This window comes from Nicotiana tomentosiformis, chromosome 11, assembly GCF_000390325.3.
Source record: "Nicotiana tomentosiformis chromosome 11, ASM39032v3, whole genome shotgun sequence".
Classification (NCBI taxonomy): domain Eukaryota; kingdom Viridiplantae; phylum Streptophyta; class Magnoliopsida; order Solanales; family Solanaceae; genus Nicotiana; species Nicotiana tomentosiformis.
The window spans coordinates 119,292,516-119,364,604 of NC_090822.1; the positions used below are offsets into that span (position 1 = coordinate 119,292,516).

Genomic DNA, 72,089 nt, shown 5'->3' on the forward strand with positions numbered 1-72,089 from the left:
ATATTCTCGTCGATACTATTCTATGTTTTTCCATCAGATCCAAGGGTAAACGTATGGCGCAAGCTGAGCCGGGCAAACGCCGTAATAGTGACAAAACTCCTCCGCCAGCGGAAGAAGAGGAAGAGTGTAGCCGACGTGGAAGGGGTAGGCGTAGAAGGTGCAATACCCAGGGCGGTGAACCTGCACCACATCCCACCCGGCATGGATCAATTCGATGTGGTTGGGGAAGCCGTATTTTGCCTTCAGCTCCATCAAATCAGCCATCGTCATCGTTGATTCAAAGGTTCGGGGGTCGGCCTCAAGCAGTTTTAAGAAGTCAGACCTGATATCAGGGTTACGAGGAACTATCTCCTCTACCATTGGGAAGCTTCCGTCCTCGGTGGCCGCGTAAACATCTTCCGCATGAGGGGGAGACACCATCGCTATTGGGATCGAGTCGCTCCCCTTGCTAGACTAAGAAGGTAGACATGTTTTCAAAGAAATAGAGGAAGGTATTAAACAATAGAGGATTAAAGTCGATAAGGATCGCTGGAACGAAGGGAAAAGATGCACAACAATGGAAAAGAAAGTAGCAAATATAGGGTTTCGATGCAGGAAGTCTGTAAAATTTGGGATTGAACCCTCACATCCCTATTGATAAGAATTCAGGCGTCAAAATAGAGAAATTGCCTCATCATCATTTGGCATCAGAATCGAAGTGACAGGATCAATCAGGAGTCCCAGGCAAAACAAAGTGACGCATCGGGAATACGCGTCATGATGACGCGTGAGGTCGTGACGTCATTTCGATTCATGGACAGCACAACTCCAAAATTTGCGGCTCACAAAGAGCCACGTTACAAGTTCGCCTCAATCACTGCGACCCGATCAGCTCATCCAATCATTCCAACCACAATGAACAAAATCCGCTCATCAAGCCTGCCTGAGGCCGGTCTCAATAAGCGGAGGGACTAACTGTATGGGTCAAAATCCGCCGTAGAATATTTAAAATAAGATAATATTAAGCAAAGGGTTCTCGAGCCGTCGTTAGTTGAGGTTGACCAGGAAGTAGAAAAGTTCATAGTCGAAGAGTCGACATGAGCCGTGGTCGAGATGTCAATCATGGTCGAGGTCGAGCACCGTCGATGAAGCTGTAATGGCTAGTTTTCGAAATAAGATATTAAAGAGAATATTCTGTGAATATTCTCTGTACTTGTACTATTAGGGTTTACTAGGAATATGTCTTATATAAATAGAAAAAGAGACAATGATCTAGGGCATGTGATTTTTATTTGTAAGAACACACTTTGACAAGAAAGATTCTCTCTCTTTTACTACGATACAAACATCACATTTTCACCAAGATTCTGGTCGATATTATTCTATGCTTTTCCATCAGATCCAAGGGTAAACGTACGGCACAAGCTGAGCCAGGAAAATGCCGTAATAGTGACAAAACTCCTCCGCCATTGGAAGAAGAGGAAGAGTGTAGCCGACGTGGAAGGGGTAGGCGTAGAAGGCGCAATACCCAAGGTGATGAACCTGCACCACATCCCACCCGGTAGGGATCAATTCGATGTGGCTGGGAAGGCCGTATTTTGCCTTGAGCTCCATCAAATCAGCCTCCGTCATCGTTGATTTAAAGGTTCGGGGGTCAGTCTCAAGCAGTTTCGAGAAGTCAGACCTGATATCAGGGTTACGAGGTACTATCTCCTCCACCAGTGGGAAGCTACTATCCTCGGTGGCCGCGGAAACATCCTCCGCATGAGGGGGAAACATCATCGCTATTGGGATCGAGTCGCTCCCCTCGCTAGACTCAGAAGGTACATTAGACATGTTTCAAAGAAATAGATTAAGGTATTAAACAACAGAGGTATGCAAGACTAACCTCAATGGAGTAGAGACGAGGTACAGTCAAGATACTAAGTAGTCTAATAACTTGTGCAATATAATATATAAAATACTAGGAAACAGATAGCAATAAGGGCGGGATAAAACAACTAGTGGTATACACAGCAAGACAACAAGAATACCATAAATATCACTCAATAATTAATAAATACATGTACGCCTAATTAATTCAAGTTTTTCAAATAAATATCCGTCACATATAATTCTTCCAAATAACTCTCTTTCAAATGTAGTTTTCTCAAATAATTATTTTTCAAATATAATTCTTTCAATAAATCTTTTCAAATATAATTTCCTCAAATAAATATCTTTCAAATACAATTCTTTCATATAATTCTTTTTGAATAAAAATCGTTCCAAATAAATATTTTTAATATAATTCTTTCAATTAAAAAGTCACCATGTGACACCTCATTTCATAATCATAAAAATACGAGTCTCAGCCTATTTTTATATTTCCACGGCACCTCGTGCCCATAATTAAATCATCATATTTCTCCAGCACCTCGTGCCCTCATTTCATATCACAACTGTATGGACAATTCACGTGCCAATTATCTTATCATTTCATCACAGTACCTCGTGCCCACATTTTATATCATAACTGCACGGATAATTCACGTGCCAAATATCCTCATTATTTACTCACGGCACCTCGTGCCCATATTTTATTTTATAATCCGCCCGGCAATGGTCACATGCTCCCAATTTCAATATAAATCATATTGTTATCAATTTATCAACAACAAGACAAATTGCACAAGGTATAAAAATAAACACAAGCAAATCATAACATCACATGAAAATTATCAACAGCACAACCCAACATCATCACATATTGTCCCTGACAATAGCCATCCTTATCGCTCCTATTGCCACCCTTATCACTCCTATAGCCACCCTTATCGCTCCGCCCAGATAATATCAATAGCCACCCTTATCGCTCCTATAGCCACCCTTATCGCTCCGCCCAAACAATATTCCAACAAACACGACAACAGTGAAATGCCACCCCTTATACCCACATAATATCAACGGTGAAATGCCACCCTTATCTTCCCAAAATAATAACTCACACAACACAATAATTTACACGGAAAATTAACACAGCAACATAATAAAATTAATTCATATCACAATTTGCCCAATGGCCACAACCAAATTCCAAAGATATAACAAAAATCAATTAATTTCACAACAAATAGCCCAAGGCTCCACACAATGTATATAACACCCAAAAACAATCAATAGAGATAGAAATTACTCAGCATAAAGTAAAACCTTCATTAATGTAAATTTAGATAATTATATTAATACTTATTCTTAAGCTCGCTTAAATTAATTATTTGCATAAGAAAATTCATATTGGAATTTAATTTTCAAGAAATATTAAACGAACAATACTCACGAAATTTCATAAATATTTCAAGTAACAATCACATCAAATTAGCATATAAAAATAAATTCAACAATAAGGATTTAGGAATGGCAAACAGATGATTTAATAATTTTCCACAATTTTCAAATTTACTACACAATAATTTCTAAGACTCTAATTCAATGAATTTTGCACGTATAAGCCCGAGTACGTACTCGTCACCTCGCGTACACGGTTTTTCACATTTCACAAATGGCACATAAGACTCAATGCCTAAGGGGTAATTCACCCACTCGAGGTTAAGCAAGACACTTACCTTTTTGAAGTTAGGCAGATATTCTAAAATAGCCTTCTTGCTTGAATTGTCCTCCAGATAGCTCAAATCTATCCAAATTAATTGTATAACTTCATTAAAATTCATCAAAAATAATTCTGAATAATAATACGTCAACTTAAAAATTTATTCCAAAAAGTCAACACGGGACTCGCCCCTCGGAACCCGACGTAATTTTCACCAAATCCGAACATCCATTCCGATACGAGTTCAACCATACCAATTTTATCAAATTCCGATAACAACTCGACCTCCAAATCTTAAATTTTCATTCTTAGAAGATTTTACAAAAATCTTGATTTCTTCCATTAAAATCCGAATTAAACGATGAATATAATCATAGATTCATAAAATATAAACACTTTAGGATATAGAACACTTACCTCAATCTATATGGTGAAAATCGCCTCAATATGAGCTCTATAGCTCCAAATATGTCAAAATGGCTGAAAACTCGAAATATAGCTACTGCCCAGGTATTTACTCTTCGCGATCGCGGAAAACCAATCGCGATCGCGAAGAACAAACTCCCCAACTCTTCAAGACAATTTCTAGTATAATGGTCATAACGTTTTGTACAAAACTCTAAATGATGAATGGTTTAACTTTCTGCAAACTAGATTCCAAGGGCTATAACTTTCATTTGTTGCTCATATTCCAATTCCTTATATATTTCGAGATATAAGCTTCCAAAGTTAACCTTATGCAACAGAGAATTCCAAACTCTTCCCGGACAGCCTGTAGTGTATCTACCATAACTTTTTGTACACAATTCCAAATGACAAATGGTTTACCTTTTTGAAAACTAGACATCAAGTACTACAACTTTTATTTTTGGATCATGTCCAAATTCCTTATAGATTGCGAGATATAAGCTTCCAAAATCGGGTTAGTGCAACCGAGATTTGTTCTACGCGATCGCGAAAGAGTTTCCGCAATCGCGATTCGCAAGGCCCCAAACGGTTGTTTGCTCTTCGCGAACGCGACCAAAAGTTCGCGATCGTAATGCACACCTCTGTAGGCAGAAACCAGCAATTAAAAATGGCCTAGAAATGATCTGAAACCACCCCAACAAGTCCTAAAATATCATACGAGCTTAGTTGAAGCCTCGAATCACATCAAACAACGCTAAAATCACAAATCACACCTCGATTCAAGCCTAATGAACTTTAAACTTTTAAATTCTATATCTTGTGCCGAAATACATCAAATTAATCCGGAATAACTTTAAATTTTGCACACAAGTCATAAATGACATAACGAAGCTATTCCAATTTCCATAATCGAATTCCGACCTCGATATCAAAAAGTCACCCCCGGTCAAACTTCAAAAAAATTCAACTTTCGGCATTTCAAGCCTAATTCTACTACGGACCTCCAAATAATTTTTCGGACATGCTCCTAAGTCCAAAATTACCATACGGAGCTATTGGAATCATCATAATTAAATTCCGAGGTCGTTTATACATAAGTCAATATCTGATCAACTTTTCTCTTCTTCATTTAAGCTTCTAAATAAGGATTGTTCTTTTAACTTAATTCTGAATCTTCACTAATTCAAAATCGACCACACCCGCGGGTCATAATACATATTGTGAAGCTGCTCGAGACCTTAAGTCACTAAACGGGGCGCAAATTCTTAAAACGACAAGTCGGGTCGTTACAATTTATAAGAGTTCATGCGTCAGAATAGAGAAATTGCCTCATCATCATCTGGCATCGGAATCGAAGTGGCAGGACCAATCAGGAGTCCCACGCAAAACAAAGCGATGCATCGAAATACGCATCATGATGATGCATGAGGTCGTGACATCATTTCGATTCATGGACAACACAACTCCAAAATTTGCGGCTCACGAAGGGCCACGTTGCAAGTTTGCCTCAATCACCGCGACCCGATCAACTCGTCTAATCATTCCAACCACTATGAACAGAATTCGCTCATCAAGACCGCCTGAGGCCGGCCTCAATAAGCGGAGGGACTAACTGTACGGGTCAAAATTCGCCCTAGAATGTTTAAAATAAGATAATATTAAGCAAAGGATTCTCGAGCCGTCGTTAGTTGAGCTGGACCAGGAAGTAGCAAAGTGCATAATCGAAGAGTCGATATGAGCCGTGGTCGAGCATCGTCGATGAAGCTGTAACGGCTAGTTTTCGAAACAAGATATTAAAGAGAATATTCCGTGGATATTCTCTGTACTTGTACTATTAGAGTTTAATAGGAATATGTCTCACATAAATAGAAAAAGAGACAATGATGTAAGGCATGTGATTTTTATTTGTAAGAACACACTTTGACAAGAAAGATTCTCTCTCTTACTAAGATACAAACATCACATTTTCACCAAGATTCTGGTCGATATTATTCTATGTTTTTCCATTAGATCTGAGGGTAATTCGAACATTCAAGGTATATTTGTCACTCATCATTGTCACGAGGAACAATCATCTAGTTTATCTTTTATTGGGTGAATCATTCCTCATATTTACTCAAGTGTCATTTATTGTTATTTATTGCTATTAAGTGCTATATTATTACTCATGCTTTTTGGAATAGTTATTGCATATCGATATCAACACTCGACCAGATCTATCTGACGTTTGCCATTTTCTCGGATGTTGCATCTAGAAATACTATTGTTAACTAAGATTAACCCATAATTATATAAATTTAATTATTTGAACCAAGAATCATATTTTTGGGCCAAACAATTATAAGGATGTATTAATTATGCGAGGAAAAAAATAGCATGAAATATTATATCAGTAATGATAAGTGACGAATATCAAATTTATTCAATAAATAATACAAAAATTTATGATGACAATTATATTTATATATCATATTGTTAGTTGCAATATAATAACAGGAGCGTTTGAATATCTTGTAAAATATTATAGGCTTGTAAACAACACGTGGTCCAAAAACCACCCATTATTAAAAATTCAAAAAAAAAAACATCAAATAGACGACAATGGACGTGACATTAAACGGTAGAATCTGCTTGGCTGCTAATTTTTCTAAGTGTCGGCACCATTGCTGATTGCTGAGAGTGAGAGCTGTCCATTTTTTAGCTGAAAATTAAATATAACTTAGATAAAAAACAAATAAATAAGAAAGACCGAAAAAGTCCAGAAAAGTCTACTTATTTATTAATTTTCATTCATAATCCAAGTGTTGCTCCAAAACCAATAATATCTTAAAATGGACGTGATACTTCGATTCTTAATCAGAGATATCGAATTCAAGATTTGAGAATAAAAAAATTATTGGTAAAAAATATTTTCTTCTTTGAACATCACGCGACACTATCGATCACTGAATAAATTGAACTTAAAAAATTAAATAATATAATATATTTTAAAATGAAGTAAGCTCGTATTAGTAAAAGAGAAAAAAAACGTTTCGTGGAATTGAAACATTACATTTGCCTTTAATACCATATTCAACACTCTAAGTTTTAACTTTATACTTAATAACATTTTAAATAAAAAAATGATTTAAAAAGCTAATTTGATTATTCAAACGATAAGAATTGTTATAATTATATATTAAAAAAATAATAGAGGACAATGTTAGCAGACTTTTTCAGTCGAGTTCAAAATCATTAATTTGTAAGAATAAATTGGTAAATGTTGAACGTATAGTAATTTCTGTTAATACATATGTCATTGACAATATGCAACTTAATAATTTCATATTTTTTAAATAAAATAAACATTTATTCCCTTAATTCAATTTTAAAATTATTTCTGCTTACTAAAACAAATACAAATGAGATTCGCAACTGGCCCAAAGCACTTTCTTCTACGCACGACACGTGTCATGTTCCCTGCTTTGACAGCTCATAGCCAATTCACTTCTTTCAAATTCCTATTTTACCCCTTTCATGGCTGATGGGCCCCACACGTTCAAACATTTTTTCTCACGTGGTACAATTATCAGGGCTACCTCCAACTTGCTGCTGAATGGTCACGTGATCTGCCACGTCATTATTACGTCAGTGACACGTAGGACCCACGGTTCCTATTCATTATGGGATCTCACTTTGCCGAAAGCGTAAAATTATTTGCTTTTTTGACCAATAAGATAAAAGCATAAAGGTTTGGTTTTACATGTCATCTTTCTTCCTTGTGATAGAATCTAATAGGTCATTATAAAAACGGAAAAGGTCCATATATGCCCTTCTACGGTACGAAATTGAGCACATTTGTTCTTCGTTAATACTTTAGCTCAAATATACCCTTACCGTCATATAGTTGGTCCATACATGCCCTTAGAGTTACACAGTTGGCTTATATATGCCCTTTTCGAAAAGGAATTCACCCAAACTAATTAGCTCTTTCGTTAATTGTATTAAAGTGTATTACAAACACTATTTCCATTTTATTAGTACTTTTTTTTCTTTACCTTTATTTTCCCTTTTTCCTTCTCCCTTATCCGTTTCCTCCATTACTGATGCCTTCTCCATTTTGGTCACCAATTTTACTTGACAAAACTCGTGATTCCAACTACTAAGAAAATTCTCCCATAAGGTAATCAAGTTACAATTTCACTGGCCCTCTAAATAAATGAAATTAAATTGTTCCAAAAATTATGGTTTAAACTTTAAGATAATAAAAACATCTCAACCTTTAACAATACTCAAAAGACCAAAAAATTTAAATTATTTTCAGAAAGATAATTTAATGATTAAAAACCTAAAGTTCAAGTTGTAGTGTTATAAATTTGAGTTGTTAGTCTTTTTTCATCTTTTTAAAGCTGGACATTTTCTATTTTTTTATTAATTATGTAAATTATGGGTGTAAATGGAACGGATTGGTTCGATTTTTATCAAAACCAAACCAAACCAATTATATCGGTTTGTATTGTTCGGTTTTGTTGGATTTTTTGGGTTTTTTTGTTACATAAATATTATTTCAATCTTTGTTAAATATTTTAGAACTAAATATATGTTCAGTAAAAATTAAAAAATTGACAAACATATGATCTATTAAAGTATTATTATGAGAGAATTTTATTAGCAATTGGAATTCATAAGTTTTGTCAAGTGAAATTGGTGACGAAAATGGAGAAGACATCAGTAATGGAGGAAATCGGATAAGGGAGAAAGAAAAGGGAAAAAAATAAAAAGAGTAGAAAAGAAAAAAGAAGAAAGAAAAGAGAAAGGTAAAGAAAAAAATACTAATAAAAAGAAAATAGTGTTTGTAATACACTTTAATATAATTAACGAAAGAGATAATTAGTTTGGGTGAATTCCGTTTCGAAAATGGCATATATGGGCCAACTGTGTAACTCTAAGGGCATATATGGATCAACTATGTGACGGTAAGGGCATATTTGAGCTAAAGTATTGACGAAGGGCAAATGTGCTCAATTTCGTATAGTACAAGGACATATATGGACCTTTTCCGTTATAAAAATTTTACTTCAACGCAGGGGCGGATCTATATAGAGCAGTGGAGGTGATACGTCACCCGCACGCTCGAATAAAAACTTCAAGAATACAGTACTATCTTGACCCGCACGCTCGAATAAAAACTTCAAGAATATAGTACTATCTTGAGGAAAATTGATAGTATATATTTAAGGCGTGGCATGCAAAGTAACTAAATAACTAGAAGTGCCATGGTCACGGACTCACTTTTTCAGCCATGACACCCAAGATCGAGACCAACTAATGGCCATTCAATTTTGTTTCTCCTCTTGGATTTTTTCCAATTCTTCTCTTTTTGTTATTTTTTTCATCTTTGTATTTCTTCTCATTGTACAACCCCATTGTTATTATACTTTTAAATTATTTATTTCCTTCTGTTTTCTTTTTCTATACCACAAAATTTTTATTTGAATATGATTTTAATCATATTTCTTTTTTATCATCTAATGTGAGTTTTCCCTTGATGTCAAATAAAGGACCAAACATCTTCGATTTGGTTATCGTGTATTTAATTATGCACCAAAAATTTTGTGAAACGAAAAAATAATTTAAAATGGACCCGAACCGAATTAATTCAAGAAAGAGCGAGCCGACCAAATGTATACTCTAATTCAATTTTCTTGGTTAGTGATAGATTTGCATTAAATATAGTGGCACCCGTAGTCATCAAATTCTGAATCCGCTTCTGCTTCGACGAAAAAAATATGTTATTAATGAAAATTATGTTTTGTAAAATGGGATTTTGTATTTTTGTAAGATAATTTTTTTTTCATCTATCTTAATTTTGATGGACATTACGTGATAGTATAATGGTAGAGGTAGCAGGTATACAGTGAAAATAATCGAGGTGCACACAAATTAGTTCAGACGTTACATTACGTGATAGCTATGATGGTAGAGGTAGTGGGTATGTGGAGAAAATAATCGAGGTGCACGCAAATTAGTTCATGTGATAGCTATGATGGTAGAGGTAGCATATATACACACACACACAAAAAAATAGTGTTAATCTCACAAGTGGAGTCTAGGGAGGGTAAAGTGTACGCATGACTTACCCCTACCTTATGAGAGAGAGGCCGTTTCCGAAAGACCCCCGGTTCAAGAGAAGTGAAAGAGGTAATTTTGGTGGACATTATGTGATAGCTGGATGCGATCATACCGGCACTAACGCACCGGATCCCATCAGAACTCAGAAGTCAAGCGTGCTTGGGCGAGAGTAGTACTAGGATGGGTGACTCCCCGGGAAGTCCTCGTGTTGCATCCCTCTTAGCCACTAGTGAGATTATATTGGGTTGTTGTTGTTGTGATAGCTATGATAGTAGAGGTAGCAGGTATACGGTGAAGATAATCGAGATGCACGCAATTTAATTCGGATGCTACATTACATGATAGATATGATGGTAAAGGTATGCAGTAAAAATATTTGAGATGCACGCAAATTAATTCGGATGCTACTGTTATTAATTTTAGAAAAAAGGTGTAACAGTAAATGACATGTGGTAATCGTATAAGGAGTAATACGGTATAAGAATGACCATGTATGGTAATAGTGCTTTAAAGATATATATATTCTAGTATTAAAAGTTGACAACATCTAGATATTGATTGAAGGGATATTACGAAATAGTTGGATATTTATAAATGAATATGATTGGTATGCATACAATAATTACGCCTCTCCTACCAAAGAAAAAAAGAAGATAATTACACTTCAATTCAAATAAGTTAGAAACGATTAATTCAGATTTGTATCATGTAGCATTAGATGAAGCGCTCTCTATTAGAAACCTATTCCCAAATTCCGAATCAGAGACCTTTAGTTAATTGAAAGAGGAATCTTATCGATCCCACCACACTCGTTAGTATTGATTCATTTATTATCTTTTTCGGCCTAAATATAGTTGCGGGCAAGATGGATGGCCCAAGGATAACTTTTTACGAACATTTGTGTCCACTAGATTACCATTTTGTATGCTAGTTTCAAATTTCAATACATTTTGTAAATTTACTTGGCCTAATTTATTTATTTTTTTACCATTTTGCATGCTAGTTTCAGTTACATTGTGTAATGTTTAATTAGTCTGATTTTTACCTTTTCAAATACTTGGCCTGATTAACCAATGAAAAGAACAAATATAAGATAAGCATAAAGGTAACAGGGACTTTGAAGCTCATAGATAAATAGGATATACGTAATAATTACTATTCGCAATATTACTTTTATTGTTTTTTTATCACTTAATAATATTACTTTCATTGTTAAAACCTTAATTGTACTATCTTGCCCAATATATTGATTTACACGTTGCAGTTAAAATTAAAATTTGCAGGACCCTACCAAAGTTATGCCAAATTCATGCCTATGTAACATTAATTTGCCTTCTACACTACTTATTTTTAATAAAATAACACTTATGATTTCAGGGGTACATTGAGTTTAAGGAGTGCGAAGAACGGGAGCTATTTCCCGATGATAATAGCATGGTCTAGTCAGTTTTAGTTTTTGGACTGATAATTGAAAAATAACCAATATTTTGCTGAAACACAGAAAGCATACAGGAGCCAATATTATGGAGCTCTTGCGTATAAACTTCCAGCACATTATGCTAGAATCTCATATGTAAAAAAAACGAACTCCACCATATTATGCTGAAATTCTTCCGGATTTCTAAGGGTGTTTTTGTTTTAACATGAAAAATGACTAAGTTTCGATTACTTTTGAAACTATGGCTACTTTTCAATTATCAGTTGCAAATCTGGTTATTTCTGACTTCCCTATTTCCCGTTACATGCTTAAGTTTTCACCTTGAAACCCAAGAAACACCACGAATTTACAAACAAACAAAAAAAAAACACCAAATTACATTAACTTACCATGGTTCATTACTTCATTAAGTAATAGAAGTGTGCATGTGCTAAACACGTATCATGGATATATTGGCATGGTGTAAACACCACGTACGTACAAGTTTTTCCCCAGAATTTACTCTGATTTTTATAGTTTGCAATTCATCAAAGCTATTCACCAACAAAAAAATATAATCATTCTGCAACTAACACAAGACAATTTCTTTCTTTTCAATCTCTCATTGTTTCCAATGAATAAATCCACCATCATTAGGCCATTCTGGAAACAGTTGTCAACCTCCATTCAAAGGTAAAATAAGATCAATAATTTTTCTGTTTTTTTTCCCCCCAGTTTAATTCACATCAAGAATATAGAATACAATCTTCAGTCCTGTAAAAACCGAGTGAAAAAAAAATGGGGTGTTCGGGGGTGGGGCGGGGTGGTGGGGGTGGGGGATTTTCGATCATCTACCTCTACTTTTTTTCGAACATCAACTCGAACACAAAATTGCTCTTCTGAGTTGTGACTGATTATAGGTTCTCTTCCTCTACATCTTTTGCTCCTATATTTGCATCTGTTATCTATTGAACTTTTCTTATACATGTACAAGAATATATTCCCTAATCTCTTTTTTTCATTGTTGAACCAATTAGTGCAGCTTGAAAGTACCAAATACAAGTTACAACTGTTTGTAGAAGAGAACGTACGCTTGATCATGCAGCACCGAGCTTTTCGGGATGACTGTGACTGACACGTCATCATAACGCAGCCACTTGCCACTTTGATGACGGGCATCGGCCGTATAATGACCCTTTGAAGGGTCCCTTCCATGATGAGTGATTGTCGCAACGAGTTCATACCTCTTAACCTGTAGTAATAAAATGGAAATATACGCTTTACTAGATACACTCGTCAACGCCACACTTCTAAGAACAAGGAGATAATCTCACCTCAGAAGAGGGAGAGGCAAGTAATTCACGTCCAAACACAAGCTCCAAAGGGAAGTGCACGGGTTTATGCAACTTGGTGCTCCCTTCACTTCCGTAGCTAAAGCGCATTAAATGCAACACCATTATATCAGAAAGCTCCAGAATCTTAACAGACTTGCTGGCACTGACTACTTCGGCCTGAGATATGATTAATTGAGAAAATCATGAAGTATTCCCTAAGATATTTGCAATATTTAACATCCAAAGAAAAGACACTTCAGTCAGGGGTCTAAGTCCCGAACACGTAAAGAGAGCAATCTGTGAAAATTGGAAGCAACTTGCCACAAATAACTTGAATTTAACCAAATGTCTGGAAGAAAAAGGAAAGCATAGCCACCTGAAAATTCACATTTTTAAATGCTGCTTCATGATGGTAAGAAAAATGATCGTTATCTTTCTAAAGGATATTACACTTACTGAAAACCTTATAATACATAACATCATGAACTCTGGTTGATACCGTCTATAGCATACTCAAGCATAAATATAACCAGAATTCAAATTGTAATGCTTCATTTGATCTGCCGTATAAGATCATCTCCACACATTTTAGTCTTAAGTTTTGCAGAGAACATGCCAGACATCTGAAGGAGAAAAACAACACAAAAAACCCACGCAAGCGCACCTCCTAGACACGTCCTAATCTCAATTGTGCATCTAACGCTCACCATTTGTGCTCCTGAGATTTGTTACATTATCGAAAAACATAGCATGTTTAGGGGCACTTTTATAGTTTTTCACCACCTCGACAGTCCGCAGAAATTTCTTGACAATGGCAGAACAAAAGTACCATAAGCATAATAATTTCCTAATTGACTTTTTCAGAAAAAGTAAGCACTACTGTGTTTTCTTTATGTCACCTAATACAGAAGAAAATAAATTAATTTTCTTCTTTTTAACCCTTTAGGGGAAAAAAGTATATGCCAGAGTATGATCATATTCTTGTATACTAAAAAGGGTATAACCCTCAGGACGAGTATATACCTGTATACTTAATCATCTTGAGATTCTAAAATTCACATAACATAATAGAGTACCTTTCCAGCTGCTGATGTTCGATATCCTTCAAGTGCCTCTGGTGCAGAAAACATCCGAAGTGCATCTTCTATAGAGCAAATAGGCTCTGGAAAAATGTTAAGGTGGAGCAGAAGAAATGGTTGTACTGTTGCTGAGGCTTTGTTACCTTGTTAAACCAATGAATAAGATCTCTTAAACAAATGGATAAGAGAGTCCCAACAGTAAACAACTTACATGAACAAAAGAGAAATAAGAAAACGTAGCGGATCAATGATCACCAGTGTCATTTCACTCAACCAAGATGGAAATTCAAACACATAAGCAAATATATAACTAAATAAATACAAAGGTATTCTGATCTAATGTCATGCGTTCGGTTTACCTTTAGCCTTCACTACACTCTTCAATTGGCCTCCAAAAATTTCACTCAATTTTGACGGGACAAAGCTCTGTGTTCTAGTAACTGCAGTCCTATTCCTTGGGCCAACAGTCTCCCAATCATCATCCTCTTCCTCGTCATCCGTTGATGAAACCAGAGAGGAGTTTCTCCCGATACCATTTGGTACTTGACCCTCTAATTTTAGCAATTCATCATGCATCTGATGCATGAGAAAACTGAGGAACTCCTGAGCATCTTCCTGCCTGTAATTAGCCATTCCACCGTAAAAATACAGAAAGATTAAATACAGGACACTGTTCCATCAAATTTTCGTGTCAATCAAATTTCTCTTCAAACTGCAGTTGCTAGGTGCAATTCAACTAAACAAACTCATTGGAACATCTTTATAAAAGAATCCAGTTGAGAAAAACTGGAAACTGTTGCTCATAGCACCAAAGAAAAACCAAGTAAGAAACAAGAAATCACTTATATGCTGTCAGTAACATACCTCGGTCTGCCTGTCAAGCTATTTGGGACATCCGGAGTAAAGTTTTGTAGGACAGATTCAAACATTAAAGGTCGAAAAGGCTGCCCAATTTCCGGAAAAATTGTTTCCTTTTTCTTCATACTTGAATCACTGAATATGCCAAACTCAGAGATGAACTGAATAAAGGCATGTAAAGTGGGATACCCAGCCTGTAATTAGCAAAACCAAAATTGGGAACTTAAGGTTGTTATAGGTTAGAAGAGTTTTTAACAAGTATGTTATCGCCATACCTGTGGTATATCGCGTGTTTTGAGTTCTTGCAGGAGAAGAACAAAAGGAGAGCACGAGAGAAGAGCTTGAAGAGTTGCATTAAGAAAGCACAAGTTCCCCAAGTTGACCAACCCTCGAGCTAACAAACTTCTGAAAACCACAACAGACCCATTTAAAGATTTATGTCTACCATTCAGCAAGTTATAGTTTTTGAGTTGATTAGTCAAATTAACGTCTTCCACACTGTGAGACGATTGAGACAAGCTTGATTTCTCTGCTGAATCATAAGTACTTCCGGTGTTCACTGTTGGATGTAATTCTTCGCGGAAAGTTTTCAAATCTGTCACGCTCCTATTGTAATCAGGATTTGTAAAACTGGAACTACCATATTCATTTATAGTTTTGCCTGCTGACTTTATGGTTTTCCCTATACTGCTATGACCCTCGGCGACATTCTCTTTATGAGCAAGCTCTGGTAGCTGAGGTTTCTTAGAATGATCAAGGTCGGTCAATTTAGTGTTGAAAAGGCCCACAGATTTCAAAGTTGCAGAATCCAACGAACCAAATATGATCCCTACATCAGTTGTTGTTGGCTGACTTTGCAAAGTTTTAATCTCATCTTCCGTAAATGACCCAAAAATCAACACCTGATGATAAAAAGAAAAAAATAGTTGGTAAACCAAATATACAGAACCACAAAAGAGATGCAAGAAGCAACATAACCAGAACGCAATTTTTTCTAGTTCGAGGAAGATGTACTAATAGCATCAAAGCAATTTCATCCAGTGTTGTCAAAGGCGCGCTTAAAGCGCGCTTAAGCCCTGAAGCGAGGCTCAAAACATGTTGAGCGCTTCGCCTCGCTTTGTGGGCGCTTCAGTGTCGCATCAAGGCTCTAAGTCATACTTTTACTTGCCAATGAGCGTAATCCTGAAGAGGCGACACTAAATAATTGATATTTCACTTTATCGTAATCTTTTTTTTTTCAATTTCTTTGTCCATATATTTGTTATTCATGCTTATAATTATTGTTCTTAGACTACATATGCATATTTTTACTTTTTCTCCGGTTGTGCCTTTTTTTATTAAAGCCCGTGCTTTATTTGCGCTTTGCGGTTAAAGCCCCAAAGGACCTTAGAGCTTTTTTGCGCTTTTCGCCTTTGATAACACTGATTTCATCCCAAATCAGTAGCTAATAAACAAACTAGTGGACTCCCAAAAGTGGAAAAAAAGCAGAAGCCAGTAGACTACTCACACAAGTATGACAACAGAAGAACTTTAGGTTGGAGATATTGTAGAAACTGGGAACTGTTGATTTCAAGAGAGATGTTTTCAGAATTGTCACCAAATTTACCAACAAACTGGAAGGCATGAAAAAGGGAAGGAAAAATGGAGCATTATAAGATGGACAGAACAATTGTGCAATCCAGTCTTAATAGTTCATGACAAAAATGAGAAAATGTCTTTCTACATTGTTCACATCATAATTCCCCCAGACAACAAAAACTAATTAACAATAAAAATAAATTCTCTTATCTAGAATCAAGATTACCCTGCTACACACTTTCTAACATCTTTAAACAAGCCTAATTGTCCAAGTATACAATGAACTAGTGAAGTATTCACCAAATTGTAGAAGATTTGCTCAGAGTTATTTATCCCATACAGGCATACAGTAATAGCTTTTGTCACCTAAAATAATAATAGTAATTGAAATAATATAAAAGCAAAGCTCCATTGAACACTTAAAAAAACAGAACAAACTATTAAGTTCATATAAAATATAATACAAATGGTTGATTATGTACATTCTGTATTCACCAGCAGCAAACCAGCTCATTATCATCTACATTACCAATGCAAGAACCTGTGTTGATTTTGCATTGCGAACTTTGCTCTTTGTTGAGACATATCTCAGAAATAGATACCAGATGACTGCAAATGCAACATTTATATCTACTAGCTCTTTACAAATTTTTATCATTTATCTAACACAATGAAGCTACCATATATCTACAGAACCCAGGTTGAAAAACAAAAAAGAAATTGCCATTGAGCTTTTGCTTCTCTTTTTGCCTTTTTTTGGTTGCTTTTTCCCCTTTTTTTATGACATCGGTGTCCTTATGCGAACCTCAACTAATCCACCGGTTAACCTACTATAACCCACAAGCACACAAGCAAAGGAGTAGTGTAAGCCTTTTTTTTTTTTTTTTTTTTTTTTTACAAATTCTCCCCCATTTCTCTAACACATGAAGCTACCATACAGAATCAAGGTTAAACAAACAAGACTTTTCCATTTAAATCCTCCGCTTCTCATTTTTGTCTTTGTTTGTTTTTCTTGCTTCTAATTGTTAGTGGTGTCCTAGCCAGCTCCCGTGCAACTGACATTCCATCAGACAGCCTGCTACAGCTCACAGCAAGCCCACCAATGCCAGAGTAGATGGAGCATCACTGAGTGCTGAAGCTGGGAATTCGAAGTGAGATCTCCACATCTTTTGTTAAAGAATAGCGTCGGAATCATTTTCTAGCTACTCAAGATTTCATTAATTTCTCTTCATCTCTATAGCACCAAGCACAACCATATAGAACCCAAAAGAAAATCAGCAAAATTTTATCTTTTTTCTTTATTCTTTCTTCTGATAGTTAGCATCATTCTCCTAGCTATTCAATTTACTCAAACCCCATAAAGCAACTGCACATAACCTATCAAACAGAAGTTTTAAAAAAAAACTTTTTTTCTGGGGTGGGTGTGGGGGTTGGAATCATTTAGTCAAAAAAAGCCTCAAGTTTCCCAATTCCTGAAAACCCCTTAAAAGGGTTGAAAAAACATACAACAAAATGTAGAGCTATGTTAAAAAGGTCAAGTCGTTGCGTACCTTTAGGAATCATTTGCAGTAAAAAGGGCATCAAATTTCCCAATTCTAAAAAACCCTTAAAAGGGTAGAAAAATCACACCTCAAAATGTATAGTTATGCAAAAAAGGTCAAGTCTTTGAGTACCTTTTGATCATTCATCTTCCAAGAGTGGACAAAACCCTCAAATGGAATCCATAGTAGAGGCAATCAGAGAAGAGGGGTTGAATCTGGTGAAGCAGAGCACATGAAAAATGAGTAGAACAGAGCAAAGCAGCAGCAAAAATGAAAGAAGACATGAAAATATAGGGAAAAACAGTAATTTGAGCTCACAGAGTGAGGTAGGTGGGTGGGGGGTTAGTGGGGGTGGCGGGAGTTTTTAGGGTTTGGCTCTCTAAGGAAGAGAGTGGAGTGGAGGGGGTGGAGTGATGAGGGGGAGTGGGTGGGGTCTGGTCAGAGACTCAGAGATGCAAAATAGGAAATCTTGCAGAGGTTTTTTTGAGGAAAAGGAAAAAAATGACAGATATGTAAAAAATAATTGGGGGTTAAAGCAAGGTATTGGAAAGGAGTCAATTGATTTTTTGGCTTTTTATAAATTTTTTTTTAGTTTTATAATTTTTTTTTTTTGTACACATAAAAAATTTATTTTTACACATAAAAGATCTTTCTTTTATATATAAAAAATTTAAAAAAAATATTTTCTTAAATTCAATTATAAAAGGCCTTGTAGGCCTAAAATCTCTGCTGCAAAGTTGGTGAAAAAAGAAAATTGTGGGTGAAAAAATGAAAAAGGGTAAATGAAGCAAATGATGACAAGCATCCCAATTTACGTAACACTTATCGTTTTCCGCATTAAATATGATTAATTCAGAAGTAGATCAATTTAATATTTTAAAAATTAAAATTAAAATATTTAAAAATTATACAAAAAATATGACTATAAGTTACAATTCTTTTTATGTCACTACGATAAAAAAAATATTTCAAAATATTGATATCACATAAATTGGGAAGTAAAAGTAACACTATACTCTTTGCAACACTAATTTGAATAAATCAAGCCAATATGTTTTTTCGTACACTGAATATTTAAAGGCAAAAAGATATATTGATATGTATTGCATCAATAGAGTATTATGCATTATCACTTAGAATTAATATGTTTTTATATGATATTTGTTTGACCAAAAAGTATGGTTTCCGGTAAACTATTATATTTACGTAATAATGGGTTAAATCTAGTCAAAGATAATAACTATATATGCGAATCTTAGAAACGTGCGTGAGATGGGACAAATCCAGGGAAATGTTGACAATGATAGGCACAAAACGTTCATAAAGAATGATCAATAATTGAGGTGTAACTAACAATAAATGATATTTAAATAAATAAAGGGGATGATTCACCCAATAAAGGACAGATTGGTCGAATGTTCCTCCTGACAATGATGAATGACAGATAAATCCTATGTTTGTTTGAACTATTCTCGGATCTGGTGGAAAAGTGTGGAATAATATGAGCAAGAATCTTGATAAAAAGGTAATCTTTGTATCTTTACAAGAGAGATTTTTCTTCTAAAAAATATTCTTATCAAGTGAATCTTACATGCCTTTTTTTACTCTCTCTTTTCTTGTTTATTTGAGACATATCTCTAACCAACCCTAATGGTTCAAGTGCAGAGAATATTCACTAGAATATTCTCTTTAAAATCCTATTTCAAAAATTAGCCGTTACTACTCTATCAGCGATGCTCCATCTCGATCATTGTTGACATCTCGACCACGAATCTTGCTGCTCCATGGCCGTCCTCGGCTGACTCCTCCCTTAATGCTATATTACCCTAAATATTCTAGGCTAGATTTTGTCCCATAAAGTTAGTCCCTCCGCTTATTGAGGCCGACCTCAGGCGGGCTCGATGAGCGGATATTGTATAATGTGGTTGAAGTGTTTGGATGACCTGAACGGGCCGTGATGACTGGGGCGAGTTGATAACGTGTCCTTTTGTGACCTGCAATTTATGAGGTTGTAAGTCCCACAAATCAGGATGATGTCATGGCGACTAACGTCATTATGACGCGATTTCTCGAGACGTTGCTCCATTCCGCGCGCGTTTCCTGATTGAGTCTGCCACTTTGGTTACAGTGCAATGTAATGATGGTTAGTTCCTTGGTTTCGATGCCTTAATCGTTATAAATAGGTGTGATGACCCAATATGTCATCTGTAATTTTAAATATTATTTCTGTATTTTAAAACCTCAAATAGCATCATTTAGCTTTCCTCGACTTGCATGCGATGTACGTATAATTTTCTGGAAAGTTTTTATATAAAAAAATTGATTAAAATGTGAAAATAGAGCTTTAAAACTCAACTGAGTCGACTTCGGTCAATATTTTGAGCAAACGGACCCGGATCAGTTTTTTGATAGTTCCGGTAGGTCCGTATCGTGATTTGGAACTTGGGCGTATGCCCGAAATCGAATTCGGAGGTCCTTAGCTCGAGTTATCGCTTGTTGTCGAAATTTTGAAGTTTAAAGGTTTAATGATTTAAGAGATTTGACTAATATGTGACTTTATTGATACCAAGTCTGTATTCTGGTTCCGGAAGCCGGAATAGGTCCATTACTATATTTATAACTTGACTATCAAATTTGTTGAAAACGAAGTTAGTTTGACGTGATTCGGACGTCCGGTTGTTAAAATAGAAGTTCTAAAGTTTTCTTGAAGATTTCATTTGGTTTGGTGTTCGATTCGTAGTTCTAGGCGCTATTTTGGTGTTTTGATCGTGCGAACAAGTCCATATGATATTTTTGGACTTGTGTGCATGTTTGGTTTGGAGCCCCGAGAGCTCGGGTGAATTTCGGATAGGCTACGGGTGGTTTGGGACTTAGATGGTTTTTCATTAGCTTCAGCTGTCATCTGGCTTCCTTCTTCGCGTTCGCGAAGGCACTCTCCCTACGCGAACGCGAAGGGTTGTACGCAAAAGCGAAGTGGGGGGGGGGGGTTTACCCTTTGCGAACGCGATTATTATTGTTATTATTATTATTGCGTACCTGGGGGAGGGGAATTGATCAATACTCTTCGCGAACGCGTAGGCTGGTGGGTGTAAGCCTTCGCGAACACGAAGGGTATCTCGCGAACGCGAAGGCCACTTGGGCTGCTGTACATCGCGAAAGCGACAGGCCCTTCGCTAACGCGAAGAAGGCCTGACGCCAGTGATTAAAACAGACCAAAAACGGGATTTTTCCCATTTTTCACAAACCCTCCATTAGAGGTCGGTCTAGGGGCGATTTCAAAGGAGTTTTTCGCAATTTCGAACTAGAGAAGTGTTCTTTATCATATAGTGATTATATTTCATAAATCCATGTCTATATTCATCATTTATTTTGGATTTGGATGGAAGAAAATTGTAATTTTTTTTAAACTTTCCAAAAACAAATTTTTTGATTTGAAGGTCAATCCGATGTCGGAATTCGATAATTTTTATATGGTTGAAATCGTGTCGAAACGGGTGTTCGGATTTCGTGAGTTTTTTGGGGATCTGAGACGTGGGTCCCACTATCAATTTTTAAAATGAATATCGGATTTTAATCCGGAAAATTAGTAAATTCATATGGAATTAATTCCTACGATTCGTGTTGAGTATATTGAATTATTTGTGACTAGATTTGAAGCTTTCGGACACGAATTCGCGAGGCAAAGGTTTATTAGAATCTTGAAATTGGTTGCGAAGCATGGTAAGTGTCGTGACTAACCTTGAATTGAGAGAATAGAACCATTGAATTATTTGTTATGTGAAATTCATGTGAACGACGTATAGGCGAGGTGACGAGTGTCTATACGTCATCAAATTAATTGTTTGCATAATTATTTGTAAATTATAAGTTATTTTAAATCATGAATTAATTTTTATATTAATTGTTTCTCTCATATTCTTTGCTCAATATTATGGCTTGAATCCATGCTATAATTGCTACATGCTTATTTGATTTATGTGACTTAATTGCTACTTGACATTTAGCATACTAATTATTAAATTGCTTATTTTCTTCTTAATTTTCATAATTAATTGTTACTTGTCATCACTTATTTCTAAATATATCATAATTACTGTATGCTTATTGTCTTATAATTTTATATTAATTATTGCATTTATTGAAGAAATTTCTTTTATAAGAATTGGTAAATTATATTATTTGAGGAGCGGGTTGCACGCCGCAATGGAGTTGATTGAAATGAATATAATGGAGGAGCGGGTTACACGCCGCAATAGAATTGATTGAAATGAATATATTGGAGGAGCGGGTTACACGCCGCAACAGAATTGATTGAAAAGATATATTAAGGATCGGACTGCACGCCGCAATAGAAATGAAAATGAATATATTGTGGGATCGGGTTGCACGCCGTAACGAAATTAAATATGAATATATTGTGGGATCGGGTTGCACGCCGCAACGGAAACTAATTGAAATAATAATTGGTTATGATTGCCGAGTTGGCTTCAACTGTTGAATTATGTTACCTGTTTTATTTCTATTATTGTTGTTATTATTATTATTGTGTACAAGTTAATGTAAGTGATATGCCTTAGCCTCGTCACTACTTCGTCGATGTTAGGCTCGGCACTTACTGGGTACATGGGGTCGGTTGTACTCATACTACACTCTGCACATCTTGTGTAGATAACGAAGTTGGTCCCAATGACGTACAATAGATTTGCCCGGATGCAGCTATTCGCAGGAGACTTGAGGTATAACTGCATGTCGTTCGCAGTTCTGAAGTCCCCTTCTACTTTATCTTAGTTGTGTGCTTTCTTTCAGACAGTTTTATTTTTATTTCAGACCCTTGTTTGTATTATTCTAGAAGCTCATGCACTTGTGACACTAGTTCTGGGATGATATTTAGACATCGCTATTATTATGAATTATTCACTTTATTTCAGACTTTATTTTCACTTTTGTTTATTTGTTATTAATTAATTTAAAAATTATTTAAAAATGGCTAATATTATTCTAACATTGGCTTGCCTAGCAAGTGAAATGTTAGGCGCCATCACGGTCAAGAAGGTGGGAATTTCGGGTCGTGACAAGTTGGTATTAGAGCACTAGGTTACATAGGTCTCACGAGTCACGAGCAAGCTTAGTAGAGTCTGAAGGATCGGTACGGAGACGTCTGTACTTATCTCTCAGAGGCTATGAAGTTTAGGAACAATATCACTTCTTTCTTATTCTATCGTGCGATTTTATTCTATCATCGATGATTGAACCATTATGCTCTTATTCTCTCCCAGATGGTGAGAACACGTAATACATCTACCAACGGACAGGGACCAGAGCCCTCGGTGGCAACTACGACCAGGGGCAGAGGCCGAGGTCACGCCAGAGGCCGAGGTAGAGGCAGAGCTCAATCTAGAGCTCGAGCAACAACACCTATTGTAAAACCTCAGGTGGATTTGGGAGCAGAGGTTCCAGCTCAGACTGTATCTGTTGGACCAGTTCAGGTCCCGGAAGGGCTCAATGCTACTCTAGTGCTTTAGGACGCTCTAGTCCGTTTGGTGTGTCTTATGGAGGGTGTGGCCCAAAATGGTACATTTCCAGTGGCACCAGACATCTCACAGGCTGGGGGAGGAGCACAAACTCCTACTACTCCCGCCCCGGGGCAGACAACTCCCCAGTATCAGGCTCCAATAGCCCATCCAGTTATGGTAGTTTAACCAGTTGTTGCAGCATAGGCCGGTGATAGGCCTGCTTTGTCTTCTGAGGCTTTGTTGAGGTTGGACAAGTTTACCAAGCTATTTCCAATCCATTTTAGTGGTACACCTTCTGAGGACCCACATTATTTTCTTGACCGCTGCTATGAAGTATTGCAGAACATGGGGATAGTCGAAAGCAATGGGGTTGATTTTCCTGTGTTTCATATGACTGGTTCCGCCAAGAGGTGGTGGAAAAATTATGTATTTACTAGACCAGTTGGTTCGCCTGCACTTACTTGGGAGCAGTTCTCACGACTATTTCTAGAGAAGTTCCTCCCTATCACATTGAGAGAGGATTACTGCAAGCAGTTTGAGCATCTCCATCATGGTAGTATGTCAGTAACTCAGTATGAGACCCGTTTTGTGGATCTAGCCTGTCATGCTCTTCTTCTGCTTCCTACCGAGAGAAAGAGGGTGAGGAGGTTCATTGATGGACTCGTTCAACCTATTAAGCTACAGATGGCCAAGGAGACCGGGAGTGAGATTTCTTTTCAGACGGCTACTAATGTCGCCAGGCGGATCAAGATGGTTCTTTCAGAGGAGAGAGGGCCAGTGTCAGGTAAAAGGCCTCGTCATTCCGGTAATTTCAAAGGCGCCTCATCTGGATGCAGGGGTACTTATGGTAGGGGTCATCCTCCCCGGCTATTTTATTCAGCACTTCAGGCATCTCACGGTGCTTCAGGGAGTCATGGTCCTATTATGCCTTACTCTAGGCAGCCGACATTTAGTGCACATCCAGCTCCTATCAGTACACCACCACTCTAGAGTCATTATGGCGGCTATCCGACTCGTTCGGGTCAGCTTCAGCTTCAACAGCCACGACAGCAAGATGGGTGTTATGAGTGTGGGAACATTGGTCATATCAGGAGGTATTGCCCTAGGTTGTCGAGCAACAGATCTCAGCAGGATTCTCGTGCCATCATACCAGCACCGGTTTCTCCACCGCCCGCCCGGCCAGCTAGGGGCAGGGGTCAGACAGCTAGAGGTGGAGGTCAGGTTGTTAGAGGTGGAGGATATACAGTTAGTAGCCGTCCCAGAGATGTAGCTCCGAGTGGTGGGGCCCAACCCCAATTTTATGCTTTTCCAGCTAGGCCTGAGGCCGAGTTATCCGATGATGTGATCACAAGTATTGTTCCAGTTTGCCATAGAGATGATTCAGTTTTATTTGATCCAGGATCTACTTATTCCTATGTGTCCTCCTACTTTGCTTCATATTTGGTTGTACCTAATGATTCTTTGAGTGCTTCTGTGTGTGTTTCCACACCGATGGGAGATTCTGTTATGGTAGATCATATCTATCATTCGTGTGTAGTTACTATTGGGAGTCTTGAGACTAGCGTGGATCTGCTATTTCTTGATATGGTAGATTTTGATGTCATCTTGGGTATGGATTAACTGTCGCCTTATCATGCTATATTGGATTGTCACACCAAAACGATGTCCTTAGCTATGCCGGGGTTGCCTCGATTAGAGTAGAAAGGGATTCCTGGTCATTCTACCAACAGGGTTATTTCTTATATGAAGGCTCGACGTATGGTCGAGAAGGGGTGTCTAGCCTATTCAGCTTATATTCGCGATCCCAGTGCGGATGTTCCTTCTATGGACTCAGTACCAGTTGTTCGTGAATTTCCAGAAGTATTTCCTACAGATTTGTCGGGGATGCCACATGACAGAGTTATTAACTTTTGTATTGATTTGGCTCCAGACACTCAGCCCATTTCTATTCCACCATACCGTATGGCCCCGCAGGATTTGAAAGAATTGAAGGACCACTTACAAGACTTGCTTGATCAGGGATTCATTAGACCTAGTGTCTCGTCCTGGGGTGCACCAGTGTTGTTTGTGAAGAAGAAAGACGGTTCAATGCGGATATGTATAGATTATCGGCAGTTGAACAAGGCTACTATCAAGAACAAGTATCCATTGCCAAAATTGATGACTTATTCGATCAACTTCAAGGTGCCAAGGTATTTTCGAAGATTGACTTGAGGTCTGGTTATCATCAGTTGAAGATTAGGGCATCCGATGTCCCTAAGATAGCTTTTCGGACTCGGTATGGGCATTATGAATTTCTAGTGATATCATTCGGGCTGACAAATGCCCCAGCAACATTTATGAATTTGATGAATCGGGTGTTCAAGCCCTATCTGGATTCTTTTGTGGTCGTATTCATTGATGATATCTTGATTTACTCCAGCAGTCGAGAGGAGCATGAGCAATATCTTCGGAGTGTGCTTCAGACTTTGAAAAATAATCAGTTATATGCCAAATTTTCCAAATGTGAATTTTGGTTAGACTCAGTTCCCTTCTTGGGCACATTGTATCGGCATAAGGCATAAAAGTGGATCCTAAGAAGATTGAGGCAGTTCAGAATTGGCCTAGACCTACTTCAGTTACAGAGATCCGTAGTTTTCTGGGTTTGGCAGGTTATTATCACTGATTATTGGAGGGGCTTTCATCCTTAGCATCCCCACTCACCAAATTGACCCAGAAGGGTGCCCCATTCAGATGGTCAGATGAATGTGAGTTGAGCTTTCAGAAACTCAAGACTGCTTTGACTACGTCGCCCGTGTTGGTATTACCCACAGGTTCAGGATCTTATACGGTGTATTGTGATGCATCTCATATTAGGCTTGGTGCAATATTAATGCAAGATAGCAGAGTGATTGCATATGCGTTGCGGTAGTTGAAAGTTCATGGGAAAAATTACCATGTTCATGAGTTAGAATTGGCAGCCATTGTTCATACGCTGAAGATTTGGAGGCATTAACTTTACGGTGTCCTGTGTGAGGTATTTACTGATCATTGTAGCCTGCAATATCTGTTCAAACAAAAAGATCTCAATTTGAGGCAGAGAAGATGGTTGGAACTGTTGAAAGACTATGATATCACCATTTTGTATCACCTGGAAAGGCCAATATGGTGGCTGATGCTTTAAGTAGAAATGTTGCGAGCATGGGCAGCCTTGCGTATATTCCGGTTGGTGAGAGGCCATTAGCTGCCGATGTTCAAACTTTGGCCAATCAGTTCGTGAGGTTAGATATTTCAGAGTCCATTCAGATTCTATCTTGCACAGTCGCTCGGTCTTCCTTGTATGAACGTATCAGAGAGTGATAGTATAATGATCCCTATTTGCTTTTCCTTAAGGACACGGTGCGACACGGTGGTGCCAAGCAGGTTGTTGTGGGAGATGATGGAGTTTTGCGGATGTAGGGTCGTATATGTGTTCCTAATATGGATGGGCTTCGTGAATTAATTCTTGAAGAGGCCCACATTTCCCGGTATTTTATTCATCCGGGTGCCTCCAAAATGTATCAAGATTTGCGGCAACATTATTGGTGGAGAAGAATGAAAAAGGATATAGTTGCATATGTAGATCGGTGTTTGAATTGTCAGCAAGTTAAGTACGAGTATCAGAGACTCGGTAGTTTGCTTTAGAAGTTAGAAATTCTTGAGTGAAAGTGGGAGCATATCACTATGGATTTTGTTGTTGGACTCCCACGAACTCAGAGAAAGTTTGACACAGTATGGGTCATTGTGGACAGGTTGACCAAGTGAGCACATTTCATTCCAGTAGCAGTTACCTATTCTTCAGAGCGGTTAGCGGAGGTTTATATCCGCAAGATTGTCCGCCTTCACGGTGTGCCCGTGTCTATTATTTCATATCGAGGTACGCAGTTCATCTCGCACTTCTGGAGGGCTGTACAACATGAGTTAGGCACGCGAGTTGAGTTGAGTACAACATTACATCCACAGACAGACGGCCAGTCAGAGCACACTATTCAGATATTGGAAGATATGCTTCGCACTTGCGTTATAGACTTTGGAGGTTCTTGGGATCAGTTCTTGCCACTTGCGAAGTTTGCCTATAATAACAGTTACCAGTCGAGCATTCAGATGGCTCCATATGAAGCATTATATGGGAGGCGATGTCGTTCGCCAGTTGGCTGGTTTGAATCGGTAGAGGCTCGGTTATTGGGTACTGATTTGGTATAGGATGCCTTGGATAAGGTCAAGATTATTCAGGATTGACTTCGCACAGCTCAGTCTAGGAAAAAGAGTTATGCTGACCGTAAAGTTCATGACATTGCATTCATGGCAGGAGAAAGAGTATTGCTCCGGGTTTCACCTATAAAAGGTTTAATGAGATTTGGAAAGAAGGGCAAGTTGAGCCCTAGGTATATCGGACCCTTTGAAACTCTTGAAAGGGTGGGTGAAGTAGCCTACAGGCTTGCACTACCACCTAGTTTATCAGCAGTTCATCCGGTGTTTCATGTATCCATACTCCGAAAATATCATGGTGATCCGTCCCATGCTCAGTCCAATTTAACAAAGATTTAACTTATGAAGAGGAGTCGGTAGCTATTTTAGCCCGGTAGGTCAGACAGTTGAGGTCTAAGAGTTATCCTTCAGTTCGGGTGCAATGGAGAGGTCAACCGGTAGAAGCATCTACCTGGGAGTTCGAGTCGGACATGCGGAGTAGATATCCATACCTTTTCACCAGCTCAGGTAATTTTCTAATTCCGTTCGAGGACGAACGTTTGTTTTAGAGGTGGAGAATGTGATGACCCAATATGTAATCTTTAATTTTAAAATTATTTATGTGTTATAAAACCTCAAATAGCACCATTTAGCTTTTCTCGACTTGCATGCACTGTCCGTATAATTTATCCGGAAAGTTTTTATATAAACAATTGATTAAAATCTGAAAATAGAGCTTTAAAACTCAACTGAGTTGACTTCAGTCAACATTTTGAGTAATCGGACCAGTATCAATGTTTTGATAGTTTCGGTAGGTTCGTATCATGATTTGGGATTTGAGCGTATGCCCGGAATCGAATACGGAGGTCCCTAGCTCGAGTTATCGCTTGTTGTCGAAATTTTAAAGTTTAAAGGAAATTTTAAAGTTTATTGATTAAAATCTGAAAATAGAGCTTTAAAACTCAACTGAGTTGACTTCAGTCAACATTTTGAGTAATCGGACCAGTATCAATATTTTGATAGTTTCGGTAGGTTCGTATCGTGATTTGGGACTTGAGCGTATGCCCGGAATCGAATATGGAGGTCCCTAGCTCGAGTTATCGCTTGTTGTCGAAATTTTAAAGTTTAAAGGTTTAATAAGTTAAGAGATTTGACTAATATGTGACTTTGTTGATACCGGGTTCGTATTTTTGTTCTGGAACCCGAAATAGGCCCATTACTATATTTATGACTTGACTGTTAAATTTGGTAAAAAACGGAGTAAGTTTGACGTGATTAGGTCGTCCGGTTGTTATAATAGAAGTTCTAAAGTTTTCTTGAAGATTTAATTTGGTTTGGTATCCGATTCGTAGTTCTAGGCGCTATTTCAGTGTTTTGATCACGCGAGCAAGTTCATATGATGTTTTTGGACTTATGTGCATGTTTGATTTGGATCCACGAGGGCTCGGGTGAATTTCGGATAGGCTACGGGTGGTTTGGGACTTAGAAAATCTGTTTTTTCGTTAGCTTCAGCTGTTATCTGGTTTTCTACTTCGCATTCGTGAAGGCACTCTCGCGAACGCGAAGAGTGAACTGGGCTGGGTGGGATTTTACCCTACGCGAATGCGAAGGGTTGTACATGAACGCAAAGTGGAGGGGGGGCTGCCATTCGCGAACGCGGACAGTGTATCGCGAACGCGTAGCTTTGTGGACCTGGGGGAGGGGAACTGATTAATACTCTTCGCGAATGCGGCACAAGGCTCACGAACGCGTAGGCTGGTGGGTGTAAGCCTTCGCGAACGCGAAGGGTATCTCGCGAACGTGAAGGCCACTTGGGCTGCTGCACATCGCGAACACGACAGGCCCTTCGCGAACGGGAAGAAGGCATGACGCTAGTGATTAAAACAGACCAAAAACGGGATTTTCCCCATTGTACACAAACCCTCCATTAGAGGTCGGTCTAGGGGCGATTTCAAAGGAGTTTTTCACGATTTCGAACTGGGCAAGTATTTTTTGTCATATAGTGATTATATTTCATAAATCCATGTCTATATTCATCATTTATTTCGGATTTAGATGGAAGAAAATTGTAATTTTTTTTTAAAACTTTCCAAAAACATTTTTTTTGATTTGAAGGTCAATCCGATGTAGGAATTCGATAATTTTTGTATGGTTGAAATCGTGTCGGAACTGGTGTTCGGATTTCGTGAGTTTTTTGGGGATCCGAGATGTGGGTTCCACTGTCAATTTTTAAAATGAATTTCAAATTTTAATCCGGAAAATTAGTAAATTCATATGGAATTAATTCCTACGATTCGTGTTGAGTATGTTGAATTGTTTGTGACTAGATTTGAAGCTTTCGGATACGAATTCGCGAGGCAAAGGTTTATTGGAATCTTGAAATTGGTTGCGAAGCGTGGTAAGTGTCGTGGCTAATCTTAACTTGAGGGAATAGAACCCTTGAATTATTTGTTATGTGAAATTCATGTGAATGATGTATAGGCGAGGTGACGAATGTCTATACGTCGTCAAATTAATTGTTTGCATAATTATTTGAAAATCATAAATTATTTTAAATTATGAATTAATTTTTATATTAATTGTTTCTCTCGTATTCCTTGCTCAATATTATGGCTTGAATCCATGCTATAATTGCTACATGCTTATTTGATTTATGTGACTTAATTGCTACTTGACATTTAGCATACTAATTATTAAATTGCTTATTTCCTTCTTAATTTCCATAATTAATTGTTACTTGTCATCACTTATTTCTAAATATATCATAATTACTGTATGCTTATTGTCTTATAATTTTATATTAATTATTGCATTTATTGAAGAAATTTCTTTTATAAGAATTGGTAAATTATATTATTTGAGGAGCGGGTTGCACGCCGCAATGGAGTTGATTGAAATGAATATAATGGAGGAGCGGGTTACACGCCGCAATAGAATTGATTGAAATGAATATATTGGAGGAGCGGGTTACACGCCGCAACAGAATTGATTGAAAAGATATATTAAGGATCGGACTGCACGCCGCAATAGAAATGAAAATGAATATATTGTGGGATCGGGTTGCACGCCGTAACGAAATTAAATATGAATATATTGTGGGATCGGGTTGCACGCCGCAACGGAAACTAATTGAAATAATAATTGGTTATGATTGCCGAGTTGGCTTCAACTGTTGAATTATGTTACCTGTTTTATTTCTATTATTGTTGTTATTATTATTATTGCGTACAAGTTAATGTAAGTGATATGCCTTAGCCTCGTCACTACTTCGTCGAGGTTAGGCTCGGCACTTACTGGGTACATGGGGTCGGTTGTACTCATACTACACTCTGCACATCTTGTGTAGATAACGAAGTTGGTCCCAGCGGCGTACAATAGATTTGCTCGGATCCAGCTATTCGCAGGAGACTTGAGGTATAACTGCATGGCGTTCGCAGTTCTGAAGTCCCCTTATACTTTATCTTAGCTGTGTGCTTTCTTTCAGACAACTTTATTTTTATTTCAGACCCTTATTTGTATTATTTTAGAAGCTCGTGCACTTGTGACACCAGTTCTGAGATGGTATTTAGACATCGCAATTATTATGGATTATTCACTTTATTTCAGACTTTATTTTCGCATTTGTTTATTTGTTATTAATTAATTTAAAAATTGTTTAAAAATGGCTAATATTATTCTAACATTGGCTTGCCTAGCAAGTGAAATGTTAGGCGCCATCACGGTCAAGAAGGTGGGAATTTCGGGTCGTGACAAGTTGGTATTAGAGCACTAGGTTACATAGGTCTCACGAGTCACGAGCAAGCTTAGTAGAGTCTGAAGGATCGGTACGGAGACGTCTGTACTTATCTCTCAGAGGCTATGAAGTTTAGGAACAATATCACTTCTTTCTTATTCTATCGTGCGATTTTATTCTATCATCGATGATTGAACCATTATGCTCTTATTCTCTCCCAGATGGTGAGAACACATAATACATCTACCAACGGACAGGGACCAGAGCCCCAAGTGGCAACTACGACCAGGGGCAGAGGCCGAGGCCGAGGTCGCGCCAGAGGCCGAGGTAGAGGCAGAGCTCAATCTAGAGCTCGAGCAGCATCACCTGTTGTAAAACCTCAGGTGGATTTGGGAGTGGAGGTTCCAGCTCTTACTGTATCTGTTGGACCAGTTCAGGTCCCAGAAGGGTTCATTGTTACTCAAGTGCTTCAGGTCGCTCTAGTCCATTTGATGAGTCTTATGGAGGGTGTGGCCCAAAATGGTACATTTCCTGTGGCACCATATGTCTCACATGTTGGGGGAGGAGCACAAACTCCCACTACTCCCGCTCCAGGGCAGACAACTCCCCAGTATCAGGCTCCAATAGCCCCTCCAGTTGTGGTAGTTCAACCAGTTGTTGCACACAGGCCGGTGAAAGGCCTACTTTGTCTTTTGAGGCTTTGTTGAGGTTGGACAAGTTTACCAAGCTATTTCAAATCCATTTCAGTGGTACACCTTCTGAGGACCCACATTATTTTCTTGACCGCTGCTATGAAGTATTGCAGAACATGGGGATAGTCGAAAGCAATGGGGTTGATTTTGCTGTGTTTCAGATGACTGGTTCCGCCAAGAGGTGGTGGAAATTATATATTTACTAGACCAGTTGGTTCGCCTGCACTTACTTGGGAGCAGTTCTTACGGCTATTTTCTAGAGAAGTTCCTCCCTATCACATTGAGAGAGGATTACTGCAAGCAGTTTGAGCGTCTCCAGCATGGAAGTATGTCAGTCACTCAGTATGAGACCCGTTTTGTGGATCTAGCCCATCATGCGCTTCTTCCGCTTCCTATCGAGAGAAAGAGGGTGAGGAGGTTCATTGATGGACTCGTTCAGCCTATCAAGCTACAGATGGCTTAGGAGACCGAGAGTGAGATTTCTTTTCAGATGGCTGCTAATGTCGCCAGACGGATCAAGATGGTTCTTTCACATGAGAGAGGGTCAGTGTGAGGTAAAATGCCCCGTCATTCAGGTAATTTCAGAGGTGCCTCATCTGGACACAAGGGTACTTATGGTAGGGGTCATCCTCCCAGGCTATTTTATTCAGCACTTTAGGCATCTCACGATTCTTCAGGGAGTCATGGTCTTATTATGCCTTACTCTGGGCAGCTGACATTTAGTTCACATCCAGCTCCTATCAGTGCACCACCACTCTAGAGTCACTATGGCGGCTATTCGACCTGTTCGGGTCAGCTTCAGCTTCAGCAGCCATGACAACAAGATGGGTATTATGAGTGTGGGAACATTGGTCATATCAGGAGGTATTGCCCTAGGTTGTCGAGCAACACATCTCAGCAGGATTCTCGTGCCATCATACCGGCACCGGTTGCTCCACTGCCCGCCCAGCCAACTAGGGACAAGGGTCAGATAGCTAGAGGTGGAGGTCAGGTTATTAGAGGTGGAGGATAGCCAGTTAGAGGCCGTCCCAGAGATGTAGCTCCGACTGGTGGGGCCCAGCCCTGATTTTATGCCTTTCCAGCTAGGCTTGAGGCCGAGTCATCCGATGCTGTGATCACAAGTATTGTTCCAATTTTCCATAGAGATGCTTCAGTTTTATTTGATCCAAGATCTACTTATTCCTATGTGTCCTCCTACTTTGCTTAATATTTGGTTGTGCCTCGTGATTCTTTGAGTGCTTCTGTGTGTGTTTCCACACCGGTGGCAGATTCTGTTGTGGTAGATCATATCTATCATTCATGTGTAGTTACTATTGGGACTCTTGAGACTAGCATGGATCTGCTATTTCTTGATATGGTAGATTTTGATGCCATCTTGGGTATGAATTAGCTGTCGCCTTATCATGCTATATTGGATTGTCACGCCAAAACGGTGTCCTTAGCCATGCCGGGGTTGCCTCGATTAGAGTGGACAGAGATTCCTGGTCATTCTACCAGCAAGGTTATTTCTTATATGAAGGCTTGGTGTATGGTCGAGAAGGGGTGTCTAGCCTATTCGGCTTATATTCGTGATCCCAGTGCGGATGTTCCTTCTATAGACTCAGTACCAGTTGTTCGTAAATTTCCAGAAGTATTTCCTGCAGATTTGTCGGGGATGCCACCTGACAGAGATATTGACTTTTGTATTGATTTGGCTCCGGATACTCAGCCCATGTTTATTCCACCATACCGTATGGCCCCGCTGGAGTTGAAAGAATGAAGGACAAGTTACAAGACTTTCTTGATCAGGGATTCATTAGACCTAGTGTCTCGCCCTGGGGTGCACCAGTGTTGTTTGTGAAGAAGAAAGACGGTTCAATGCGGATGTGTATAGATTATCGGCAGTTGAACAAGGCTACTATCAAGAACAAGTATCCATTGCCAAAATTGATGACTTATTCGATCAACTTCAAGGTGCCAAGGTATTTTCGAAGATTGACTTGAGGTCTGGCTATCATCAGTTGAAGATTAAGGCATCTGATGTCCCTAAGATAGCTTTTCGGACTCGGTATGGGCATTATGAATTTCTAGTGATGTCATTCGGGTTGACAAATGTCCCAGCAACATTTATGGATTTGATGAACCGAGTGTTCAAGCCCTATCTGGATTCTTTTGTGGTCATATTCATTGATGATATCTTGATTTACTCCAGCAGTCGAGAGGAGCATGAGCAACATCTTCGGAGTGTGCTTCAGACTTTGAAAAATAATCAGTTATATGCCAAATTTTCCAAATGTGAATTTTGGTTAGACTCAGTTCCCTTCTTGGGGCACGTTGTATCGGCAGAAGGCATAAAAGTGAATCCTAAGAAGATTGAGGCAGTTCAGAATTGGCCTAGACTTACTTCAGTTACAGAGATCCGGAGTTTCCTGGGTTTGGCAGGTTATTATCGCTGGTTTGTGGAGGGGTTTTCATCCTTAGCATCCCCACTGACCAAATTGACCCAGAAGGGTGCCCCATTCAGATGGTCAGATGAATGTGAGTTGAGCTTTCAGAAGCTTAAGACTGCTTTGACTACGTCGCCCGTGATGGTATTACCCACAGGTTCAGGATCTTATACGGTGTATTGTGATGCATCTCGCATTGGGCTTGGTGCAGTATTAATGCAAGATGACAGAGTGATTGCATATGCGTCGCGGCAGTTGAAAGTTCATGGGAAAAATTACCCTGTTCATCACTTAGAATTGGCAGCCATTGTTCATGCGCTGAAGATTTGGAGGCATTACCTTTACGGTGTCCCGTGTGAGGTATTTCTTAATCATCGTAGCCTATAATATCTGTTCAAACAAAAAGATCTCAATTTGAGGTAGAAAAGATGGTTGGAACTGTTGAAAGACTGTGATATCACCATTTTGTATCACCCCGGAAAGGCCAATGTGGTGGCCGATGCTTTGAGTAGAAATGCTGTGAGTATGGGCAGCCTTGCGTATATTCCGGTTGGTGAGAGGCCATTAGCTGCCGATGTTCAGACTTTGGCCAATCAATTTGTGAGGTTAGATGTTTCATAGTCCATTCGGATTCTATCTTGCACAGTCGCTCGGTCTTCCTTGTATGAACGTATCAGAGAGTGATAGTATAATGATCCCTATTTGCTTGTCCTTAAGGACACGGTGCGGCATGGTGATGCCAAACAGGTTGCTGTGGGAGATGATGGAGTTTTGCGGATGCAGGGTCGTATATGTGTTCCTAATATGGATTGGCTTCGTGAATTAATTCTTGAAGAGGCCCATAGTTCCCGGTATTTTATTCATCCGGGTGCCGCCAAAATGTATCAAGATTTGCGGCAACATTATTGGTGAAGAAGAATGAAAAAGGATATAGTTACATATGTAGCTCGGTGTTTGAATTGTCAACAAGTTAAGTACGAGTATCAGAGACCCGGTGGTTTGCTTCAGAAGTTAGAAATTCCTGAGTGGAAGTGGGAGCGTATCACTATGGATTTTGTTGTTGGATTCCCACGAACTTAGAGAAAGTTTGACATAGTATGGGTCATTGTGGACAAGTTGACCAAGTCAGCACATTTCATTCCAATAGCAGTTACCTATTCTTCAGAGCGGTTAGCGGAGAGTTATATCCGCAAGATTGTCCGCCTTCATGGTGTGCCCGTGTCTATTATTTCAGATCGGGGTACGCAGTTCACCTCGCACTTCTGGAGGTCTGTACAACGTGAGTTATGTATGCAAGTTGGGTTGAATACATCATTTCAACTGCAGACAGACGGACAGTCAGAGCGCACTACTCAGATATTAGAATATATGCTTCGCACTTGTGTTATCGACTTTGGAGGTTCTTGGGATCAGTTCTTGCCACTTGTGGAGTTTGCCTATAATAACAGTTACCGGTCGAGCATTTATATGGCTCCATATGAAGCATTATACGGGAGGCGATGTCATTCGCCAGTTGGCTGGTTTGAACCGGTAGAGGCTCGATTGTTGGGTACTGATTTGGTACAGGATGCCTTGGATAAGGTCAAGATTATTCAGGATTGACTTCGCACAGCTCAGTCTAGGAAAAAGAGTTATGTCGACCGTAAAGTTCATGACATTGCATTCATGGCAGGAGAAAGAGTATTGCTCCGGGTTTCACCTAAAAAAGGTTTAATGAGATTTGGAAAGAAGGGCAAGTTGAGCCCTAGGTATATCGGACCCTTTGAAACTCTTGAAAGGGTGGGTAAAGTAGCCTACAGGCTTGCACTACCACCTAGTTTATCAGTAGTTCATCCGGTGTTTCAAGTATCTATGCTCCGGAAATATCATGGTGATCCGTCCCATGCTCAGTCCAATTGAACAAAGATTTGACTTATGAAGAAGAGTCGGTAGCTATTTTAGCCCGGCAGGTCTGACAGTTGAGGTCTAAGAGTTATCCTTCAGTTCGGGTGCAATGGAGAGGTCAACCGGTAGAAGCATCTACCTGGGAGTCCGAGTCGCACATGCGGAGTAGATATCCATACCTTTTCACCAGCTCAGGTAATTTTCTAATTCCATTCGAGGACGAACGTTTGTTTTAGAGGTGGAGAATGTGATGAACCAATATGTAATCTTTAATTTTTAATATTATTTATGTGTTATAAAACCTCAAATAGCACCATTTAGCTTTCCTCGACTTGCATGCGATGTACGTATAATTTTCTGGAAAGTTTTTATCTAAAAAAATTGATTAAAATGTGAAAATAGAGCTTTAAAACTCAACTGAGTTGACTTCGGTCAATATTTTGAGCAAACGGACCCGGATCAGTTTTTTGATAGTTTCGGTAGGTCCGTATCGTGATTTGGAACTTGGGCGTATGCCCGAAATCGAATTCGGAGGTCCTTAGCTCGAGTTATCGCTTGTTGTCGAAATTTTGAAGTTTAAACGTTTAATGACTTAAGAGATTTGACTAATGTTTGACTTTGTTGATACCGGGTCCGTATTTTGGTTTTGGAATCCGGAATAGGCCCATTACTATATTTATGACTTGACTGTCAAATTTGGTAAAAAACGGAGTTAGTTTGACGTGATTCGGTCGTCCGGTTGTTAAAATAGAAGTTCTAAAGTTTTCTTGAAGATTTCATTTGGTTTGGTGTCCGATTCATAGTTCTAGGCGCTATTTTAGTGTTTTGATCACGCGAGCAGGTTCGTATGATATTTTTGGACTTGTGTGCATGTTTGGTTTGGATCCGCGAGAGCTCGGGTGAATTTCGGATAGGCTACGGGTGGTTTGGGACTTAGAAAATCTAGTTTTTCATTAGCTTCAGCTGTCATCTGGTTTCCTTCTTTGTGTTCGTGAAAGCACTCTCGCGAATGCGAAGAGTGAACTGGGCTGGGTGGGATTTTACCCTATGCGAATGCGACACAAGGCTCGCGAATGCGTAGGCTGGTGGGTGTAAGCCTTCGCGAACGCGACGGGTATCTCGTGAACATGAAGGCCACTTGGGCTGCTGCACATCGCGAACGCGACAGGCCCTTCGCGAACGTGAAGAAGGCCCGGGGGGATTTTCCCCATTATTCACAAACCCTCCATTAGAGGTCGGTCTAGGGGCGATTTCAAAGGAGTTTTTCACGATTTCAAACTGAGTAAGTGTTCTTTATCATATAGTGATTATATTTCATAAATCTATGTCTATATTCATCATTTATTTTGGATTTAGATGGAAGAAAATTGTAATTTTTGTAAAACTTTCCAAAAATAAATTTTTTGATTTGAAGGTCAATCCGATGTCGGAATTCGATAATTTTTGTATGATTGAAATCGTGTTGGAACGGGTGTTCGGATTTCGTGATTTTTTCGGGATCCGAGATGTGGGTCCCACTGTCGATTTTTAAAATGAATTTCGGATTTTAATCCGAAAAATTAGTAAATTCATATGTAATTAATTCCTACGATTCGTGTTGAGTATATTGAATTGTTTGTGACTAGATTTGAAACTTTCAGACACGAATTTGCGAGATAAAGGTTTATTGGAATCTTGAAATTGGTTGCGAAGCGTGGTAAGTGTCGTGGCTAACCTTGACTTGAGGGAATAGAACCCTTGAATTATTTGTTATGTGAAATTCATATGAACGACGTATAGGCGAGGTGACGAGTGTCTATACGTCGTCAAATTAATTGTTTGCATAATTATTTGAAAATCATAAATTATTTTAAATCATGAATTAATTTTTATATTAATTGTTTCTCTCATATTCCTTGCTCAATATTATGCCTTGAATCTATGCTATAATTGCTACATGCTTATTTGATTTGTGTGACATAATTTCTACTTGACATTTAGCATACTAATTTTTAAATTGTCTATTTCCTCCTTAATTTTTACAATTAATTGTTACTTATCATCACTTATTTCTAAATACATCATAATTACTGTATGCTTGTTGTCTTATAATTTCATATTAATTATTGCATTTATTGAATTTCTTTTTAAAATAAGAATTGGTAAATTATATTATTTGAGGAGCGGGTTGCACGCCGCAACAAAGTTGATTGAAATGAATATATTGGAGTAGTGGGTTACATGCCGCAACATAATTGATTTAAATGAATATATTGTAGAAGCGGTTGCACGCCGCAACAGAATTGATTGAAAAGATATATTGAGGATCGAGTTGCATGCCGCAACATAAATGAAAATGAATATATTGTGGGATCGGGTTGCACGTCGCAACAGAATTGAATATGAATATATTGTGGGATCGAGTTGCACGCCGCAACGGAAACTGATTGAAATAATAATTGGTTATGATTGCCGAGTTGGCTTCAACTGTTGAATTATGTTACCTGTTTTATTTCTATTATTATTGTTATTATTATTATTGCGTACCTGGGGGAGGGGAATTGATCAATACTCTTCGCGAACGCGTAGGCTGGTGGGTGTAAGCCTTCGCGAACACGAAGGGTATCTCGCGAACGCGAAGGCCACTTGGGCTGCTGTACATCGCGAAAGCGACAGGCCCTTCGCGAACGCGAAGAAGGCCTGACGCCAGTGATTAAAACAGACCAAAAACGGGATTTTTCCCATTTTTCACAAACCCTCCATTAGAGGTCGGTCTAGGGGCGATTTCAAAGGAGTTTTTTACGATTTTGAACTAGGGAAGTGTTCTTTATCATATAGTGATTATATTTCATAAATCCATGTCTATATTCATCATTTATTTTGGATTTAGATGGAAGAAAATTGTAATTTTTTTTTAAACTTTCCAAAAACAAAATTTTTGATTTGAAGGTCAATCCGATGTCGGAATTCGATAATTTTTGTATGGTTGAAATCGTGTCGAAACGGGTGTTCGGATTTCGTGAGTTTTTCGGGGATCTGAGACGTGGGTTTCACTGTCAATTTTTAAAATGAATATCGGATTTTAATCCGAAAAATTAGTAAATTCATATGGAATTAATTCCTACGATTCGTGTTGAGTATATTGAATTATTTGTGACTAGATTTGAAACTTTCGGACACGAATTCGCGAGGCAAAGGTTTATTAGAATCTTGAAATTGGTTGCGAAGCATGGTAAGTGTCGTGACTAACCTTGAATTGAGAGAATAGAACCCTTGAATTATTTGTTATGTGAAATTCATGTGAACGATGTATAGGCGAGGTGACGAGTGTCTATACGTCATCAAATTAATTGTTTGCATAATTATTTGTAAATTATAAGTTATTTTAAATCATGAATTAATTTTTATATTAATTGTTTTTCTCATATTCTTTGCTCAATATTATGGCTTGAATCCATGCTATAATTGCTACATGCTTATTTGATTTATGTGACTTAATAGCTACTTGACATTTAGCATACTAATTATTAAATTGCTTATTTCCTTCTTAATTTCCATAATTAATTGTTACTTGTCATCACTTATTTCTAAATACATCATAATTACTGTATGCTTGTTGTCTTATAATTTTATATTAATTATTGCATTTATTGAAGAAATTTCTTTTATAAGAATTAGTAAATTATATTATTTGAGGAGCGGGTTGCACGCCGCAACGGAGTTGATTGAAATGAATATAATGGAGGAGCGGGTTACACGCCGCAACAGAATTGATTGAAATGAATATATTGAAGGAGCGGGTTGCACGCCGCAACAGAATTGATTGAAAAGATATATTAAGGATCGGACTGCACGCTGCAATAGAAATGAAAATGAATATATTGTGGGATCGAGTTGCACGCCGCAGCGAAATTAAATATGAATATATTGTGGGATCGGGTTGCACGCCGCAACGGAAACTAATTGAAATAATAATTGGTTATGACTGCCGAGTTGGCTTCATTTGTTGAATTGTGTTACCTGTTTTATTTCTATTATTGTTGTTATTATTATTATTCTGTACAGGTTAATGTAAGTGACATGCCTTAGCCTCGTCACTACTTCATCGAGGTTAGGCTCGGTACTTACTGGGTACATGGGGTCGGTTGTACTCATACTACACTCTGCAGATCTTGTGCAGATACTGGAGTTTGTCCCAACGACGTATAGTAGATTTTCTCGGATTCAGCTATTCGCAGGAGACTTGAGGTATAACTACATGGCGTTCGCAGTTCTGAAGTCTCCTTATACTTTATCTTAGCTGTGTGCTTTCTTTCTAACAACTTTATTTTTATTTCAGACCCTTATTTGTATTTTTCTAGAAGCTCGTGCACTTGTGACATCAGTTCTGGGATGGTATTTAGACATCGCTATTATTATGGATTATTCACTTTATTTCAGACTTTATTTCCTCATTTGTTTCTTTGTTATTAATTAATTTAAAAATTATTTAAAAATGGCTAATATTATTCTAACATTGGCTTGCCTAGCAAGTGAAATGTTAGGCGCCATTACGGTTCCGAAGGTGGGAATTTCGGGTCGGGACAATAGGGGTGTGTGTGTAATATTCCAACATTTACGAAACCTCTTGCACCCAACAAACTCTGTATCTTCTTCTTCTTCCATTGTTTGGAATTTCTTACTGGTTTTAGTGATTCTCGCTGCTTCTAACATTTCCTTGTTCGAACATCTTCCCTTGATCAACATGTCTAAGGTATCCTCTGTTTCTGGTATGGAAATTGATCCTACCCCTTTGGCGGTACTTATACCCCTCCACGCTGATAGGGTTTCTATCGCCATAGAGGAAGAGAACATTCCTACGGTGGAGGATAATCCCTCGTAGTGAGAAAGTCAGGTCTGATTTCTCGAAGGCGCCCGAAGGTGAACTTGAAATCTCAGAATCAATGATGGGAGGGGTCGATCTGACCGAGTTTATTGAAAAATTCAATATCCCTGCCCACATCGATCCGATCCCAGCAGGGCGCGACGTGGTGCAAATCCACCGCCCTGGATATTATGCATTTTATGCGTATCCTTTCCAGGTCAGTTATACTGTCCCCCTTCTCCCATTGGCGGAGGAATTTTGCCGCTATTACGGTGTCTGTCCAGCCCAACTCTCTCAGTACATATATAAGCTTATCAGGATGCTCTCAAAATTTGCTGAGCTGACCGGAGTCGAGGTCACACTCCGCCATCTGATGCATATTTTCACCCCTAGCTTTATAGGGGGACGATGTTGTATCTTCATCACCGAGGAAGTAAATGCTTGGTGGTGAAGATGGACGATAAATCGAATCGTTAATTCTAGCTCAACTACTTCTTCATCAGAACTGGGGACTTGGTAGCCAACTCGGACGGCTTTCCTGAGACCTGGAATCGCGCTCATAAGTACTCGTCTTTTGTGAAAAGTACTTGATTTGTTTGTTTCTGGTCGTGGGTTCTAACATTCTCTCTTCCTTGTACAACCAAAGCCGCGCCTCTTCCTTTGGTCGAAGACATTTTCGATAGGGTTGGCCAGATTCTGCCTCACACGATGGGGATTCGTGAGTGGCCGGGCTTTCTCAAGAGGTTCGGGCATGCTTCTTCCTTGGTCGGTGAGTTTGTCTATTATTTTTAGTTCTCTTTTGACCACGTGGTTGCTTGCACGCTATGGTTCATTATTGGTGGTGATGAAACTTTTGAGGGTCTTCAAGGAGGCCGAGGGCTCCTCCTCCTACGTTTCTCAAGAGGAAAGCCGCTTCTTCTTTGGAGTCTATTCCTGCTGTGACCGAGGCTAGGCCTGCTCAGTCTTCTGCTTCTATTCGTTCTTCCACTGCGGCCAAGCCTTCTCGTTCGTCGACCATACCTATTGTTGCTTTCGTACCGTCTTCTTCTGCGCTCGCGGATACATTAACAATGGAGCTTCCGACTTCTCCTTTGCTTCATCTGGTAGAAGAGGACGAGGAAGAGGAATCGTCGCCGAGTGATGGTAGTTTGGTTCCCCGCAAGAGGAGATCGGTGGATGTCGGCAAAGGGGTTATCCAAGTGGTGGGTTTAGTGATGAGCGATTTTGTCATATGAGAAACGACGACCATAGAGCTTGAAGATGACACCGAGTTATTTCCCGTGGTTCTGCCATCGACTGAAGCCGCAGAGGGTATGCCTCTTCCTGAAACCATGATAGAAGCTGAAGGGTCGTCAACGAGAGTCCCTGATAACTTGCGGCGGGATGAGCCATCGGCCTCGCGACCGGCCGAGGATCCTTATTCGATGGCCGACATTAAAGGAAAGTGTGTAGCCGAGGATGGTTATGAGACGGGCTCTGATGTAGACGTACTATTGCGATCCCCATGGATCGAGATTTGTTGGTTGACACGAAGGACGTGGTCTCTTCTTTTGGTCCCCTATGTTCTGATGTGGAGGGTAAAACCCTTGAAAAACTGAAGGATGCTACCTTATCTAGGAGCATAGCCGGCCTCGCTCTTAGGGTAAGCTTTTTAATCCCTCTCATTTTTGTTTGTCGAGCTCAAAGTTTGTTTCGTTCTTACTCTTCGTTTTCTTTTTCTCTTTCTTTTTGACTGTGATTTTGGAAATTGAAAGCGCCCGAAGAGAGGAGAGGCGTAAATCTATTTTCTGAAGATGGAGAGAAAATACCGTGAGTACCGCGGTAAGTATCGCGAGATTTGTAGGCGATTTGGCGAAGGCGTCAACTTTCGAGCTCTCAGAGATGAGCTGAAGGAAAAAGATGACGAGCTGGTGAAGGTCATTGAAAAATGCAGTGTTCTCGAGGGGTCTCTAAGGGACAAAGAGGAGGAGCTGGAGGTTAGTAGAGGGGTCGAGGCCCAGTGCGGCGATCTCCAAGCCCAAGTCCTCTAGTTGCGCGCTGAGCTCGAGGAGTTTGAATTGAAAGCCGATGCTTTAAGGGACGAGGTCGCTGAGAAGGCAGCAGATCTCGAGAAGGCGGAGTTAGCTCAGTTGGGGGTTATGAGGAAGATTGAGGCTTTGGATATTGTCATCCGTGTTCTCCAAGCCGAGCAAGAAAATGCCTTGGAGACGGCCAGACTTAGAGAAGAGCGGCTTGATGAACGAATTGGAGAATTATAGAAAGAGGCTTCTGGCCTTTGTGATCGGGTCGCCGCTCTGGAGGCCGAGAAAGCACAATTATTGGCTCGACCATCATCTTCCTGTGTTTCTAACTTCCCTGATGTTCCTCAAGATTTATACGAGGAGTGGGTTCATGCCGAGGCCCAGCTGGATATATTCAGAGATTTGATGAAGGCAGGAACCGTTTCAGAAGCCGTCCTCGAGGATGCTCGTGTTAAGGCACGTGGAGCTCGGGTCACATGTGGTTATGATCCTGCTAAACTGGAGGCCGGTGACAACAAGTAGGATGCGGGCATGGATCGGATTGAAGAGGACGCCTGGTATGAAGATGAGTATCCTGATGGCGATGGTGATGGCGAAGGGGCGGACGACAACAGTCTAAGCGACCAGGCCGATGATGCGTCTAGGCCAGGCGACGATTAGCAGCTTTTATTTTCCTTCTTTTGTGTTGCCACAGACTTGTGCGATTTTTGGTAGACATCTTCTCAAGCCTTTGTAAAATATATTCTAAGTATGAAATACAAGTTTCGTTATTTGTACCCGATCCTTTTTTCTTCTGTTTGGGTTTGTATGCTTTTTGATTTTGTTGCTTAGTTGCCTTGGTTTTCTTGGTAGTAATAATCTAGTTCGAGTGGGGTCGAACGAGGTCGAAACAAACTTAGGTTTGATCATGGTCGGGGGCCAGTGGACGTTAGTTCGAACGAGGTCGAACATATCATATGTTTGTTTATGGTCGAGGGCCAATTAGGTATTGATTCGAACGAGGTCGAATGTAACCTATATTTAGTTATGGCCTAGGGCCGATTTGGTATTGATTCGAACGAGGTCGAATGTAACCTATGCTTAGTTATGGCCGAGGGCCGATTAGGTGTTGATTCAAACGAGGTCGAATGTAACCTATGCTTAGTTATGGCCGAGGGCCAATTAGATGTTGATTCGAACGAGGTCGAATGTAACCTATGCTTAGTTGTGGCTGAGGGCCGATTAGGTGTTGATTCGAACGAGGTCGAATGTAACCTATTCTTAATTATGGCCGAGTGCCGATTAGGTGTTGATTCGAATGAGGTCGAAAGTAACCTATGCTTAGAGAGAACAGAAATAAACTTAATGTATTTGTGCTTTGTTCATACACTTGGAGATATTTACATATTTTCCGGGCACTGGCTGGCATTTCAGTCCCAGTCCTAGTCTATCTAGTCCCTTCATTGGTCGACCTGGAAAAGTATTGAGAGGTCGAGCAATGAACTAGCCGTCCAGTGCCTTCGTTTGTGCACACTTCAATCTTGAAGTGTTCCCTTCGTCGTCTCGTTAAAAACCTCCTCGAGAAAACCTAATTGGGACAAAATTCAAGTGAGGGAAAAAAAGTACGACTTTGGGAGGGGGGAGGGGGGGGAGGGCGCTTCATCTTTTAGAAGTTGAAGTACTTGAGGTGTGTAATATTCCAGTTGTTTGGTAGTCGCTTTCCTTCCATCGTTTCTAGTTGGAATGACCCTTTGTTCGCTGTTGCCGTGATTTTGTACGGGCCGTCCCAATTCGTTCCTAGTTTGCCTTACCGTGGGTCTTTGCTCGCTTGTGTTTTAGCTTTAAGCGCATAGTCCTCGACTTTGAGTGGCCTGATCTTTGTCTTTTTGTTATAATAGCGGTCTGCTTGTTGCTTTTGGGCGACCATTCTTACGTAGGCCATATCTCTTCGTTCCTCGACTTTGTCGAGCTCCTGCCTTCTGCTGTCGTCGTTTCGGGGTCTGCTTTCATGGGAGTACCTTAGACTTGGCTCCCCGACCTCGACTGGTATTACTGTATCAATCCTATAGACTAATGAGTATGGTGTCTCTCCTGTGCTCATCTTTGGCGTTGTTCTGTAGGCCCAGAGTACTTTTGGTAATATTTCCGGCCACAATCCTTTGGCGTCTTCGAGTTTATTCTTCATGATATTCAGTATCGACTTATTGGAGGATTCCTCTTGCCCGTTGCCCGCAGGGTGGTATGGCGTTGAGAGTATTCTTTTGATGTGCCATTTTTCAAAAAACTCAGCGACCTTTTTTCCCGCAAACTGAGGTCCGTTGTCGTACCTTAGTCATGTTCGCGTATTTGGGCGAATGCTCCTGCTTCTACCCATTTGGAGAAATAGTCAGTTAAATGAAATCGTATATCACCTCGTCCTGCCTGGAGGGGGACCCACAATGTCCATTCCCCATTTGATGAACGGTCAAGGGGAAGTTACTGAGTGTAGGTGTTCGCCTGCTTGGTGGATCATTGGGCATACTTCTGGCATTGCTCGCATTTTCTCACGAAATCCGCGGCCTCCTTTTTCATGGTGGGCCAGTAATACCCTACCCGTATGAGGCATCTGACCAAAGCTCGATTATCGGAGTGAGATCCACAGTGGCCTTCATATACTTCTTCAAGGACGCGCCGCGTCTGATTTGGGCCTAAGCATTTCGCCAGAGGGCCGCTATATGTCCTCTTGTACATGTCGTTGTGAATGATGCTGTATCTTTCTGCTTGCATTCACAGCTTCTTGGCCCTTTTTTTTATCATTAGGGAGTACACCATCCTGCAAATATGTAACAATACAATTGCGCCAGTCCCAAGTCAGGTTTATGGTTCTTACCTCGATTTGATCTATCGATGAGTTGAGGAGGTGGACCACATTTCTTTCTCCGGTTGTGATGTTTTTGGTGGCTATGACTAGTTTGGCGAGGCCATTCACCTCAGTGTTCTGTGCTCGGGGGATCTGGTCGAGTTGACATTGGTCAAACTCGGGTAGAAGCTTGCAGATTTCAGTCTGGTACTTTTGTAACCTTTGCTCCTTGATTTGGAAAGTCCCTGTGACTTGGTTGACCACGAGTTGAGAATCGCAGCACAGTTTTAGCTGCTTCGCCCCATGTTTGAGTATTAGTCTTAGTCCTGCAATTACAGCCTCATACTCGGCCTCGTTGTTAGTCATGTCCATGCATCTTATGTACTGGCGAATCACTTCGCCTGTTGGGACTTCGAGTACGAGTCCCAGCCCAGATCCCGACCCGTTAGACGCGCCATCAGTGTATAGGATCCAGAGGTCTTGTGTTTGGTGAGAAGCGTGGACGACTTCTTTTTCGACTTCGGGCATTATTCTTGCACTGAAGTCGGCGACAGTCTGCGAGGACCTGTGACTTTATCGCCGTTCGCGCCCGATATATAATATCGTGCTCGCTCAGTTCGATGGCCCATTTGGCCAACCTGTCCGATAGCTCGGGTTTATGCAAAATGCTTCTTAAGGGGAAAGTCGTGACGACCGAGATGTGGTGGCATTTGAAATATGGTTGTTGACAATAAAATTGCGTCAAGAAAATAATCGAGATCGAAAAATATTGCAACAATCGTAGTATTTGATTTCAAGTAATTTATGTGTTACAATCTCTATGATTCCTCTGATTCTACTTTTTCAATATAAATTCAAGGGCCTTTGAGCTTGATCTTGAATTTGAATTTGATTTATCCGTCGCGAACACTTTCATTATTGCCGCGAATTGTATCACGAACAAGTAGCCTTGATCTTGAACGCCTTGTATTTAATTTGACTTCGTTCTAGATCTTGAATACTTGAAATTTGTGTTGAAGTGCTTGAATGCTTGAACACTTGCAGTTTGCAGAGAATTGCGGCCTTTGATCCACGAGCTCCCTTGTGTCTTCTTGTTATAACTTCTGATGTCCTTTTCTGAGTTATGAAGACCCTTATTTATAGTTGTAGGAGGGAAGAGTTGTGATGAGAACAAACTCTTTCCGAACAATTAGATTGCGGTGTGATAAGGCCGCATTTGATTTGCGAGAACATGCCACTTGCACACGTGGCGCGATTTCATTGACCTTTTAATTTGACATGGTACGCCTTGTCATTTTGACACGTGGCATGATCCCATTGGCTCTTCTGTTTAACTTGGCGTGCCACGTCATTTGACACGTGGCACCAAACTGGGCCTCTAGGAAGATGGCATATTGTGCCTAATGAAGTGGGCTCATCATTTGTAGCCCAACTAAATGGACTAGCCCAATAGATAAGGATTTATTTATTTAATCCATATATTTTGAACTTATAATTAATCCAATTATATTAGCCCAATAAATTTATTTGAACTAATATATCTTGAATTTAAAATTTAGTCCAAATTATTTTATGAATTTAATTTCAATAAAATTTATATGCCTACAAATGCCCCTACTTCAAGATTTGTCCGGTGTAGACTTGTCGAGCTTTGAAGACAAAACTTGAAGTATATAAAAAGCAATTATTACACTTCATTGATTGATTTCTTATAAATGCTCAGTCGATCTCCTCACGTGTAGTTGTAACTTAAGAAGAATGGAACTTATGAAGATGTTAGCCTTCTGTATAACTTCACGTGACTGTCTCACTAATAAACTTAGTGTCACCTTTCTTTGATCAATTATTTAATATTGATAAAGGATAAGCCTCCCAATACACATAGGACAATTCTTTTGTATTTTACTTGGACTCTTTATAGATCCTATTAGAAGTTAAAAGCTACGGTAGGTATTACTTGGATAATGGTTTGTCCAACTCCAAATGTGTTGGAAAATTTTTTCACCGCAAGTAGCTTTTCCAATTGAATTAGGATAACAATCTTAACAAAATGACAGATGCTTCCTCATTTGTATTTACTTACTGTTGCTATGTTTTACTAAGAGATCTACCCGTGTTATTAGCATGTTATCGTGCTCATTCTGGTGGTGTCCTTGTGAGCTACGTAACAGATCTGATAAGCAAATGGTTGACCGATTGTCACTCAAGATAATCATGTTTGAATCTGAAAAGGCAGAGGCACTACCAAGCTGTTCAACTCTGCAAAAATAGAGTGAGACATACTACAGGATAATGCTATTCATATTCCAAAGGCCTATCCAAAACACAACCACCTGTCACACATGGGATCCGGCTGTTTAACTACAACATTATCCAGGTTTTAATTTCAAGATGACTGATAAGGCTGCAACATGGGTTTATTCATGCAACATTGGGAAGTTCAGAATAGTAAATTGGAAGGTTTCATTCATATCATTCAAAGGGAAATTTAAAGAAGTTACATTACTGGAGCTCAAAATGCTTAGGTTCAATAGCATGGGTTGAACCTATGCACTACCTGCTGTGGTATCATTTCCTAGTGGTATTAGCATCGTACTTTGCTCATTCTGGGAATGGTATTTCATCAGATAGGAACGTGCTGGCCAGTTGCATAACCAGCAACTGTTACACTAATTTTTCAAATATGTTCTTGTCTATATTTTCAGCTGCAGCACTTGGTTTCGGAACTAATAGTATTCTGATGGTGCAGAATTTTTAAAAATTCTTCTTGCTTGGACTTTCACAATTCAGCATCCTCTACGCTACAGTTTTAACGACACTCTCATTGTTGTGGTGTGGCAAAATTGTATTTATTGATGCCTTCTTTACTGTGCAAAAATTGGTGGCTGGTGAGAGCTTTGTAGGTGCTACTTCGGAGTTTTTGCAAGTGGTGTGTGGATACATATGGTAGATCTTTCGTAATAACTAGTTTACAGCTACGCAACATTACACATGTAATACGTAGACTTTGTATTTTCTTTATTTGCTATTCTTGTAACAATTGAACCCATTGGGGCATTTTAATGTAATATAGGTACTAGGCAACATGCCTAATGCCATATTTGCTTTAAAAAGAATGAACTAGGAATAGAATACCTAGTCCTTCTTCAGCATTGATAACCACCAATCCCACATCAATATTAACTCTTCAACACCCGTCTTTGGAAGCTCTATAAATAACGACGTGATTTTCATTCAATTGGCATCAGTTGTAACATTCATAAGCTACGGTTAGGGAGCACTCACGGCTAAGGTAAATTCTTTCTTTTGTTCTACGCTTTCTTTTGTTCTTTTTTTTTTTTTAGGCTAAGAAAAGAAGAGTCGTTGAGTGCCAAGTTGACGAGCAATTCCATGACGTCCCATAGAAAGATAAATCCATCACAGCATGTAGATGTCAAATCCTCAACAACATATAGAAGGCTAAATTCCTCGCAACATATAGGACAAATACATCACAATACATAGATGACAAATCCATATCGCCATATAGACGGACAAATCCACATCACCATATAGACGGACAAATCCACATCACCATATAGACGGACAAATCAACATCACCATATAGACGGACAAATCCACATCACCATATAGACGGACAAATCAACATCACCATATAGACTGACAAATCCACATCACTATATAGACGGACAAATCCATATCACCATATAGACGGACAAATCCACATCACTATATAGACGTACAAATCCGTATCACCATATAGACAGACAAATCCATATCATCATATAAATGGACGAATCCACATCACTATATAGACAGACAAGTCTGTATCACCATATAGACGGACAGATCCACATCACCGTATAGACGGACAAATCTATATCACCATATAGACGGACAAATTCACATCACCGTATAGATGGACAATTCCACACCACTATATAGACGGACAAATTCATATCACCGTATAGACGGACAAATCTATATCACCATATAGACGAACAAATCCACATCAGTATATAGACAAATAAATCCATAAAGAGGTCAACTTAGGGTGCAAAGGAACTTAAACGTCCAACTTAAGATTGGAGAGTTATAATTCCTTTTAAGGACAAACCCACGAAGAGGCCAACTTAAGGTGCAAAGGGACTTAAATATCCACCTTAAGATTTGGAAGACTAGAAAACTTCACCTCGAAGACTTGGTGGACTTGACGACATCGACTTGAACATTTTGCGAACTTTGAAGATTTGGCGGACTTTGCATACTTCAACTTGAAGACCAACAAACTTGAGGATTTGATGGACTTGAAGATTCAACAGACTTTGACGCTTCAACCTGAAGAGTGGTGGACTTTAAAACTTCAACTTGAAAAATTAGCAGATTTGAAGACTTCAACTTGAAGACTTGGAGGGCTTAAACAATTCAACTTGAAGACCGGCAAATTTGAGGACTTCAACTTGAAGACCGACGGACTAGAAGACTTCAACTTGAAGATTCGGAGGGCTTAAATATTTCAACTTGAAGAGCAACGACCTTGAAGATCAGCGGACTTAATGATTTGGCAAACATGAAGATATAGCGATCCCTGAACTTTAGTGCAAATACTTGGTAGCCTCCTAAGAGACTATAATCGTCCCATTGAAGACACTGGTTTACCATGGAGGATTGCCCCATATAAGTCATATGAGATCCAAAGTTCAACAGAATAATGATATTTCAACCCGATTTTTAAGTGTTGGTTGAATGAATTACTTCCACCATACTTCATTTGGACAACGATTGGGGCAATATGTATCTTTTGAACTTATGCGACAGAACTAAGAATGAAACTCTAAGCTACCTATGTACCTCGGTGAAGATGATCAAGTCATACCGTAGTTCAAAATGGGTGATTATTTTTTTTATTTTTTTATTTTTTATGTCCTAACTTTTGCCTAGGCCGCCTCTTTCGAGGTTTTCAACCTAGCGGACTTTTTTTTGGGGTCGTACACAATTTATACTATTGCGGGCCAGGAGTGTAGGAACATGGAGTTTAGGCTCGTACGTCAAGGAGCATAGTAACTTGAAGATAGCTCAAATTTTAAGAGCATCACAACTTGAAGTTCGGCTTGAATTTGAAGAGCTTTGCGACTTGAAGTCTTTGATCGATTTTGGAGAGCTTTCGACTTGAGTCTTTGCTTGAATTTGAAAAGCTTTGTGACTTGACATGTTTGCTTGACTTTGAAGAGTTTTTTTTTACTTGAGTCTTTGCTCAAATTTGAAGATCTTTGCAACTTGAACACTTTGCTCGAATTTGAAGAGCTTTACAACTTGAACACTTTGGTCGAATTTGAAGATCTTTAAAATCTTAAAGATTTAGTTCAAATTTGGGGAGTTTCGTGACATATAATATAGGCTCATGTGCCAAGAAGCATTATAACCTGCAGTTTAGGCTCGTGCATTGAGGAGAATTATAACTTGCAGTTTAAGCTCGTGCGTTGAGGAGCATTATAACTTGCAGTTTAGGCTCGTGCGTTAAGGAGCATTATAACTTGTAGTTTAAGCTCGTGCGTTGAGGAGCATTATAACTTGCAGTTTAGGCTCGTGCATTAAGGAGCATTATAACTTGCCATTTAGGCTCATGCGTTAAGGAGCATAGTGACATGCATATACTCTTCGGTTTCATTTTGGAATGAAAACTTGCCCTCATCCTCGCCTTCTTGTTCTTCTTCTTCTTCTTCTTCTTCGTCGTAAGGCTCAAAGACAGGTAGCTCTTGGTCTCCACTTGGGGACATACTTAGTTCCATATCATGAGCACGAGTTGCTAGTTCTTAAAATATTTTGGGCTTTATGCCTTGCAAGATATAGCGAAGACCCCAACGCATTCCTTCAATGCACATTTCGATGCTAGAAGTTTCGCTAAGGCGGTATTTGCAGTTGAGGCTTAAGCTCCTCCAGCGGTTGATAAAGTTAATAACTAGCTCATCCTTTCATTGATGAGAGTTTGTAAGTTCAATCATGCTTACGATGCGTCATGTGCTATAGAAACGATTCAGAAATTCTTGCTCTAATTGCTCCCAACTATCGATGGAACCATATTCGAGATCAGTGTACCAATCGAATGCATTACCTTTGAGATATCGCAAAAACTGTTTGACAAGATAACCGCCATACGTTCCAGCATTTTTGCAAGTTTCAACAAAGTGTGCTACATGTTGTCTCGAATTTCCCTTGCCGTCGAATTGTTACAACTTAGGAGGTTGATAACCAACATACATCTTCAAGTTATCGATTCTTTGTGTGTACGGCTTTGCATATGTGAGAGATTATTTGGACGACTCAGGCTTATATTTGATAGCCTCCATGATGAAGTCCTTTAATTTCTCAACGGGAATCAGACCTTCAGCGGAGACTTGAATCTCATTGGTTGTCGTTGCTTGCTTTTCAGATGAGTCTTCTTTCTCTTGTGATCTTTGCATATTTAAAGGTGTTTGTGTGAATTCTCCCTCTACTATGCTATCCATTGTATTTGTTAACTTGGAAAGTTTAGCATCTTGATCTTGCGCGCGTTTTGATAGGCTTTCAACTGCTTTCGTCAAATTTGCAAGTTGTTCTTCTACAGTAGAAGTTTCAATAACCATTGCTTGCATGATCGCCATCGAGGATGAAAAATAATATACATTATTGGGATAGAGCTTATAGGTCACATTAATGGAGACTAGAGGAGATCCAACGCTCAAGTCATCATTATTGACTTGCATGAAAGGTTTCTTGGACTTAGATAAACTAAGTTGAGAAAGAACCTTTTCGATCCTTTCGGTGACATCGTTCCCTTTTTGGGTCGCGCTTGTAGAGGATCTTGTTCTTTTTGAGGATGAAGATCCGACAACAGAGGTTGATGCGGACTACACTTGAAGTGTTTGTTGTCCTAAAGAGCTTACTTTGCTCCTTGTAACTGGCCCAAATCTATTGAGGATGTTTTCCACATCAGCATAAAACTTGGAATTAGCAGCTTTCGTGGAAGTTGATCTGGAGTTGATTTTTTTTTTGAAGACATTTCGACGTTCTTGAATCTTGGTGATCGAAAAGGAGAGATGAGAGGTAGAGATTGTTCCACTGGGCATGCCAGAATTTGTAGACAATAAAATTGCGTCAAAAATAACCGAGATCGAAAAATATTACAACAATCGTAGTATTTGATTTCAAGTAATTTGTGTGTTACAATCTCTATGATTCCTCTGATTCTACTTTTCCAATATAAATTCAAGGGCCTTTGAGCTTGATCTTGAATTTTAATTTGATTTATCCATCGCGAACACTCTGATCGTTGCCACGAATTGTATCACGAACAAGTAGCCTTGATCTTGAATGCCTTGTATTTAATTTGACTTTGTTCTTGATCTTGAATACTTGAAATTTGTGTTGAAGTGCTTGAATGCTTGAACACTTGCAGTTTGTAGAGAATTGTGACCTTTGATCCGTAAGCTCCCTTGTGTCTTCTTGTTATAACTTTTGATGTCCTTTTCTGAGTTATGAAGACCCCTATTTATAGTTGTAGGAGGGAAGTGTTGTGATGAGAATAAACTCTTTCCAAACAATCAGATTGCGATGTGACAAGGCCGCATTTGATTTGCCAGAACATGTCACTTGCACATGTGGCGCGATTTCATTGACCTTTTAATTTGACTTGACATGCCTTGTCATTTTGACTCGTGGCATGATCTCATTGGCTCTTCTGTTTGACTTGGCATGCCACGTCATTTGACACATGGCACCAAATTGGGCCTCTAGGAAGATGCCATATTGGGCCTAATGAAGCGGGTTCATCATTTGTAGCCCAACTAAATAGACTAGCCCAAAGGATTAAGATTTATTTATTTAATCCATATATTTTGTACTTATAATTAATCCAATTATATTAGCCCAATAAATTTATTTGAACTAATATATCTTGAATTTAAAATTTAGTCCAAATTATTTTATGAATTTAATTTCAATAAAATTTATATGCCTACAATGGTCTAAGCTTTCGTGAAGCTACGACCAAGGCCAGAGCCAGTTTTTCGAGATGGGGGTATCTTGTCTCGGTGTTGACTACTGTTTTGCTAATGTGATAAATGAGGGATTGCGTACCTTTATTTTCTTGGAGCAGGACCGCGCTCACAGCTACTTCGGACATGGCGAGATAGATGAAGATGGGCTGTCCCGATTCTAGTTTTGAAAGCAATGGTGGCGATGACAAGTATACCTTTAACTCCTTCAGGGTTTCGATGCACTCAGGGGTCTAATGGAGGTCATTCTCCTTTTTGAGTACGCCGAAGAACTTATAGCACCTATAAGAGGATCGTGAAATGAACCTCAAAAGGGCGGCGATACGGCCAGTCAACTTTTGGACTTGTTTTTTGTTGGTCAAGTGCTCTGGTATCCCTTCGATGGCCTTGATTTGGTCGGGATTGACCTCGGTACCTCTCTGCGACACTAGGAAACCCAAGAGTTTTCTTGAGGCCACGCCGAATGCATATTTTTCGGGGTTCAGGTTCATGCCGTATTGCCTGAGTATGCCGAAGGCTTCTCTCAAGTGGTTGATGTGATCTTCTTTCCTTTTGGATTTGACCAGCATGTCGTCTATGTAGACTTCTATCATTTTACCGAGTTGGTCTTTGAACATCTTCGTCACCAACCTTTGGTAAGTTGCCCCCGTATTTTTCAGTCTGAAGGGCATGACTCTATAGCAGTACGTCCCCTGGTGGGTGATGAAGGTGGTTTTTTCCTGGTCCTCTTTCTCCATGAGGATCTGATTATAGTCCGAGTAGGCATCCAAGAAACTTAGTAGCTCGTGCCCGGCTGTTGCGTCAATGAGTTGGTCAATATGGGGTAATGGAAATGAATCCTTGGGGAAAGCTTTGTTCAGGTTAGTGAAATCTATGCACATCCGCCATTTTACGTTCTTATTTTTCACCATGACTACGTTGGCGACCCATTGGGGGTACTTCGACTCCCTGTCAGAGCCATTTTCCAACAATTTTTCCACTTCTTCGCGTATTGCGTCATTAATTGTGGAGTCGAACTTACGCCTAACCTACCTAACCGGGGGTAGAGTGGATCGACGTTTGATTTGTGCGTGGCGATCTCCTTTCGGATGCCTGGCATATCTGCATGGCTAAAAGCAAACAAGTCCGTGTTTCTGTTAAAAATTCATAAAACTTACTTGGTTCCTGAAGTTTGCAGCCGATGTAAGCTTTTTTGCTGTGGTCGTTGCTGTCTAATTGAACGGGGTCGAGGTCCTCTATGGTCCATCCTGCGGCCTCGACCATATCGGGTTCTCTGATGACGTCCTCGATGTCATCGCATACTGACCTCAACCCTGTTGATTGCTATGCCTCTTTCTCTTTATCCTTTGTTTGTTGGGTGGCTGTACAATCTAAGGTGATGCGGTAGCATTCCTGGGATGTGTGTTGCTCCCCTCGTGTACTGAATATTCCCCATGGAGTTAGGAATTTGATGACTTGGTACAAGCTGGAGGGGATATCTCTCATGGTGTGTATCCGTGATCGCCCTATTATGGAGTTGTATGTTGTGTCCTGGTCCATGATGTGGAATGTGGTTTCCAGAGTGATGCCACCCGCTAGGACGGGGAGTGTAACCTCGCCAGATATTCGCTCAACTGCATTGTTAAAGCCTGTTAGTTTGATGCAACGTGGCACTATCTTGTCCTCGAGTTTCATTTGTGCAAGTACTCGAGGATGGATAATACACGTGCCGCTCCCATCGTCTACCATAATCCGTCTTACGCCGGTATCTAAAATTTGTAAAGTGATAACAAGAGCATCATAGTGAGGGAAAGCCAAACCGTTGGTATCTGATTTATCAAAGATGATACTTTCTTCGAGTTCATCATACCGTTCATGGGTGATCGACCGTTTAAGCTTGCAGGTTGTGGTTAACTTCACACTGTTGATGGAAGCGTCATCCCCACCTCCGATGATCATGTGGATGGTGCGGGCTTGCGATGGCGATTTTGACGGTCCTTTATGTTGTTCACATCCCTTGAAAAAATTGGTCCTTGCTCGATCGCTCAACAATTCTTTGAGGTATCCCTGTCGCATCGTGTTTACGACCTCCTGTCTTAGGGCGATGCAATCTTCGGTTTTGTGTCCTCGCTCTTGTTGGAACTCGCAGAGGGCATCTGCTTTTCTGGTATTCAGGTCTGACCTCATCTTTTATGGCCATTTCACCTTCGGTCCGAGCTTCTCCCAAGGCATAGACTATCTCTGTAGGTGACACGCAAAAATTATGAGCGAATAGTAAATGGGGGATACCTCTCTCATTCCAGTGAGTCCCTATTCTTGACCGGGATGGGCCTTCTTCATGGCGGAATGAGGATGTAGCGGTGGTTCTGACATATGGGAGATGTCGTTTCCTCTTTGGTTGTGAGGCCGCGAGATCTCTTTTGATATCATTTCTTCGATCTTTCTGTATTCTGCTTGCACCGAGGTCAGTGGATGGGTCTAGGGGTGGGCATATTTCGGTCAAAACCGAAGAAACCGACCGAACCAAAAGTATTTTTATTTTAGTTTCGGTTATTCGATTTTTTCGGTCGGTTTCAGTTTAAAATTTTAAAATTTCAATTTTTCGGTTCGGTTGTCGGTTATTAGTTTATTTGGTTCGGTTAACTAAAAAACCAAATTATTAGCAGATAGATTCTTTAAGTTATATATAGGCTAAGCCCATAGGTAATAATATAGGCCCAATTTTGAAGTCCATCAAAGACCCAATCCAAATAAGTAACCCAATCGGTTGTTCCTAATTTCCCATTCCTTAAGACTTTTAACTCTAACAAAACTTACTATTTTATTCTAAGTTGCCGCTAGGGTTCTTCAAGCTTTAATTGTGCCTCTATCGCCATTGATACGCTTGTGCCAGTAGTGCCCCATCAATTTTCGTTGTCGTCGGATTTCTTGTTACTGTCCAGGTAAGCTTATTTTTTGTTATATTTCTCTCATTCTTGAACAATAGTACGAGCAAATCAAATTTATAAAAACAACAAACCAGATTTATGATTAATCACATTCAAGCAACACAAGAAGGCCAAAATTTTGAAAGAAAATCAACAAATTCGTCGGTCTAATTATTACATAGAAAGAGCCTAATATGATAATGTTCAAACCAAAAACCGATTAGAAATAAACCAAGCTGAAATTAAAAAATTGAACTGAACCGAACTTATTTCAGTTTGGTTTCGGTTATTACTTTTATAAAATCGAAAACCAAATAACCGAACCGAACCAACCGAACGCCTACCCCTAGATGGGTCGGCCCATTGAGGTCGTCCTTGTCTGCTCGGACTTCGGCACAATATGCGTTATGTATTTCGTCCCAAGTCGTTGGGGGATACTTCATAAGTCGACTTAATAATTTTCTTGTCGCTCTTGAACCATTTCTGCTTAGCCCGCTGCTACCACCATTCCTTCCAATACATTTGGCAAGGTCATTCTTACTCGGTTAAAACGGGCGAGAAAATCCCTCAACCCTTCTCCCAGAGACTGTTTAATAGCAAAAATGTTGTTTACTCTTGCCTAGGCCTTTTTGGCCCCGGCATGGGCCGTTACGAACTTATTGGCCATTTCCTCGAAGGTTTCAATGGAATGTGCGGGCAATTATGAATACCAGGTCAATGCGCCTCCAGTGAGGGTCTCGCCGAATTTCTTTAACAGAATGGAGGATACTTGTTCTTTAGCGAGGTCATTGCCTTTCATGGCGGTGACGTAGTGAGTCACATGATCTTTAAGGTCGGTTGTACCATCGTATATTTTCAGATATGGCGGCATTTTAAAGGTCTTTGGTATGGCATGTGGGGCAACACTATCACTGTATGGCTGCTCGACGAACCGACCGACATCCCTCTTCGACAAGAAATTAGGAGCGGCCGGTATTTTGTCGACCCTTTCCTGGTGTTCTCTCATTTGGTCCCGAAGTACCTTGTTCTCATTTTCCATTTCCTCCATCCTTTTCAGAATGGCCGCGAGGGCGTCTTCACCTGCATTACTAACAATATTGTAAGTGCTACCTGTCGTTGCGGCAGGAGGAGGAGGTTGACCGTGTTACTCGTCCGCTGGTGGTATAACACAAGTTCTTGCGTTTTCTGTGGCCATATCCCGGACGTACTTATTGTAATGACCCGACTTGTCATTTTGAGAATTAGCATCCCGTTCAGCGGCTTAAGATCTCGAGCAACCTCGTAATACATATTATGACTTGCGTGTGTGGTTGAGTTTGATTTTCGGACGATTCGGGATCAAATTGGGAGAATAATTCTTATTTAAGAAGCTTAAAAGAAAAGAGTAGAGTCAATTTTTGAGAAAACGACTCCAAAATAGAATTTTGATAGTTCCAATAGCTCCGTATGGTAATTTTGGACTTAAGAGTATATCCGGATATTTATTTGGAAGTCCGTAGTTGATTTTGGCTTGAAATGATGAAAGTTGGAAATGGAAGGTTTGGAAGTTTAACCGGGAGTTGACTTTTTGATATCGGGATTGGAATCTAATTTTGGAAATTTGACTAGGTCCGTTATGTCATTTATGACTTGTGTACAAAATTTGAAGTCAATCGGACTTGATTTGATAGGTTTCGGCATCGAATGTAGAAGTTGAAATTCGATAGTTTCATTTAAGCTTCAATTGGGGTGTGATTCTTGTTTTAGTGTTGTTTGATGTGATTTGAGGCATCAAATAAGTTCATATGATGTTTTAGTACTTGTTGGTATATTTGGTTGAGGTCCCGAGGTCCTCAAGTGGATTTAATGGAATTTAATTTGGATATTTCTAGAATGTTTCGACGTCGATTCTTCAAGAATACGTGGTATCACATTAAGAAAATGATCTCCAATTTCAGTTTTGATTGAACCATTAGATCCGTATTGAAATTTCGGAGCCATAGCAAAAAGAATCGTCGAATTGGGACATCGTATGAGAGAGTTATGCCCATTTCCGTGTCGAAAAATATTTCTCGTCGTTGCCAGCGTCCAGGGTAGCGTGGGGCGCTATCCCTTGTGCTGGAATTTTTGGAGTTCTTGAAACGGCGCCACAGGCAGCGCCCCACGCCACCTGTGGCGCTACAGACATAAACCCCTATAAGACGGGGAGTTTTGCCATTTTTAACAAAAATAGAGTTGGGGAGCTCAGTTTGGGCGATTTTCAGAAGGTTTTTTTCACAAGTTTGAACTGGGTAAGTGTTCTATATCCGAAAGTGATTATATTTCATGAATCTATGGTTATATTCATCGTTTAATTCGAGTTTTGATGGAAGAAATTGAGATTTTTGCAAAATCTTTCAAAAACAAAAATTTTAGATTTGGAGGTCGATTCTTTATCGGAATTTGATAAAATTGGTATGGTTGAACTCGTATCGGAATGGGTGTTTGGATTTCATGAATTTCTGTCGGGTTCCGAGATGAGGGCCCCGGGGTTGACTTTCGAGTTGACTTTTAGAATAAAATTAGAAATCGACGTATTATTATCCGGAATTATTTTCTATGAATTGTAATTATTTTATGTAATTAATTTGACTAGATTTGAACCGTACGGAGGTCATTTCACGAGAGAAGACTATTTTGGAACATCGTCCTAACTCCGTTAAGGTAAGTGTCTTGTCTAACTTTGTGGGGGGGGGGGGAGGGAGAACCACCCCTTAGGATTTGAGCCGATTGTATCATTCGTGTTATGTGGAGGTCATGTACTCGAGGTGACGAGTAAGTACACGACCTATATATGGTATTTGATCGGTTTGGACTGTAGGCTCCCTGCATGTAACTAATCGTAACTATTGTTCCATGACTACATCTTTTGTGTTAGAATTATTTGTACGTGCTTTACTTGAAATTGTTAGCACATGTTCCATCTTTGTTGTTCACCTTATATGCCAATTGCTGATTGTAACCACTCATTGAATTCATGCTTTACCTACCACATGCCTTAATTGTCAATTGATACTCATAAATTGTGCATTGGCTTATGGATTGTCATTTCCTTGCTATTTGATTTCGTGAGCTATCGTATAGCTTTTTTCATTAGTTGTGACTTCTTTGTATAGCCTCATTATTCCTTTTGACTTTGTGGTATACCGTAGTTGGTTGTAAACTGGTTGCTTAATTTGGGTTGCTGTTGGATCGGGTTGCACGCCGCAACGGATTTTATTTTAAGTTTATATTGTTGGAGTGGGTTGCACGCCGTAACAGATTTTATTTCAAGTTTATATTGTTGGAGCGGGTTACATGCCGTAACGAATGTACAAATATGAAATTATTGCAAAAATTAAAGTTAATTCCCATTTATGATTCTCATGATGCATTTCATGCTAGGACGGTTACTGTGGTTTCTTAAATCACCTCATTGTATTTTGATTATAATTAATTAACCATCAATATATTAAAAATGGAATAATATGGACTTCTTGTGTGAATCATGCATTCTATGTGATATGTTAAGTTGCTGAAAATTTAGCAGATATAGATGAAAGAACTTTCAAGTTGTTCCACTTGTGTGTCTTTCAAAAATAAAACTCATATCTTATTCGAAGATCTACTAATTTAAATGGAGATTATATTTTTACTCTAGTTGATACCTCAATTTCCTCATTATCTTATTGTCATGTAATTTATGTGAAAAAATTATTATTACTTTAATAAATCCCATATTTATCTCGTTAAAATTTGATCGAATGCCTTAATTTGTATAAATATAATATTATATTGGATCTCATATATTTCTAAACTAAACTCAATTGATATTCTATTTGCACAACCTATCCACTATTTTACTTTATTTAAATCCTAAATTGACTTAATAACTCATTTGACTCTTTACTATGTTCAAGTTGGAATTGTGTTAATTGTGTTTAAATTATTTATCATTTCATGGTAAGGACGAGATTAAAAGCACGAAGGGTGATGCCGTGCTATTTTTATATTATATTTGTACTCTGAATGTGTTGTTACTCAATTGCTTGATTGTTTGCTCGATGCCATTCATGTTCTCATTATTTTCATTGTTGATTTGGATTGGAAATTCTTCTATTATTGGCCTTACATTGATACTCTTTTCTTGTTAGCTTAATGTAACATATTGTACAACTTTATATGTCTGGTAGGTGTCTTGACCTGACCTCGTCACTACTCTACCGAGGTTTAGGCTTAATACTTACTAGGTACCGATGTGGTGTACTCATACTACACTTCTGCACATCTTTTTGTGCAGATCCAGGTACCCCAGAGTTATTGATATTCTTGTTAGCTGATCGAGCATTGTTGTGGAGACTCCAGGTATACCTGTTGTCGCGTTTGCAGGCCTTAGATTCACCTTCTGATGTTTTCATTGCACTATTGAATATATTATGGAACAGTTATATTTAGAGATTTTCTAGTAAATTCTGTAGAGCTTAAGACTTGTACTACCGGTTTTGGGAATTGTAGAATATTTCTATATCAGATTATTCCAGATAATTAGTTTCTTTATTACAATTCAAACTGAACTGTTAAAAATGACTAAAATTATTCTAACGTTGGCTTGCCTAGCAAGTGAAATGTTAGGCGCCATCACGGTCCCGAAGGTGGAAATTTTGGATCGTGACACTTATGGAGGACGTCGGTCAGCGTATCATTTAGCCATGCCTCAAGGAGCTTCTTTATTGCTGGTGGTGCCTCCTCTACCGCGGATGTGGAGGCTGTCTTACCAAGAGATTTTGTGATGCTGTAGTGGGGAGGGGGTGACCCACCTCGCCTGGGGGAGGTATTGGGCGTTGAGTCCTCGTCTACTTCTTCAGAGCTCTCATGGATGATGTTCGTGAGGTTGGTTGGGAGGTCACTAATTATTCTCATTCTTTCTTCTCTTTTACCTACCATGTTAGATCTATCTATGCAGAGGGAAAAGTGTAACGACCCGGCCGGTCGTTTTAAGAGTTATAGACCCGAACCCCTATTTATTGCTTCCCCCGTATCTATTTCTACTATTGTGACTTGTCGAGAGGTTTTATTTTTGGTTTCGGAGTGTTTTGGGACACTTAGTCCCTAAATGAAATCTTAAGCCTTAGGATTTTGACCGTAGTCGTAACTGTATGAAGACGACTCCAGAATGGAGTTCTGTCAATTCCGTTAGCTCCGTTGGGTGATTTTGGGCTTAGGGGCGTGTCCGGATTGTATTTTGGAGGTCCGTAGCTTATTTAGGCTTGAAATGGCGAAAGTCGAATTTTTGGAAATTTGGACCGGTAGTGGAATTTTTGATATCGGGGTCAGATTTCAATTCCGGAAGTTGGAGTAGGTCCGTAATGTTGAGTATGACTTGTGTACAAAATTTGGGGTCAATCGGACGTGGTTTGATAGGTTTCAGCATCGGTTGTGGAAATTTGAAATTTCAAGTTCTTTAAGTTTGAATTGGAGGGCGATTCGTGATTTTAGCGTTGTTTGATGTAGTTTGAGGGTTCGACTAAGTTCGTATGGTATTTTAGGATTGCTTGGTATGTTTGGTTGAGGTCCCGGGGGCCTTGGGTGAGTTTCGGATGCTTAACAGATCACTTTTGGAGTTTGGAAGATAGCGGTTTTTTTGGTGTTTTGTTGCAGACATTTTCTTCATCGTGTTCGCGAGGGAGTTCTCGCGTTCGCGTAAGGCATCTGGCAAGGCCAGCTGAGTTACTCTTCGCGTTCGTGAAGATGTGGAACCCTGAGGCTATGCATTTGCGACATGGTCCTCGTGTTCGCGAAGAGGAACATGCAGATGGAGCTTCAGGCATTTAAGCCTACGCATTCGCAAAGAGGGTCCCGCGTTCGCGTAGGGTCCGCCAGTGAAAGGTACGCGTTCGCGAGAGGTCACTCTCATTCGCGAAAGAGGAAATTCTTGTCAACATTTTTTGTTCAACGCGAATGCGAGGCTTTGACCGCGTTCGCGAAGAAGGAATTAACTAGGCAGATATAAAGATTCAAAAACGAGGGTTTGGCCATTTTTATCAAAACTTGAGTTTGGGTGCTCGGATTCTACACTTGATTTTGATTATATCTCCCTAATCTATCATTAATTTCATCATTTAAATTTCGGATTTGGGTTGCAAATTGGGGGAAAATGGGAAGTTCTTCAACTAAGATTTTGGGTTTTGATTGGGATTTTGACATCAGATTTGGATAATTTTGGTACGAGTGAACTTGTGAGTGAATGGGTGTTCATATTTGGTGACTTTTACCCGATTCCAAGACGTGGGCCCGGGGAGGCTTTTTAGGGCAATTTTCTAATTTCTTGCTTTAGCTTTGATTTCATTAATTATATTAGTTTCTTATAGTTGTATTTGTGGTATGAATTTGATTTTGGCTAGATTTGGGCCATTCAGAGTCGGATATTCATGGAAAAGGCATTGTTACCGATTGATTGAGCTTGGTTCGAGGTAAGTAGCTTGTCTAACCTTGTGTGGGGGAAATCCCCTTAGGATTTGGTGTTGTTATGACATGTGAGCGTCGTGTACGCGAGGTGATGATTGCGTACACGAGATATTCGTGGAAAAACCTGATTTTTCTTACTGAGTAATAGCCTGTTTTCATCTTATCTGAGTATACTAGCATGTGTAGTTATCCTGTTAGCCTAGAATAGCATGTCTATGTGTCCTAATTGCCTATTTGAACTCTTTGCAACATGTTTAGTAAGTCCTGCTTCTTTCTTGACTTGTACTTAGTCTAAATCGTAGGTTTCTTGATGTAACTGTTATATTCATTTGTTTGAGTTGCACATTTATATTGGGACTACGGGACGGTATCCCGGGAGATCCCCCTGCACATTTACTTTTGAGACTACGAGGCGGTTCCTCGGGAGTTTTCCCTGCACATTTACTTTTGAGACTATGAGGCGGTTCCTCGGGAGTTCTCCCTGCACATTTACTTTTGAGACTACGAGGCGGTTCCTCAGGAGTTCTCCCTGCATATTTACTTTTGAGACTACGAGGCGGTTCCTCGGGAGATCTCCTTGCACTTTTATTTTAGGACTACGAGACGGTATCTCGGAAGATCCCCTACTGTTTATCCCTGTGTTTTGCATTGCTACTTTGCTACGTTCTCTTTGTTTAAATTCCAGTATCTTATTATATTGTTATACTCTCCTGCTTGTTTATTATATATCAGTAGGGCCTTGACCTGACCTCGTCACTACTCGGCCGAGGTTAGGCTTGGCACTTACTGGGTACCGTTGTAGTGTACTCACACCCTTTCCTACACATGCTTTTCGTGTGCAGATCCAGGTTTCTCTTACCAGCCTCGTCCTTAGTTGCAGTCGCTGCTGTTTTCGAAGAACTTCAAGGTACATCTGCCCGAGTCCACAGATCCTTGGAGTCCCCCCCTTTCCCCCTATATTGATTCTTCTTTTATTTCTACAGACACCAATATATAGAACAGTTAGAACTTCGTAGAAGCTTGTGACTTACAATGTTCCGGGTCTTGGGAGTGTTTTGTATATTTCGAGAGTTGATTATTGTATATGCCGAGCGGCATCTCAATTGCTTATTAAAATATATGTTACTGTTAGTTGTTAATTTTTATGTTTTTCATTTCTTTTCTGCAAGTGTTAGGCTTACCTAGTCATAGAGACTAGGTGCCGTCACGATGATTCACGAAGGGAAAGTTTGGGTCGTGACAAGTTGGTATCAGAGCTCTAGGTTAATAGGTGTCGTGAGTCACAAGCCGATTTATTAGAGTCTCGCAGATCAGTACAGAGACGTCTGTACTTATCTTTGGGAGGCTATGGGACTGTTAGGAAAAATTATGCTTCTTTGATTCCTTGTCGTGCAAAATTTGTTGGCATCAAAAATAAAATTCTAAACTTTTGTAATCTATTCTTTCTCACAGATGGTGAGGATCCGTACCGGAGGATCTGATGACCAGGCACCTGCGCCCCTTGCTAGAGCCGCTAGAGGCTGGGGCCGGGGTAGAGGACGACCATGCGGTGCAGCCAGAGCACCCGCGCGAGCTGCGATAGAGGTGACCCCAGTAGCTCCAGCTGGAGGGCAGGCATCGGAGGTTCCTGTTGCTGCACCAGCTCTCCAGGAGACTCTATCCCAGTTCATGAGCATGTTCAACACCTTAGCTCAGGCTGGATTGATTCCATTAGCTCCCGCCGCATCTCAGGTCGGGGGAAGGGCATAGACTCCAGCGGCCCGTACTCCTGAGCAGAGGGTCTAGGTTCATCAGTCCTCAGAGTTCATTCCTATGCCGTTGGTAGCTCCGGTTCAGCATGAGACCAGGACAGCCGTTTTGGAGGCAGAGCAACTCAGACTTGAGAGGTACAAGAAGTACCACCCACCTACCTTCAGCGGATTAGCTACAGAGGATGCTCAGGGTTTTCTGGAGGAGTGTCATCGTATTCTCCGTACTATGGGCGTAGCAGAGATGAGTGGGGTTTCTTTTACCACTTCCCAGCTTAGAGGAGCATCCTATCAGTGGTGGCGTGCTTATGAGTTGAGTAGTCCGTATGAGGCAACCTCACTCACATGGACTCAGTTCTCGGATATGTTTTTGAGAGAATATGTCCCTTAGAACCTTAGAGATGCATGGCGCGCGGAGTTTGAGCAGATGCACCAGGGTTCTATGACTGTGTCAGAGTATGCAGTCCGTTTCAGAGATTTGGCCCGACATGCACCGGCCTTGGTTGCTACAGTTTGGGAGAGGGTTCGTCGCTTTATTGAAGGACTCTACCCCAACATCAGGATCAATATGGCTAGGGAGTTGGAGATGGATATCTCTTATCAGTAGGTTATGAGTATTGCCAGGAGATTAGAGAACATGCTTTCCCGGGACAGAGAGGAGAGAGATGCCAAGAGGTCTCGAGAGACTGGTTCTTATTCTGGAGCTCGTTCCCCAATAGCTCGCCATGGTAGGGGTTATGTGAGTCGCCCCGTACATTCAGCTCTTCCAGCCGCCAGTGGTGTTCCGTCCCCTTATAGGCCCTAGGAGCCTTATTATGCACCGCCAGTATCTAGTATGCCTCCTACTCGGGGTGCTTTTAGTGACCAGTCCAGCAGACTTGGCCCGAGTCAGTCACAACATCCACGCCCTCCGAGAGGTTGTTTTGAGTGTGGCGACACCCGCCATATAGTGAGGGATTGCCCCAGACTTAGGAGAGGTGCACCTCCACAGCCACCACGTGCTTCACCGGGTCCTCAGACTATGATTCCAGCACCAGCTACTGCCCCACCTGCTCAGCCAGCTCGAGGTGGAGGTCTGGGAGGTCGAGGTCGCCCTATAGGGGGAGGCCAGATCAGGTATTATGCTCTTCCGGCTCGTACAGAGGCAGTTGCTTCCGACTCTGTCATTACAGGTATTGTTCCGGTCTGTCATAGAGATGCATCGGTATTATTTGACCCAGGCTCTACATATTCTTATGTGTCCTCTTATTTTGCCCTGTATTTGGGTGTATCTAGGGATTATTTGAGTTCCACCATTTATGTGTCTACTCCTGTGGGAGATTCTCTTGTTGTGGACTGCGTGTATCGGTCGTGTTTGATTGCTCTTAGTGGTTTGGAGACCAGATCTGATTTATTATTACTCAGCATGGTAGACTTTGATATTATCTTGGGCATGGACTAGTTGTCGCCCCATTATGCTATTCTTGATTGTCACGCTAAGACTGTGATGCTGGCTATGCCAGGTTTACCACGATTTAAGTGGAGAGGTACCTTAGAGTATACTCCCAGCAGAGTTATTTCATTTCTTAAAGCTCAACGAATGGTTGAGAAGGGGTGTGATGCGTATCTAGCTTATGCGAGAGATGTCAATATTGATACCCCTACAGTTGAGTCAGTCCCAGTAGTGAGGGACTTTCCAGATGTATTTCCAGCTGATCTTCCGGGCATGGCACCGACGGAGATATTGATTTTGGCATTGATTTGTTGCCGGGCACTCAACCCATCTCTATTCCTCCGTATCGTATGGCTCCTCCTGAGTTTAAGGAGTTGAAGGAACAGTTACAAGAATTGCTTGATAAGGGCTTTATTCGGCCCAGTGTGTCACCTTGGGGTGCTCCTGTCTTATTTGTGAAGAAGAAGGATGGTTCTATGCGGATGTGTATTGATTACCGCCAGTTGAACAAAGTTACAGTGAAGAACAGGTATCCATTGCCTCGTATTGATGATTTATTTGATCAGCTGCAGGGTGCCAGTGTATTTTCCAAGATTGATTTATATTCCAGCTATCATCAGTTGAAGATTCGGGAGCCATATATCCCGAAGACTGCCTTCAGGACTCGTTATGGTCACTATGAGTTTCTTGTTATGTCTTTTGGGCTGACCAATGCCCCAACAACTTTTATGCACTTGATGCATAGTGTGTTCCGACCTTATCTTGACTCCTTCGTCATTGTGTTTATTGGCGACATTCTGGTGTACTCCCGGACTCGGGAGGATCATGAGCAACACCTGAGAACTGTGCTTCAAACCTTGAGAGAAAAGAAGTTATATGCAAAATTTTCAAAGTGTGAGTTTTGGCTAGACTCAGTGGCATTCTTGGGTCATGTAGTATCGAGTGATGGGATCCAGGTGGATCGGAAGAAGGTGGAAGTAGTTCAGAGTTGTCCTAGACCGTTATCAGCTACAGAGATCCGGCGTTTTCTTGGTTTGGCGAGGTATTAACGTCGTTTTGTAGAGAGATTCTCATCTATTGCAGCACCTATGACCAGGCTGACCCAGAAGGGCGCTCCGTTCAGGTGGACAGAGGAGTATGAGGAGAGCTTTCAGAAGCTCAAGACAGCTTTGAATACAACCCCAGTTTTGGTATTGCCTATAGGTTCGGGTTGGTCTTGGCACGGTGTTGTGATGCGTCATGGATTGGTCTTGGCGCGGTGTTGATGTAGGACGGTAGGGTGATTGCCTACGAGTCCAGACAGCTGAAGGTGCATGAGAAGAACTATCTTGTCCATGACCTTGAGTTAGCAGCTATTGTTCATGCCCTGAAGATTTGGCGCCACTACTTGTACGGTGTTCCTTGTGAGATTTACATCGATCATCAGAGTTTGCAGCATCTGTTCAAGCAAAAGGATCTTAATTTGCATCAGCGGAGGTGGTTGGAGCTACTTAAGGACTATGATATCACCATTTGGTACCACCCGAGAAATGCCAATGTGGTGGACGATGCTTTGAGTGGCCGAGCGGAGAGTTTGAGAAGTTTAGCATATCTTCCAACAGCAGAGAGACCCTTAGCATTGGATGTTCAGGCCTTAGCTAGCCAGTTTGTGAGATTGGATATTTTTGAGCCAAGTCGAGTATTGGCTTGTGTGGTCTCTCGGTCTTCTCTTTATGATCATATCAGGGAGCGTCAGTATGATGACCCCCACCTGCTTGTCCTTAAGGACACGGTCCAAGGAGGTCACTATTGAGGATGATGGCGCATTGAGGATGCATGGCATGTTATGTGTGCCTAATTTAGATGGTTTGCATGAGTTGATTCTTCAAGAGGCTCATAGCTCGCGGTACTCCATTCATCCGGGTACCACGAAGATGTATCAGGACTTGAGGAAGCATTACTGGTGGAGGAGAATGAAGAAGGACATAGTGGAGTATATGGCTCGGTGCCTAAATTGCCAGCAAGTGAAGTATGCGCATCAACGACCGGGTGGGTTACTTCAGAAGTTAGAGATTCCGGAGTGGAAATGGGAGCGGATCACTATGGATTTCGTTGTTGGACTCCCACAGACTCAGCGAAGGTTTGATGTGGTTTGGGTGATTGTGGATAGGTTGACCAAGTCAACACATTTCATTCCTGTGATGACTACCTATTCTTCCGAGCAATTGGCTCGAATTTATATCCGTGAGAACGTCATGCTTCATGGTGTATCGGTATCTATCATCTCTGACCGGGGTACACAATTTACATCACTGTTCTAGAGGGCTGTACAGCAGGAGTTGGGTATTCGGGTTGAGTTGAGCACAATATTTCACCCTCAGACGGACGGACAATACGAGCGCACTATTCAGATATTAGAGGATATGCTCTGTGCGTGTGTGATGGAGTTTGGATGGTCATGGGACCGGTTCTTGCCACTTGCGAAATTTGCTACAACAACAGCTATCAGTAGAGCATCCAGATGGCACCGTATGAGGCTCTGTATGGTAGGTGGTGTCGGTCCCCAATTGGTTGGTTCGAGCCGGGCGAGGCTAGATTATTGGGTACAAACTTGGTCCATGATGCCCTAGATAAGGTGAAGGTGATTCAGGATCGACTTCGCACAACCCAGTCCAGACAGAAGAGTTATGTGGACCGAAAGGTTCGCAATGTAGCATTCATGATTGGAGAGCGGGTCTTGCTCCAGGTATCACCTATGAAGGGCGTTATGGGGTTCGGAAAGAAGGCCAAACTAAGCCTGAGGTACATTGGTCCTTTTGAGGTGTTGTGGCATGTTGGGGAAGTTGCTTATGAGGTTGCCTTACCTCCCAGCCTTGCAGGGGTTCATCCGATATTCCACGTTTCTATGCTCCAGAAGTATCACGGTGATCCGGCTCATTTATTGGATTTCAGCTCAGTCTAGTTGGACAAGGATCTATCTTATGTTGAGGAGCCAGTGGCTATTTTGGATAGGCAGGTCAGAAAGCTAAGGTCAAAGAACATTGCTTCCGTGAAGGTGCAGTGGAAGGGTCAACCGGTCGAGGATGCGACTTGGGAGACCAAGCATGATATGCGCAGGCGTTATCCTCATCTTTTCACCACTTCAGGTATGTCTTTATGCTCGTTCTAGGATGAATGATTATTTTAAGAGGGGAAGGATGTAACGACCCGACCGGTCATTTTGAGAGTTATAGCCCTGAACCCCTATTTATTCCTTCCCTCGTATCTATTTCTGCTATTGTGACTTGTCGGGAGGTTTTATTTTTGGTTTCAGAGTATTTTGGGACACTTAGTCCCTAAACGGAAGCATCAACGGCCAGGTGGGTTGCTTCATAAGTTGGAGGTTCCGGAATGGAAATGGGAGCGGATCACTATGGATTTTGTTGTTGGACTACCACGGACTCAGCGGAGGCTTGATGCAGTTTGGGTGATTGTGGATAGGCTAACCAAGTCGGCTCATTTCATTCCTGTGATGACTACCTATTCTTCCGAGCAGCTAGCTCGAATCTACATCCGTGAGATCGTCAAGCTTCATGGCGTACCAGTATCTATCATCTCTGACCGGGGTACGCATTTTACATCACGGTTTTGGAGAGTCGTACAACATGAGTTGGGTACTCGGGTTGAGTTGAGCACAACATTTCACCCTCAGACAAACGGACAATCTGAGCGCACTATTCATATACTGGAGGATATGCTCCACACTTGTGTGTTAGATTTTGGGGGTGCTTGGGACCAATTCTTGCCACTTGTGGAGTTTGCTTACAACAACAGTTATTAGTCTAGCATTCAGATGGCGCCGTATGAGGCTCTGTATGGTAAGCGGTGTTGGTCCTCAGTGGGTTGGTTCGAGCCGGGCGAGGCCAGATTATTGGGTACGGACTTGATTCAGGATTCCTTGGAAAAGGTTAAGGTGATTCAGGATAAACTTCACACAGTCCAGTCCAAACAGAAGAGTTACGCGGACCAAAAGGTTCGCAATGTTGCATTCATGGTTGGAGAGCGGGTCTTGCTCCGGACTTTGCCTATGAAGAAGGGCAAGTTGAGCCCAAGGTTCATTCGTCCTTTTAAGGTGTTGCGGCATGTTGGGGAAGTTGCTTATGAGCTTTCCTTACCTCCTAGCCTAGCAGGAGTTCATCCGGTATTTCATGTTTCGATGCTCCGGAAGTATCACGGTGATCCGGCTCATGTATTGGATTTCAGCTCAGTCCAATTGGACAAGGATCTATCTTATGTTGAAGAGCCAGTGGCTATTTTAGACAGGCAGGTCAAAAAGCTAATGTCAAAGAATATTGCTTCCATGAAGGTTCAGTGGATGAGACAACCGGTCGAGGAGGCGACATGGGAGACCGAGCAGGATATGCGCAGCCATTATCCTCATTTTTTCACCACTTCAGGTATGTCTCTATGCTCGTTCGAGGATGAACGATTGTTTTAAGAGGGGGAGGATGTAACGACTCGGCCGGTCGTTTTGAGAGTAATAGCCCCGATCCCCTACTTACTGCTTCTCCCATATCTATTTCTGCTATTGTGACTAACCAGGAGGTTTCATTTTGGTTTTTGGAGTGTTTTGGGACACTCAGTCCCTAAATAGAGGTTTAAGCCTTAGGATTTGGACCGTAGTCGAAACTATGTGAAGATGACTCCGGAATGGAATTATGTCGGTTCTGTTAGCTACGTTAGGTGAGTTTGGACTTATGGACGTGTCCGGATTGTGTTTTGGAGGTCCGTAGCTTATTTAGGCTTGAAATGGCAAAAGTTGAATTTTTGGAGATTTTGACCGGTAGTGGACTTTTTGTTATCGGGGTCGGATTCCGATTCTGAAAGTTGGAGTAGGTACATAGTGTTGAATATGACTTGCATGCAAAATGTGAGATCAATCGGACGTGGTTTGGTTGGTTTCGTCATCGGTTGTCGAATTTGGAAGTTTCAAGTTTCATTAAGTTTGAATTGGAGGGTGATTCGTGATTTTAGCGTTATTTGATGTGATTTGAGGGCTCGACTAAGTTCGTATGGTGTTTTAGGATTGTTTGGTATGTTCGGTTGAGGTCCCGGAGGCCTCAGGCATGTTTAGGATGCTCAACGGGTCATTTTTGGACTTAGGGAGTTGGCAAATTTTCTGGTGTTATTGCAGACATTTTTCTTCATCGTGTTCGCAAGGGAGATCTCGCGATCGCGTAGGTCATCTGAGAGGTCAGCTAAAATTTCTCTTCGCATTCACGAAGATGAAGATGCGATCGCGTAAAGTTATCAGACAGTGCACTGCGAACGTGTGGGTTAGGCCGCGTTCGCGAAGAAGAAGTGAGGCAGTAGTGGAGTTTGAGTGTTACTCTTCGCGGTCGCATGAGGACAATTGTGATCGCGTAGGTGTGAGCAGCTAGTGCATCATGTTCGCGTGAGGTGTTAAGGAATCACTGGGTAGTGCTTAAACATTCCAAAATGGAGGTTTTGCCATTTTAT

At 40.3% G+C, this 72,089-nt stretch overlaps 4 protein-coding genes and 1 non-coding gene across 5 annotated transcripts; 2 read left to right on the top strand and 3 right to left on the bottom strand.

Annotated features, from left to right (window-relative positions):
• Window positions 1-10,185: 10,185 nt before the first annotated feature.
• Window positions 10,186-10,304, top strand: LOC117280938 (5S ribosomal RNA). The gene has a single exon (XR_004511524.1). It is a non-coding gene; the product is annotated as a 5S ribosomal RNA (ribosomal RNA).
• A 1,861-nt stretch (window positions 10,305-12,165) lies between these two features.
• On the bottom strand, window positions 12,166-18,362 carry LOC104113873 (ubiquitin carboxyl-terminal hydrolase 24). Its single transcript, XM_009624183.4, has 7 exons — window positions 18,027-18,362; window positions 15,051-15,677; window positions 14,782-14,969; window positions 14,277-14,536; window positions 13,915-14,060; window positions 12,839-13,015; window positions 12,166-12,756 (listed from the first exon to the last, which is right to left on the bottom strand). The coding sequence occupies exons 1-7, from the start codon at window positions 18,039-18,041 to the stop codon at window positions 12,568-12,570; spliced, it is 1,602 nt and encodes a 533-aa protein (XP_009622478.1). The 5' UTR covers window positions 18,042-18,362; the 3' UTR covers window positions 12,166-12,567.
• A 5,390-nt stretch (window positions 18,363-23,752) lies between these two features.
• LOC138902086 (uncharacterized) lies at window positions 23,753-25,027 on the top strand. Its single transcript, XM_070189897.1, has 2 exons — window positions 23,753-23,817; window positions 24,499-25,027. The coding sequence occupies exons 1-2, from the start codon at window positions 23,753-23,755 to the stop codon at window positions 25,025-25,027; spliced, it is 594 nt and encodes a 197-aa protein (XP_070045998.1).
• Window positions 25,028-45,901: 20,874 nt separating this feature from the next.
• Window positions 45,902-46,558, bottom strand: LOC138902087 (uncharacterized). Its single transcript, XM_070189898.1, has 2 exons — window positions 46,160-46,558; window positions 45,902-46,003 (listed from the first exon to the last, which is right to left on the bottom strand). The coding sequence occupies exons 1-2, from the start codon at window positions 46,556-46,558 to the stop codon at window positions 45,902-45,904; spliced, it is 501 nt and encodes a 166-aa protein (XP_070045999.1).
• An 8,828-nt stretch (window positions 46,559-55,386) lies between these two features.
• Window positions 55,387-56,118, bottom strand: LOC138902088 (uncharacterized). Its single transcript, XM_070189899.1, has one exon. It carries the CDS (start codon window positions 56,116-56,118, stop codon window positions 55,387-55,389), a length of 732 nt encoding a protein of 243 aa, XP_070046000.1.
• Between the last annotated feature and the right edge of the window lie 15,971 nt (window positions 56,119-72,089).

What these genes read in the sequence shown, in the direction of transcription:
- LOC104113873 (XM_009624183.4), bottom strand. An exon ending in GAGTGTAGTGAAGGCTAAAG is followed by an intron (nt 14,061 to 14,276) that starts GTAAACCGAACG and finishes TGGTTTAACAAG; the next exon opens with GTAACAAAGCCTCAGCAACA. An exon ending in TTGCCTCTCCCTCTTCTGAG is followed by an intron (nt 12,757 to 12,838) that starts GTGAGATTATCT and finishes TTATTACTACAG; the next exon opens with GTTAAGAGGTATGAACTCGT.
- LOC138902086 (XM_070189897.1), top strand. Translation starts at nt 23,753, where the DNA reads ATGGGGATAGTCGAAAGCAATGGGGTTGATTTTCCTGTGTTTCATATG. An exon ending in ATGACTGGTTCCGCCAAGAG is followed by an intron (nt 23,818 to 24,498) that starts GTGGTGGAAAAA and finishes TGGTCATATCAG; the next exon opens with GAGGTATTGCCCTAGGTTGT.
- LOC138902087 (XM_070189898.1), bottom strand. Translation starts at nt 46,558, where the DNA reads ATGCCCGAAGTCGAAAAAGAAGTCGTCCACGCTTCTCACCAAACACAA. An exon ending in CCCGAGCACAGAACACTGAG is followed by an intron (nt 46,004 to 46,159) that starts GTGAATGGCCTC and finishes ACATATTTGCAG; the next exon opens with GATGGTGTACTCCCTAATGA.
- LOC138902088 (XM_070189899.1), bottom strand. Translation starts at nt 56,118, where the DNA reads ATGCGACAGGGATACCTCAAAGAATTGTTGAGCGATCGAGCAAGGACC.